This window comes from Lepidochelys kempii, chromosome 1 (genome assembly GCF_965140265.1).
Source record: "Lepidochelys kempii isolate rLepKem1 chromosome 1, rLepKem1.hap2, whole genome shotgun sequence".
Classification (NCBI taxonomy): Eukaryota; Metazoa; Chordata; order Testudines; family Cheloniidae; genus Lepidochelys; species Lepidochelys kempii.
In genome coordinates this window covers 95,033,359-95,105,447 of record NC_133256.1, presented here as the reverse complement: position 1 = coordinate 95,105,447, position 72,089 = coordinate 95,033,359, and the positions used below count along the sequence as shown (strand labels likewise).

The 72,089-nt window shown below is 44.0% G+C and overlaps 1 protein-coding gene across 1 annotated transcript; it reads left to right on the top strand.

Moving 5' to 3' along the window:
- Positions 1 to 13,082: 13,082 nt before the first annotated feature.
- Positions 13,083 to 39,734, top strand: DCT (dopachrome tautomerase). Its single transcript, XM_073327230.1, has 8 exons — positions 13,083 to 13,395; positions 22,010 to 22,309; positions 23,559 to 23,659; positions 24,377 to 24,543; positions 30,318 to 30,497; positions 30,614 to 30,749; positions 38,139 to 38,340; positions 39,553 to 39,734. Exons 1-8 carry the CDS (start codon positions 13,083 to 13,085, stop codon positions 39,732 to 39,734), a joined length of 1,581 nt encoding a protein of 526 aa, XP_073183331.1.
- Positions 39,735 to 72,089: the final 32,355 nt, after the last annotated feature.

Sequence of the window (72,089 nt, the reverse complement as noted above, 5' to 3'; positions counted from 1 at the left end):
ATTTAATAACTGAAAGCTGAAAAATTCAAACTGGAAAAAATACACATTTTTTAAACAATTAAAGTAATTTAACAGTCTACCAAGCAATTTGAGATATTCCTCATCACTTGGAATATTTTAATGAAGATTGGATGTCTTGCTGAAAGATGTTCTAGTTCAGCCACAAGTTATTAAACTCATTGCAGGATGAAAGTAGGAACATAGGAATAGCCATACTGGGTCAGAGCTGTGGTCCATCTAGTCCCGTTTTCTGTCTCCAACAATGACCCACACCAGCTGCATAAGAGGAAGGTGCACGTAGGCAGATATGAAGTAATCTGAGCCCCATAAAAGTCTTATTTGAATCCCTAATAATTAACTATGAAACAAAGTTCTCTTCCAATCCCCCTCCCTTTTTTTTTTGGTTAGCATTAACTATTATAACTATGTAATCTTGTTTTCCATGCAAATGCTCAATCTCTGAATCTTGCTAAACTCTTGGCCTCAGTTTCCTGGCCTGTGTTGTGCAGTTAGTCAGACAAGATGATCGTAATAGATTTTAAACCCCAGAAAGATCCATGAATATGATATGCCATAGGAGTTTGTTCCCCACCAGCTTTACAGTGATCTTTCCCAGGGGACAAAAGCTGGCATCCAGATATTATGATGATGGGCACATTAGAAGGGAATAGATAAATGCCATTGAGAGAGACAGGCCAATAGCTGATGGTTTCTTAAGAAAGTGTGGGGATACTGCCCTAATGCTAGGCAGGGCTGGCTCTAGGCACCAGCAAAAGAAGCAGGTGCTTGGGACAGCACATTTCTAGGGGCAGCATTCTGGCGCCAGCCATGCCGCCCCTAGAAATGTTCCCCTGCCGCCCCAGCTCGCCTCCGCCTGCTCCCCTGAATGCGCTGCCTCTCCCCTTACCTGAGAGGGAGGGGGAAGAAGCAGAGCGGCGGTGTGTTCAGGGAGCAGGCAGAGCGGAGGGGAGCTAGGGCAGGGGATTGAGGAGGGGGAGCCTCAGGAAGCAATGGGGGGAGGAGGCGGGGCTGTGGATTTGGGGAAGAGGTTGGGAAGGGGTGGAGTTGGGGTGGATGAAGGGGGGCACAAAAAAAAAAAACCGGGGCAGCCAAAAATTTTTTTGCTTGGGGTGGCAAGAATCCTGGAGCCGGCCCTGACGCTAGGACCACTCATCAAGCCCAAACTTTGGCCCCATTCTCACAGTCCCAAGCAATGTTCCCTCTAATTTTTGCCAGGCCGTGTGCGCAAAAAATTTCCTCTGTGCAAATTTTTGTGCGCGCGGTGTTTTGCCATGTGCGCGGGGTTTAGGATGTGTGCGTGCGCACACATGCACAGCTTAGAGGGAACAGTAGTCCCAAGCCAGAGAGAGAGAGAATGGGTTTACACTGAGGGGAGGGAAATGATTAACATTGGTACAAAGCAAGGAAGGGGAGATTGAGTGAGAATCTGAGTGTGGGTGTGACAGAGCAGGGATAGCAAGAATGAGGTGACATACGAAGGTTGAAAGCGAGGGAAGAAAGAAGGTATATAAGTTGAAGGAAGGTAAAGAGAGACCAGATATGGGGAGATAATAAAGGAAGGAGAAAAAACAGACGAGTGAGGAGAAAAGCAGGAGGTCAGAGTTCAGACACAAAAAAGGGATTAAGGCCATGTCTACATGTACAGTGCTGCAGTGGCAAAGCTGCTCCGTGCTGATGGGAGAGACCTCTACCGTCAGCATAAAAAACCCCACCTCCATGAATGGCAGAAGCTCTGTGTGTAGGAGAATCTCTCCCACCGACATAGTACTGTGCACACAAGTGCTAATGTCAGCGTAACATGTTGCTTACTGGGATGGTTTGTTCACAACCCTGACTGATCTAAATTATGCCAACATAGGCTGTAGTGTAGACATAGCTTAGAAATGAAATAGGACCCAGAATAAATGTGAGAACATTTGAAAAAAATAAAGGAACCCACCCTGCAGCAGGGGATATAAAATTCAGGAAAGAGATGGGGTTAGGAGAACACAGTAGGCACAGAGGCCACAGAGTGGAAATTATTGTTCCTGTCAACCAACACACCCTTTATTGTAAACTATTCTGATTTTTCATTTTGAAGTTTAGGAGAGAAGAAGAGAGAGCATTGCTAGTTGTGTTGAGGGAGGGAGGAGGGTTTTTCCCCCCCATGCCCCACTGATAAAGACATTCCAAACACACTCACTCTTCTCCATGCAATAATTTTTCCTTTTAAAATGTGATCACAATAAGTATCTAAACTTTGAGGGGGAAGGAGAGAAGAGCCGGTGGCTGATCCTAATTGGAACTTGTAAGGGTTGCTTATAACTCTGATTTATATTGCACAATTATAAGTTGTCTCATTAAATTAAAATATAATCTATTTACTGCCAAAACCAGAGAAATAAAACTTGATCTTATCTTCAAGCCACGTTTAGGGCATGATACTGTGAATACAGCATAAACAAACCACTCTGCTCTTATGTACTATTGTATTACAATAATGCATGATGGGAGGAAAGCAGGCTGATTGCCCTAGTAAGTATTTGACATTTAACCAAATAATAAGGCTTAATTTATTGTTATGACATAGCCTGTCGTGAAAACAAAAAACCTATACAAAACAAATCCTTGCTTTCATGAAACTCATAGGACTGCTCTCCTCCTGAGCCTCATGTATAGTTTCCCAACTTCATTGTAGTCATTGCTATGGGAATGGATTAATTTTGTCATTACCCTCTTTCACTTTCCTTCCTTGATCAGAAAAAGAGAGTAAATTATGTGCCAGTTCTCAAGACAGCCAGGCATCAGCATTTTAATTCTTGATATATTGTGAATGGGAAGTAGTTAATTAAGACCTACAGATTAGAGAAGGGCTTGGGGTTTTTTGGTCAAGAGGTTGTTCTGGGATGTTAAATTGTGAGGGAAAAAATGGTCTTTTCCTTTTTTTAACTGCTTAAAGAAAAACAATTTACTGAATTAAAGTCTTTATACATTTCTAGAATGTGATCCATATGGTATATTTGAAATGTTGCTGTATGCATCCTGACAGCATCACAAACTCAAGGACAATGTAAGTTGCTGTCATAGATGGGTGTTAATAAATAAACTCAGGACGTGAAGGCTTAGACTTCCTACTGCTATAAAATGTTTTATTATTTATTTTGCAGGAGTGCCTAACACACCTTAGTCATAGACCAAGGCCCCATTGTGCTAGGTACTGTACAAAACATAAAGATGGTCCCTGCCCCAGGAGCTTACAATCCACTACAAGACAAGCAACAAGAAGTGGATGCAGACAGGCGGAAAGGGGGAGCCTCAGGAAACACTGAGAAAATGTACTTTTGAAAGTCATTCAGGAGCTATTTTCATGCATTGTGTGGGTGTTCATACTACCTTTCTCTAAATGTACTGAGTCTAAATCTGCCTTTCAACCCCAGTGACTACACTTTCATGGGTGTAGCTGAAAGGAGAATTTGCTCTTCAAAATTCAAGTAACCTAAAGCATGCTAATTACAGTAGAATCGGGCCACCTCACAGACAAAAACACCATATAAACCCCAAAATGATCTAAGTGCTGAAATGTCCTGAGGTGCAGGCAGCTTGCATATCAGTTCGACCCTGATGGCATAAGATCGATGTCCATGGATGCCGAGCTCCATCCCTAAGTATGTCTTTTTTTGGAGCATCTGAGCCTTGGTAGGGCTAATGATGAATCCAGTCTCCTGCACCTTCTTTAATACATCATTCAGGATTTTCAGGTTTTTTCTGGTTACTGTGTCTATTCAAATATCATCCACGTAACTTATGATCTTTTCTCTGTTGTTGTAGCGCTCCCACATGCTAGACACATACTTGTGGCACAGCGATGGCACGTTGCGATACCCCTGGGGTACCCAACTGAACATGAGCTGACGGTGGTCATAGCTGAATTTGTACCAGGCACTAGAGTGCAGAGGAATTGAAAAGGCGGCGTTCGGCAGATCAAGAATGGTAAAGCATTGTGCACCTGCAGCAATGGCCACCATGATCTCCTGGAACTTTGCCCCTACTAGAGTTAACCTTGGTGTAACATGGCTCAGTTCTTGGTAGTCAACTGTGAGTTTCCAGGTGGTCTTACCTGCCTTCAATAAAGGTCAGATAGGAGAGTTACAAGTGCTTGTTGTTTCAACCAGCACTTCTTGTTCCAGGAGGGAGTTGATGGTATCCCAGATCCCCTCCTTGGCTTTTGAGAGGATCGATTCTGTTTCTGTGGTTTGGGGTCGAGACCCCCAATTATCCCTCCACTTTAATTTTCCCACATTGGAGCTTATTGTTGGCGAAAGTTCCTGGGTACTGGCTGGTTATCTGTACAACTGCTTCCTCCCTTCTAGGTGTTTCCATTCTCCCCAGGGTCTTCAGGGCTGCAACTCTGTGCGATGCAGGTACAACAAAGCCACCTTCTTTACGTTCAGATTTGTTCAGCATTCGGTTAGGTAAGTTGACCACTAAGTCCCATTTCTTTAATATGTCCATTCTGATGATGCCATATCTGTTTAATGCTTGCATCCCAAATGTGGCTTCTGTAATCAGTGTGCCTATTATGCATGAGAGAGACTTCAGAAAGGGGACTGTACTCTTTCCAGTCTTCCCCTCCAGTATCCTAACCTCTTGCACTGGAAGTCTTTTAATCTCTGGAGCTGCTTTAGTACATATTAATAACATAGTGGCACCTGTGTCCAGTATCATTACTTATTTAATTTCTCCAATGGTTTCAGTTACTGGCCTCCCCCATATATCATTCTCAATGGGTGCCACAAAGGAGGGAGGTGGGAGAGCTTGATGTCCTTAGAGCAGGCGCTCTCATTGTTCTTGCAGCTCTGGCTGTCTTGATGCAGCTTCTGCTGAAGAACTGCCAGGCCCACCTTAGTACCTAGCCAGCCTTCTAAACAGTTCCTCTGTAGGAAGATGATCAATTGGATCCCTTTTCTTGTATTTGAACAGTTTTTTCCATAATACTGATTGAAATCCCTTCATTTCAGCTGCAGTATTCTGTACTCCCGATTCCTTGCTGACTCTCACTGATGGGGAAGGCTCCTTTCAGATGCTGCTGCTTGATTTTTGCTTTCAAAGTGACTTCCTTTTCTCTTCAGCTCACTGGCTTTACACTGTTTGCCTACTTCACAGTAGCAATTTTCTTCTTGTTCCAATGGCTTGGGAAAGCCTCATGCTGCAGCTCGAATGCATCTCGGATCCTGTCCTCCAGCACTTGAAGGGTGATGGTTTTAGGTTTGACTGGCCCCAAGGTGATTTTCAAAGTGGATGATAGTCCTTGCACAAAAGCTTCTGTAAATTCCTGTGTGTCACAAGTTGCCATCCCATTGATGGTCAGGGCCTTGGGGACATACCAGACAGTTAGTATAATAGACTTTTTCTAGCTAAGAACCTCTCACGCCTTTCTCCTGACCTCTGTCTTTTGGAATAAATTTTTCCAAAAATATTTTCATGTGGGAAGTAAATCTTAAATACTGCACCATATATCTCTGCCATCTCTTCCACATTGGCTACTTGTACTTCACCCAACAGAGCCCCAAAGTCTTTCCCATTCATGCATTCTCTTAGGAAAGCCAGTGTCTTCCTTACTAATCGCAGCCATGCTGCTGATCTTGGCTAGCCAATCCAAGGCAGTGTCTTTATTGACAGGTGCCAGATTTTTCCCCCATTGCCCTGGTCTGGTCAGGCACATATGGCCTGGTCTTGTACCGGGTCTCTGTCGGCCTATTAGGGCCGTAGTTCACCGCAGTTGTGGTGATTGGTGCCATTGGGATGTGTTGCTGTATCCCCTCCTCCCTTACGTCAGGCCCCACTAACTCCTGAGGAACAGAAGGTTGAGTCTGTACCATTGTTTCTTCCATGGATTCAAACCATCATCTAATTCTTCTCCTTCAGAATCAGAACCTTTAGATTCTTACATCCTTAAGGGGTCCATGTTCAGGGCACTAACCATCCCTTGGACTTTTCTTAGCTTCTCTTTTAAAACACTGGTTTTATAATTAATAGAAGAGTGATTCCCAGAATCGTCCTTTGTATTTTTAACCTCTTTGACCAGTTCTCTAACAGCAGTCTGGGAATCTTCCATTTTCTTTATCTCTCTTTGTTAAATCTATATTGAATTCTTTAATTTGCTGCTCTGATTGATTTATCTGTAGAGAGTGGTTTAATATCTGGGCTGATAGTTTCTCTGTTTCAGCCTCTCTGCTAACCACCCACTCTTACTTGGAAAATGGTTTTCTGTTTTGATTTTACATGTTCACGGAGTTCCCTAGAAACCATCACTAGGCCATAGAGGAGAGCTTGCTTTCTCATCTTTTTATTTGGGGTACGCTTAGCTGTCACAGTTTTCCCAACTACTGCACAGTTTTTCCAACACATTTTCTCCCTAAAACAAATCATCAGCCCTGTAACAGGGTGCACTCACCTCTCGTAAGCGCCCCCTTGGCCAAATGCATGTGCCTGCAGTCTCTTTCTCAGTTTATTCCTGCTCCAGGATAGAGCAGTGCCCCAGGGCTCCTTCCCTGGAGACAATGTCTTCCCCCTCTTGGGCTTTCTGGCTTCAGCTCTTCAGCCGGGCCACTATACTTCAGTTCCCCTTCTGGGGTGCCTCAATGTCCAAGCCACTTCCCCCCAGTGGCTAATGGGGGGCTGGGAGTGACCCAGACCCACCCACTATTCTGGGTCCCAGCCCACAGACCCTGTAGATTGCAGCTATCTGCTGTGTCCCTTTAACTATGTCACATGGCTTCTCTAATTCCCTGGGCCACTTCCCCAAGTCAACTTCACCCTTACCTGAGGGCCTTATACTAATGGAGTCCCAGAAACCAGCTCAGGGCTCCTTCTTGCTCTCCTTGGCTTCTGGCAGCGCAGCCCAGCCCAGCCCAGGGTTCTGCAGCTCCATCAGTCAGTCAGCCATACACCCTGCAGCTCTTCTTATACTAGGCTGCTGGGCCCTGATTGGCTGTGTCCCACACAGCCACTCTAGGTAGCTTGGAGGACCCTCTCCACTGTCCGTTTTGGGGGTGGGGTGTGGCAGGGCCATGAGGCCTCCAGCAGGGCCTCAGAGGGCCTGGTATACTCCATCACAGGCCCATGGATTTTTGCCTTTACGAAATAAATTCATACTGTGTTTCAGTGAATTTTTATTGATCTGCTTGTCCCATCCATTGATTCCAAATGTCCTAACAGCCATCTTTTCCTTAAGTGGTAGGTACCTGGCCCACAAAGATACACAAGTGCTTTGCAGTGCCTGCCGCAGTGCCCACGAGACCTTTGAAAAGTAGGGGCTGACAGTACTAGACAAGTTGTACCAGCCTGCCACAGAGATACTTAAAGCTCCCTTAATCTCAAGCAGCACCCCCATACCTTTAAAGCCGGAGCCGACTCACATTCACCAGACAGTCACAGCTGGAGTGCTAATACAGTTGTGCTCACTATTAGTACTGGCCTGCTGCGCCCACCAGGCTTTCCTTGAGACCAGAGTTGACAACACTCACCAGGCCTGCAGGCCCAGAGCCTGCCGATGCTTACTGGGTCCACTAAGCCAGTGCTTTCTGTGCCCACTGGGCCTTTTGGCTGGAGCGATAACCAAACTCATCATGCCTTTCGGCTGGAGCCGGAACATAGAGCCACTTCTCCACAGCTCAGGTAGAATACCTCTTTGGTGTCTGCCACCGATCTAACTTGGGTCCCAGTAGAGAAAGCAACTGCACACTATCGGTGCTTCCCACCCACAAGGTCAGTGGACCTTTCAACAAACCTTAGATCGAGCAGATAATAATAAAATCAAAGCAAGAGAGAATACTGCAACCATCTGGGGTCCTGCTGCAGTCGCCACAACTGGTTCCAGAAGAAACTAAAGGGAGATGTTTAAGGACCCCCTGTTTCCAAATCAAGCTAGATTTCCCTGAATTGGGGTCTATCACCTATTAGTCGCAGTAAAGGAAAACTTAAGCACCTTTAAAGGATAAACCAAGAAAGGGTATATTAACAGGGAAGGCAAACAGATATAAAACAACTTGGTAGTTTTACCAAACACAATGAGCGTGAAGCCCAGACCCAACTAGAATAAATGGGATAACAAACAAAATAGTCTTAATATTACAGTTAGGTATGGATGGACTCAGCTCACTTCTGCATCTCTCGCAGGCAAAGGGAACCAGGACCAGGGAACTCCGAGGACCATGACACCAGGGATCAGGAACTGCAGATGTCTGGAGCAGGTAACCATCACCAGATGGATTGCAGGTAGGGTGACCAGATAGCAAATGTGAAAAACTGGGACAGGAGTCGGGGGGTAATAGGTGCCTATATAAGACAAAACCCCAAATATCAGGACTGTCCCTATAAAATCGGGACATCTGGTCACCCTAATTGCAGGTAGGTGGCATAGGCACTGACTCCATGGGTGCTCTGGGGCTGGAGCACCCACGGGGAAAAATTGGTGGGTGCTCTGCACCCACTGGCAGCTCCCTGCCCTGCCTCCCCACCCCAGCTCATCTCCGCCTCCACCTCCTCCCCTGAGCGCGCTGTCCCCGCTTCTCCTGCCAGTGCTTGCTGCTGCAAAACAGCTGTTTCATGGCATAACAAGCTGTGGGAGGGAGGGGGGAGGAGCGGGAATCCAGAGCACTCAGGGGAGGAAGCGGGGAAGAGGCAGGGCTGGGGCAGGGATTTGGGGAAGGAGTCCAATAGGGGCAGGGAGGGGGCGGAGTTAGGGTGGGGATTTTGGGGAAGGGGTTAGAATTGTGGCGGGGCTGTGGGCGGGGCCAGGGGTATGAGCACCCACCAGCGCCAGGAGAAGTTTTATCCAAGTTCAGTCCGCTTCCTTCTGCAGTTTGTTGTTCAGATTCTCACACAATTTGTTGTTACCGTAACCCTAAAGAGATGCAGAAAGAAAAAGCAGGGCAAGGGTGGGAGAAAATGTGTGCAAGCTGGAAAGAGAAATGCAGAGATAGAGAAGGGAGGACACTGAAACAATGAAATAGAATTCACTTCCAGAATCGTTTGCGGTGGCTGCTCTGGTAGCTCTTCTGAAGAATGGCTAAAGCCAGTGCAAAGGCTGCTGGGAACAGCCAAAGGAGTGGTGGGGTGGGACAAATTAGAGAACTGAGCCAAAAGAAATCTGATGAGGTTCAACAAGGACAAGTTCAGAGTCCTGCGGACGGAAGAATCCCATGCACTCCTACAGAGAGAGACCGAGTGGCTAGGCAGCAGTTTTGCAGAAAAGGACCTAGGGTTACAGTGGATGAGAAGCTGGTATGAGTCAGCAGTGTGCCCTTGTTGCCAAGAAGACTAATGGCATTTTGGGCTGTATAAGTAGGAGCATTGCCAGCAGATCGAGGGACATGGTCATTCCCCTCTATTCGACACTGGTGAGGCCTCATCTGGAGTACTGTGTCCAGTTTTGAGCCCCACACTACAAGAAGGATGTGGAAAAATTGGAAAGAGTCCAGCGGAGGGCAACAAAAATGATTAGGGGTCTGGAGCACATGACTTATGAGGAGAAGCTGGGGGAACTGGGATTGTTTAGTCTGCAGAAGAGAAGAATAAGGGGGGATTTGATAGCTGCTTTCAACTACCTGAAAGGGGGTTCCAAAGAGGATGGATCTAGACTATTCTCAGTGGTAGCAGATGACAGAACAAGGAGTAATGGTCTCAAGTTGCAGTGGGGGAGGTTTAGGTTGATATTAGGAATAACTTTTTCACTAGGAGGGTGGTGAAGCACTGAAATGGGTTACCTAGGGAGGTAGTGGAATCTCCTTCCTTAGATGTTTTTAAGGTCAGGCCTGACAAAGCCCTGGCTGGGATGATGTAGTTGAGGATTGGTCCTGCTTTGAGCAGGGAGTTGGACTAGATGGCCTCCTGAGGTCCCTTCCAACCCTGATATTCTATGATTCTATTCTATGAGGCATTACATTTCTTCATTAGTTAATGGGGCAATGCATTTTGGGTCAGCCCTGGTTGGGCAGAGTGGTGTCTAAGGAATGATGGAGTAAAACAAAGGTTGGAGCAGCAAGCAGGGATTAAGGTCCTGATTTAACCAGGAACATAAGTACTGCCTAACTTCAAGGATTTTCAGTAGGGCTACTTTTGTTCCTAAAGCTCAGTACATACTTAACCCAAGTGGGGAAGAAGAGTGGAAAGCAAGGAATGAAGCTGAGGAAAAGACAGAAAAAGGCTGGGAAACTAAAAAGAGAGGGAAACAGATTAAGGGGGGAAAGAGAGGAAAATGTAGGTGCCCGTTGTGCAGTGCATGAGGATGGAGGAATGGGTAGTGTTCATGGAAGCAAGGTCAGAGAGTGGAGTGAGGGGAGAAAGGGTAGTAGATGAGTGAATTAGTTGTGGGGAAGGTGGAGAAGGGAAACTGCAAAGAGAAGGGCAGTGGGGCACAGATAAGTCTTTTTAATTTAAACTTTTAACACTGCACATTTAAAACTACCCTAACATTAGAGAGAAGAAATACCTACCGAATTAATCTCTAACAAATAGAAATGACATTTAATACATTCCACATAACAAAAGATCACTGTTTAGTGTTATATATATATTAAACATTCACTGCTAAATGCTATCCAAGTATTACTAAAGCTTGTTAATGTAATATTTGTGGAGGAGCATTTCATACAAGTTTCAGACCCTATCTAATCAACATAAGTGAACCTGTATTGGTAGATGCAGGTAGTGGGGATGGGGAATAGAGAGCCAGCCCTTTCTCCTCACACTTCAACTCCTGGTACAAAAATTGCTTCAAATCCTTTCACAACTGCTTTCAAGATAATTTGTTCCAATATTCCAAATGCAACAGCTGGTTTTCATGAAAGAACCAGGGAGAGGCTTTCACATAAATATCTTGGTACTAGATAATGAAGAGAAATGAACTACAGAAAGTATGTAACAATTGAATGACTATTTAATTATGTATATGTAACATCAGGCAGTGTGGGACAATCCTTGACTTTTGGGAGCCTGGGTAGTTTCAGGAGGACGTCACTAATAACTACCCTTTGCTCGTCTCCGTACTGTGTATTCCTCTGATGTCAGCGGAGATAAAAAACAAGGTAGTAAAGTTGGATTGTGATGAGCATTGGGTGGCTAACCTACTGATTTGTTCATTTCTATAGGCAAAGGCTAGAGAGAGAAAAGAGAAAAGGTGAACTTTTACTCAACTATACTTACACTGTGCATAATACATCTTGAGGGATGTATTTTTCCCATTTCTGTGTGGATAGAGAGAACATGCCCTCAGTGTATTATGAAAAGTATGCTGTGGAGCTCTTTTAAAAGCACCTTATATTTAACAGATACCTAAATATCTCAAGTTGTTGTTGATGTACATGTAACTTTGCTAAGTTATACAAGATGTGTAAATATAATATGCAGATAGCTAGGTATGTACTCCATATATGCTCAACAGAGGAAAAATTGGGCATAGATCAAGGGCTTGTATAATCATCTTAAAAGAGATGGCATTTCAGGACACATTGTTCTAAAAATGGGCAAAATTGTATAGAGAAAATTAGAGCTGGCAGAAAGGTAGGTTTTGATCCTTCAAAGTCTTACTCATCTGGAAGTACTCTGGTGAGTTCGAATTTGCATGAAGATAAGATGCATCTGTGTTCAGAATGTCTCCTCCCATCTGGGTAACAAATGTTCAGGTGTGATTCTTTCATCTTGATTCCTCCTGAGATTTTAGCAATCAGCTCACCCAATAACAGTTTATAGCGTAAGAGCAAATCCTGGGGTGGAAAGGAGTTGGTAGGAGACAATACTGTGTCCCTTCTTAAAATTGAAAAGTAGTTCAATATTTCTGTGAAGAGGATAGAGGAAACAGGGAGGCCTTCTCCATTCCCCAATTAAATACAGTAGAACCTCAGAGTTACGAACACCAGAGATACAAACTGACCAGTCAACCACACACGTCATTTGGAACTGGGAGTATGCAATCAGGCAGCAGAGACAGAAAAAAAAAAAAGCAAAAAAAGCAAATAATGTTCAGCACAGTACTGCGTTAAATGAAAACTACAAAAAAAAAGTAAAAAAAAAAAGATTTGACAAGGCAAGGAAACTGTTTCTGTGCTTGTATCATTTAAATTAAGAAGTTAAAAGCAGCATTTTATTTCTGCAGAGTAAAGTTTCAAAGCTGTATTAAGTCAATGTTCGGTTGTAAACTTTTGAAAGAACAACCACAACGTTTTGTTCAAAGTTACGATCATTTCAGAGTTACGAATAACCTCCTTTCCCGAGGTGTTCATAATTCTGATGTTCTACTGTATTTATAATTCAAGCCCTGGATACTTTAGTCATTATCAACAGGATACAGTCCTTTGCTCAAGCTGTTAGGAGTGGTTTTGTTATTTTTTGTTAATTTTGCAACTGTATGGTAAGTGTCTGTATCTGCTTCATTTTTCTTTGCCTCCAAGTATCCAAACTGATGCTTCATTGAAGATGCCACCACCTGCCAGTGAATACGTTTAAAAATCCAGAAGGTTGTTTCACTTCTAATATGTTTAAAGGGTTTTGATTTAAAAAACAATGGACAAACAAAAAAGTCCTGTTTTCCCAACCATCCCAGGCACAATCTGAGGTCAGCAGTTTGGCAAAGCAGGCAAGACAGACAAGACACAGAGAAGTAAATCTAAGAATGTGCCTCCTTCACAGACATCCAAAGCCCCTCAGGACTTCCCCCCCCCCCCATCAGCCTCTTTTCACCCTTGAAGTCATGTGCTAAACACGAGGATTTAGGCAGTGCTAATCCTCCTAATGAGGGCTTCTCCCACCCTCTATATAAATCCTCCAAATCTTGGCACGCACCGCAGAGCAAAGGCCTTTTGAACCATATTCAAGGCAGTTCGAGTCAAGGATTAAACAAACACCCCAAATGCCAACATCATAAGCAGTGAGGGAAATTATCTCAGTCAGTCAGAGCCCAGTCTGCTGAGAATCTGAGAAAAAGTGCGGTCCTCCTCTTGTCCAGAGGCTGTTCATGAAACACCTTTGCTCCTGTCCTTGATTGCTAGAAGCCAAACCTGGCACAGCGCGTGGTCCCTGCAGCAATGACCTCCCAGCTCCAGTGGGTGACATGGCTCTCGTCTGCTCTCCTGGGCTACCTGAGCTGCTGCTGCGCTCCGCAGGCTGAGGCGCAGTTCCCCCGCGTCTGCATGACGGTAGAGGCGCTGCTGGCCAAGCGCTGCTGCCCAACCTTGGGGCAAGAGCCAAGCAATGCTTGTGGCTCCCAGCAGGGCAGGGGATCGTGCAGGGAGGTGCAGGTGGACACCAGGCCATGGCGCGGCCCGTACACCCTCCGCAACGTGGATGACCGGGAACAATGGCCCCTGAAGTTCTTCAATCAGAGCTGCCAGTGCACAGGTGAGAGGAGGACTAACTCTGCTCCAGAGAAGAGCAAATCCCTGATTGTGGAAAAGGGATCAGGAAGGGTGATCCCTCCCAGTTGCACTACAAATATGGCCAAGCCATACTCTACCAGTGAAAGAGGAACATGAGCTGGCCTAGACACCAAACGGGGTTAGAGCATGGTTCTCTCTCATGCTTAAATTTTGTTTTTTCCCCCTGTATTCACAGGTCAGGAATCCCCTCCCCCATTATTGTTACATGGTTCGGCCATAAGGCTGTTCCATTCCCCCTCTCCCCATATTTAAATCTGGTTTGTTAGGTAGGATAGACAGGGTTTGTGACTGTAGAAATGTGTATGGATGAAGCTGTACACCTGTGTCAGCACATGTTGAGTTGGGATTAATTACTGCCAGGGTAATATTTTGCAGTGTGTGTCCTGAAAATTTTATGGATGTCAGGGATCCCAACTGGTAAACTTAGTCCTGCTTTGCAGTGCTGACAGGACCTAATGTTAAGAATTGTGTTAAAGCCAACAGGACTTAGTCATGCTTTAATAATAGTGGTAAAAATTTGGAAACATTCAGGGGTTTAATACAATGCTTACAAGATAACCAAGTCCCATCAATGCTGAAAAATGGAACAGTGGTTTAACTTTGCAGAAAGAAAACTGAATTGGAGCAGCCTCCAATGCAGTTGAATTTGCAGTGCGGACAGAACCTTAGATAAGCCGTCCCATTGACTTCAAGTCCTGGGTACGCTATATGAACATCAAGTCCTCAATATCCTATAGCACGCTGACTTCACAGGATGAGTCGCCTAAGGACTGCAGAATTAAGCCTTAATCCTGCAAACACATATGCATGTGCATAACTAACTGTATGTGCATGCATAAGCTTTTAGAAGACTGGAGCATTTGGTCGTGAACTCTTGTCTTTTTTCTATGCTATTATATAGAACTATGTATAAAAGATAATGTTAACAGAACACTATTAAGGTTGAAAAGTCAGACACTCAGAAGTTAGGAAAGTGCCAGAATTAAGTTTGCCTGTGCAAGCTTAATTTGGCCCACCACCCCACCCAACCTTATCTTGTGAGTATGCATTATGTTTCAGTCTTTAATTACGTGATCACATACTAATCTTTCCACAGGACCCCTGCGTCATTCAGTGCACAGGATAGACAGTGCTCACTGAATGAGAAGCTGGCAATATGTTGGTTTATCCTTGTTGTTCAATGTATGGTCCTCGGCCTTATTTACTATACATTATTCAAAGCCTGCACTGAAGACAGAATTACTACTTTCTTCATGGGCCTGTCTGTGGCACTCATCACTGGAGTACCTGAGTGCTTCATAAACATTAATTAAGGTTTCTTCCTAGCACCCCTGTGAGGTGTGGGGGTGGTATCATCCCTATTTTACAGATGGGGAACTGAAGCCCAGATCCACAAAGGTACTTAGGCACCTATGCCTTTGTGGCTTTGCTGTGATCCACAAAACCCCTGCTCAGTTGCTGCGTCACCTCACTTGTCCACTAAATTTCTACTGTTGAAGTTCCTTGGGAGCACGTGCACTGCTGCCTCACTTGCATGTGGATGCCTGTTTCCCACCTGAGTCCCAGTGAAGTCCATAAACAGTGGGGAGTGCGCTGTAGCTCACGAAAGCTTATGCTCAAATAAATGGGTTAGTCTCTAAGGTGCCACAAGTCCTCCTTTTCTTTTTGCGGATACAGACTAACACGGCTGCTACTCTGAAACCTATCTTACCTATGGGGCTCAATGTGGTAGGTATGCTCAGAGGCTGCCTACTGGACCAGGTTCCATTCAAAATCCAGCCCGTGGTGGGGGTGTTCCTTCCCCCCCATAACTTTTAGCTCAGTGGTTAGACTCCTTGCCCAGGATGTGGGAGACCAAGGTTCAATTCCCCCTGTGGCTAATGAGGAGAAAAGCTTTGAAGAGGGGTAACCCACCTCCCAGGAGAGTTCTTTAATCACTGAACTATGGGAGCTTCTGATGTTTGGGTCTCTCATTATCTCCTGGTGAAGTTGTTCCACTGTAGAAAAATGATTAACAAGTTATTGGAGCAGGGAGATTGGCCCCAGGTCTCCCTCTTAAGCGAGTACCCTAACCACCAGGCTACAGAGTCATTCTTTCTCTGGCTCCTTGGCGGAGCCAGGCCAAAGAGATTAAGGTTAAAAGTATCTACTAAGTTTGGGTGCCCAGTCTGAGATAATTGGGTCCTGATTATTCAGAGTATTTGCATTATGTAGCACTTTATATTTTCAAAGCATAGCTCCCACTGACTTCAGTTGGAGCCGTCAGTGCTCCTGCAAATCACACCCTAGAGTCTCATCTCAGGCATTCAGAAAATGGAATACACAGTTAGTGACCATCTGTGAACTGTTTGGTTTCAGACTTGCCCAGCATTACCCAGAAACTCTGTGACAGAGACAGGGATAGATCCAGTTCTCCAGTACAGCGTTCAACTGCCTTAACCATGAGCTTGTTCTTTCTCTCTCTCTCTTTTTTTTTTTTTTTGGTTCCCTGCCTCATTCACTGCACACCTTCCACCTTCTGCAACAAATGAGACAGAGGTCCTACAAATGACACAACCCTGCTCCTTCCCCAGAGCCGGTCCATCCTGCACACTGAACCAAGCAGGGGTACTATGGAAAAAATAGTGTGTCATCATGTTTATAAAGTCTGTATCATAATTCATATGCACAGGCCACCTTAACTCTGGCATTTCCTAACTTTGGAGTGTTTGACTTTGCAACCTTAATAATGTTCTTTTAATGTAGATATGTGTGTGTAATTTTCTATGTATTAAAACAAAAAACTGGAAAAAAAAAAAGGAATTCTATCATATGAAAACCCCACATGGGTCACCAGCAGGAGGAGAACCTGTAGAGCCACTGCTCAACCTCTGCCACTTGAGCTAACAGAGTAATTTATAGCAGTTGTAGCTTGTCATCCTCTATGAGGACAGCACTAGACGGTGATGAGAAACTCACTATGCCAGTGGGTTTCACAGATATTTGCTGACAGCTGAGGAACGGTGAGATTCTGGAATCTTGGGATCCACTTTAGGCTATATAGGAGAGTGTTCTTTCGTGAGCACAGACACTTCCACCTTTTCCCCCGAAGCTTGACTCCTGCTGCCCAATCTCCTTACCCAGCCAGTCCCAGTTCTTCTCTCATAGCTCCTCATCCAACCTGTCTCTCCCCGCTCCAAACTGGCTCCCAGTCTCAGTCAGACTCTCTAGACTCCTCATCCATTCTCACTGTTCATTCCCCTTCCTAGCTCCTTGTTTCAGTCTCTTTGTTCAAGTTCTCCCATTGTACCATAACTCTCACAAATCTGTCTTGTTCCCCCTCTATGCACCCCCATGCAAAGTGGAGAATCGGTCTGAAATCTGGTTTGTTAGGTAGGATATTATGCACTGGTTCCCAATCTCCTTGTCCAACCACTCCCAGTCTTTCCCTTCCATCCAGCTCCTATCCATTCTCAGTATTCTCCCTCCAAACCATTTGGCTCCCAGTTTCCCACTGTTTTCCTCACTGGCCCTGTCTCTCTCCCAGTTTCCTTGCCCAACCAGTCTAAGTTTCCACTCCCCACCCCGAGACCCAGTCTCCTTGTCCAAATAGTTCCAGTCTCACCAGACTCCTTGTACCAATCTACTGCTTTCCTTCTCACCCAGTCCAGCTTTTGTCCCCTCTGCATTTGAATCAGACAGCTTTCTTCTCTACACTGCCTTCGCACTGGCGGGGGAGGACACTGAGAGCACAAGAGAGACAGGCCCCATGATTTCAGTTTTGGTCCACAGCCACTCTCTGGTCTGCAATAGTTTGGAGCAGCCATTACAAGGAAAGTCCAGCTTCGCCCCTGTAACTCTAGACTGGAGCTCAGTCACTATGTGGGGATGGCACATGCAGTCTGGTTGGCACTAGGAGCTCTGAGCACATGCTCAGCAATGATGGAATCTTTGGCGATTTAACTGCCAAAAATCAAAGAGCATGTGCCAACTGCCATTTTTCAAAGGCTTATAACTTGACCAAATTTGGGCAGTTTTTCACAGGGAAGCCAAAAGGCACATCCATGACATAAAGGCCATTCCCCTGCCAAATTTCAGGTCCCTGCTCCAAAGCATGAGGGTGCTAGAGCTGTCCAAAAAAAAAAGGGTGGCAGAATTTTTTAACATGAGCAATACATTTCCCCTAGCCTACCCTCATTCTCATTCAAGACTGAAGCATTTTGTTTGAATATTTTTCAAAAAATAAAAATAAAATTCAGCCTGAGGCAAACATCTGGCATGGAAAATTTCAGTCCAAACAGTTGAAGTTTCACAAAGTTATAAGCAACTGAAAACAGGGTCTGGTAATGGGAAGTGTTGAGCAAACTTAATAATAGGTAGTGCTACCAGCCCTGTCTAAAATAATAGAAGGCTTACCGGTATCAATTAGGGTGACCAGACATCCTGATAAAATCAGGACTGTCCTGATATTTAGTTGTTTGTCCCGCGTCCCAACCAATGCACGATTGGGACACCATTTGTCCCGATATTTTGCTTTGGCGGCACTCCGGCTTTTTTTTTTTTTTTTTTCGCTTGGGGCAGCAAAAAACCTAGAGCCGGCCTTGGTGGGGTGTTAGCCTGTGGCTGCCGCCCCCATGTGTCCCGATATTTTGTTCTTGTCATCTGGTCACCCTAGTATAAATCAGTTTTTGTCTCTCGGTCTTTGGCTAGACTGATAATATCAATCCAGCATTTCATATTTTCAAAACACTTTACAAATAATAACATAAAATAATAATAATAAATTGCATTACTATCTCTCTTTTTATTTTGAAAGATCCCCAAATGCTTAGCAAACTAAATGCAGGTGTCACAGGTAGCCATCTGGATCCTGATTCAGGAAAGTACCTGGGCATGTGTTTGAGTTTAAGCAAGTGCTTAAATACTTTTCTGTACAGTCAGGCTTTCCTGGATCAGGGCCCTGGTGCACAGCATGCTTAATTATATTCAATGTGGGGGATGCACATGGGCAAATGTGAGAGACTGTGTGTGTTTGTCTGTGTGTGTGTGTGTGTGAGAGAGAGAGAATTCTGGCCAAGAATTGCTTTACCAATCTGTACTCTTATTGCAAGTACCATGGGATTTTAAGTGTGCTTGCAGAACAGAGAGGCTCTTGTTTTCTAAGCTCTCATGCAAAAGTCCTCTATATAATGATTTATCTGCTCTGGTTAGGGTGATCTGACATCCCGATATTACAGGCTTTGTCTTATATAAGCAATTATACCTCCCTGAAAAAAAAGTCCCGATTGTTCACACTTGCTGTCTGGTCATGCTAGCTGTGGTAGAATATCTAAGTTGATTGAAACCTTTAATTCTAAAGAATTTAAATATTCAAAACCTGATGCTTTAAAGTTTAAGTTTAAGTTTAAGTTTAAGTTTCAAGTCCCCAATCCTACTCATATGCTTAACATTACTCATATGAGAAGCCCCATTGAAGTCAAATCTAGTTGATATTGGACTACTTATGGAAGTAAAGTTAAGCATATGAGTAAGTGTTTGCAGGTTTGGGTCCTAAGATAGCTGACTTGAACTTGACATTGTTTAATCCTTTGTTCTTTCTTTGGAGCAGTCATTTTCCTCACATCTTTTCCATCCAGCTTTTCTTTGCCTTCATTACCACACTATTTTTCCTCTCTTTTATCTTGGGTTCCTTTATATTCCTCCTCTTTACAGTTTCCATTCTGTAAATAAAGGAGCAACATTTGCTACTCAAGAGATGACTTTGAGAGAAATCATTTGGACTCTGTTGATTCAACCAGATTGATACTGAATGCAGGGGCACTTCCAGGGGAATGTTAAAAGGTCTGCGCTGAATCAGGAGTCGGATTGGTTTTAATAGTTTCCACACAGTGATTGTTGGTTGTTGTGTACCTGCTTTTCTTTCATTCTGCAAATTGGTCCAGTTGCTGAGTGTCCAAGTTTGAACATTACTGGTGGGCAACCATTTTGTGTTGTCTTCATCAAGTCTCCTAGATAGCTAGGGTGTAACTCCACTTGCTGTGTAGATGGGGTAGAATGTGCCTGTTAGGCACAGCACATCATTAGTGGCAATTTGTAAGCAACACTGGAGAAGGATTCTCTAAGAGGCAGTGGCCAAGATTTTCAATATCCATAGAAAGGTCTTGTCTGCAACCCATGCTAGCGTGGTGTACATTGTAGAGCTCTCTAAAGTGTTGTGCCCTGACTGCTCTGTGTAGACCCTGCTGCTGACACAGTAAAAGAATCCTAGTGTGCATTAATGTAGCACTGTCTCAAACGGAACTACAGCAACATGTACTCGATACTTTTACAGTGCATCTGCAAGACCTACGCGGGGCAATTAGAGTGCAGCCCTTTAGACCACTATACAGTGCACACCCTTCTGGTGTGCTTTGCTCCACAGTGTAGACAAGCCCTTAAGTATCCAGATAAATTGCTTGATTTTACTAATTGCTGAGTACCCAATGGCTCCCACTTTTGGAAATTTGGCCACATCTTTTAGTTGCCTATTGGGGAGTTGAACTCTTTTGAAAGTATAACAGTTTTGGGCGCTGAGCACTTCTGAGAAACACTAGTCATTGGTTTTAAGGGGCCCAGGCTAAGTAATCTAATAGTTTTCTGAAGTTTGACTTAGTTTTTTTTGTTGAATCATGCACTTTACTTACTCATATTTTTCTTTCCTCTTTTTAGTCCTAAGCAGATATAATGCTTTAGTTCTTCTTTGTTTAATGTGATACTAAACTGTGATCAGTGAAACCCGATTCCTTTCCCCCTTCTTTCCAAAGAGAATTGTGGTCAAAGAACCCATTGTAAAGCTGCTTTCACAACCTTGCTTTCCGTAAAGGATTGACTTAATATGCTGGTAGATGCAAAAATATCAACTCTTTAAAATGGATGTCAAGTACATTTTGGCATAAGTCAAACTGAAAGATAACATACAAACATAAGTTCTTTTCAGATGTAAACTTTGAATCTGTTGCATGCTTTTTCCAATTCATTTAAGTGCACTACTGTACCTAATGTTCAACTCAGCTTTTGCAAATTCTTAAAATGAAAAGGAGTGAATGCAATTCTTGAGACAGTTCCTCCATACCAGAGGGGGGAAAGAAGCTCATTCTTATTTGAATAAGCTGTGTGTTTTGAATTAGACAAAGCACTTTGCACGCATGATTTATGAATGGATGCATTAGTATGTGGCCCCTGTAAATTGGCAATTGACACTAATTACACTTACACTTCAATTCAAATTACAAGGGTTTTGTATTTGGGCTAGATTCTGATCTCAGCTACAGAAGCATAAAGCTGAAGTAATTGACAGCAGAATTTGGTATATGATTGTTTACCCGCTACAAGGGATTATTGTTAAGCGATCACAGCAATTTCTGGCATGGATCGTGACAGTGGTTGGGTAAGGAAGTACTTAAATTCACTGAAAAGCTATAAGGAGTCATCAGCATTCATTACTCTTGCCTCTTTTTCAATTTTCTAAGTTAAATTTCTGTATTTTGAATGTGTGCTGAACCCCTGAGTACAACACGGTAAAATTCAATCCAGGTCTGAAATTAATCACATTATTTTACCATTACAGTTTTCAAAGAAAAGCAGATGGGCTAGTTCATTTGGTGGAAAGAATAATTTTGACATTAACCTGTGGAAGTACAATTGATATTTAGGCTGGGAAAACAGAAGAAGATTTAAATCCCATTTAAGTAATTCTAAAAGTATTTAATAAAGCTTAGTAACTGACAGGATTGCCCAGTGGCGATCCTAAAAGCTCTTACGAAGTAGTTGTAGAATAAATTTGCACTTTGTTGTTATAAGGTTATTTGGCTCTATACTATGTGACAGTGCTAAAACTGAGCCAATGGGATTCCTGTGCTTCCGGAGACCATGTATTCCAGAGCTCTTCATAATACTGTAAAAACCTGAGCAGACAGCACAGAAAGTACTTGTCAACAGAGGGATGCCTGCCTGTGTTAGACATAAGGCAATGGGGTGAGAAAAGACCTGCACACATAGTACAATACAATTTTTCATACTTTTACATAGTATCACTGCACCATTTAATGATACCTCAGTGGGCCACCAGCAGCAGCCCTGCAGTTTGTTATTTTTAAAATATGCTTAAAGAGCAGGAGTCTTTGTCAGACATCATGTTTTTGTGCTTGGTCCTGTATAATGCTGAGTACTCTGGGCCCAGTCTAGCAAAGCACTTTATTATCTGCTTAACCTAGGCAGGTGAGTAGTCCTATTAAGTTCAATGAGACTATGGGCATATTTAAATGCTTTGCTGGATCAGGGCCAGAGTTCTTAGTTTGCAGGATCCAGCCCTTTATCTGGCTCTTTATCTTGATAACCAGCCTTCTACGAATCTTGGCCCTGCCGTGTTACTGGGAAATAAGCCATCATTTTAGTTAAGCAATTGACAAAGCTGCCAATATTCTCAGCTGCTGAACCTTGCCAGAATAGAAATCGCTAGGGAAAAGACAGACTAACAAACTCAATTTCTTTGCATTTCAGTCTCAGTTTCTTTTGTGCACTGAGTAATATACCTAAACCCACACTCTCTCTTAACACAGGAAACTTTGCTGGCTATAACTGTGGTGAGTGCAAGTTTGGCTGGACTGGCCCCAACTGCGATGAAAGGAAGCCACTTCTTGTCCGGAAAAATGTCCATGCCTTGACTGCGGCAGAGAGAGAGCAGTTCTTAGATGCTTTAGACCGTGCAAAGAATACCACTCACCCAGACTATGTAATTGCTACACAGCACTGGCTGAGTCTCCTTGGGCCCAATGGAACTGAACCGCAAGTTACAAACTGTAGCATTTACAACTACTTTGTGTGGCTTCATTACTACTCAGTCAGGGACACCCTATTAGGTTGGTACTTTTCTTTACTAAGGCATCTAGAATGTAAAGAATGTGGTAAAAATGTAATAATTGAACAAAGGTAAGTAAGTTGAAAAGTGATCAAGTCATGGTGAAAGGAAGGATTGTCCAGCGGTTAGGGTGCTAGTCTGAAATCTGGATTCAAGTCCTTCTCTGGCATAGATTTCCTCTGTGATTTTGTGTAAGTCACTTAGTTCCCAATCCTCATAGGTATTTAGGCATCTAACTCCCATTGGCTTAATTAATTTCAGTTGGAGTTAGGCGCCTAAACATTTTGGAGGCTCTAGACCAGTGGTGGGCAACCTGCGGACCGCGGGCCCATAGTCGCCGACTCTGTGGGTGCTCCAGGGCTGGAGTACCCATGGGGAAAAATTAGTGCGTCCTTTCCACCCACCGGCAGCCAAGATCCCTGCCCCACCTCACCTCACCTCCTCCTCCGCTTCCTCCCCTGAGTGCACTGTGTTTCCACTCCTCCACCTACCTCCCAGCGCTTGCCACCGCCAAACAGGCTTCGGGAGGGACAGGGGAGAAGCGGGAACGTGGCGCGCTCAGGGGAGGAGGCGGGGAAGAGGAAGGGCCATGACGGAGATTTGGGGAAGGAGTTGGAATGGGGGCAGGAGGAGGCAGAGTTGGGATGGGGACTTTGGGGAAGGGGTTGGAATGGGGGTTGGAGGGGGCGGGGCAGGGAGCAGAGGGGGTTCGAGCACTAACTGGCACCAGTAGAAGTTGGCGCCTGTGCGCGGGCCACACGTGGCCCGTCAGGGTAATCTGCTGGTGGGCTGCCAGACAGTTTGTTTACATTTGCACGGCCACCCGCAGCTCCCAGTGGCTGCGGTTCGCCGTTCCTGGCCAATGGGTGCTGCGCGAAGCTGCACTATGTTACCATTGAATAACATAGTGATACCATGTTGTACATACAAGACAATAACTATGATTTACAACACAATGAAGATTAATGAAGGGCTTCCTTTCAAATTCTAGCTGGTCAAACATCGGAAAAATGTGCAAAATGTTGTCTAAATGCCCCCCTTTTTTGGAATGTGAACATTTTAATCATTTTCAAAATTAAAAAAAATTCTCACCAACTCTTTTAAAATGTTTATATTTCTGATGGATACCATTCTAGCATGAACTCCATTTCATGAAGCTTTAAACTCATAAAGGAAGTTATGTAAAGTACTCTTTGTCTATTTAACTTTAATTGGATGCTCTAGTTCTTACTGTGCCTTCCTGTTTGTAGGACCTGGCCGCCCATTCACCACTATAGATTTCTCCCACCAAGGACCTGCCTTTGTTACTTGGCATAGGTACCATTTGCTGCTGCTGGAAAGAGATCTCCAGGTTAGCAACGCGTCCTATTCAAGGATGCTTGCATGGCTCTTACTATTGTGATTTTCCCATATTACTTTGAATCTCTATTACACTAACACAGAGTTCCCTGGCATAACTGCATGTTGGGGCTACAGTCCCTAGACAATGAAATTAACCCTGTTTTAAAAGTGAATTTAGCACTCAGGAGGTGGTGATTGGTTTGAAGACTCCGGTCTTCTATCCCCTGCCCCCCGCCCTCCTTTAAAAAAAAAGAAAAGAACAATTATTACAAAAGCAGGTGCAATATACTTTTTTTTACATAGCCAGCATGCCTCAGACTTCATCGGAAGTGTCCAACTCTAGGGGAGAGAAGGTGGTTCAGCCTCTGTATTTATTCCGGTTATTTCTGTCATCATGCTGGGCCACTCTGTGCCCTTGGTCTCTTTGCTGACTCCCAAGAATGTCAGAATCACCACTTTTTGGGCCATCAGCACTTTCAGTAGAAATCAGAACTAGGAACCACTTAACATACGAGGCCATCAGATGGTACAGTGTTTAGTTAAGGTAACTGCTGGCCTTCCTTAGATTTGAATCAGTGACCTAATAGCCTGAAGGAAGTTGAAACGGTATTCTGAGAAAACTGCAGCGTGGTTTCAAATATCAAAATATAGACGAGCCAGGTATTAGTAATGTCTCTTTCTGTTTTTAAAGAATTATTTCTTGCTAATAAGTTTCTTTTTATTATAGCGACTGATTGGCAATGAATCCTTTGCATTGCCCTATTGGAATTTTGCCACAGGTAGAAATGAGTGCGATGTGTGTACAGATCAGCTTTTTGGAGCATCAAGACCAGAAGATCCAAGCCTAATAAGTCAGAATTCAAGGTTCTCACACTGGGCAATAGTGTGCAATAGGTAATAGAATGTGTGGGGAAACCAGCATTCTAACTAACACTTGTTTTCATTAGCCACTAACAGCATGAACTTCTCTTTCAACTTGCCCAAACTGCAAGAAAAAGAACCTAGATTTCCTTGTAAAAATTGTGAAACTTAGTGGATGGGCTCTAGGTGGATGTCATTCAAGATTTCCTCAGATATATTCTGCTTTTTTATACTGTTTTTTTTTTAATTTGATTCAGGACTTTACTTAAAGACAGTAATTGCCAACCAAGAGCCCTTGAAAATTTTGTCAATAGGAATTTTTCTGTGTTTTTAATAGTGAGCTCATATTAGACTGAAAAATCTATGCCTCTTCTGTTGGACTGGAAAATACCAGAAGTGAGATTCTAGCCCTATTGCAATCAGGGGGAATTTTTGCATTGACGTCAATGATGCCAGGATGTCACCTCAGATTTAGAAATAGTTTTTTAAAATGAGATTGAACTGGTTTCTTGCAAAATAAGGCCCTGATCCTGCAACTGACTATAGTTAGGCATTTCCCAATTGGAGTCAGTGGGGCTTTGTGTGAGTGCAGGGATTCGACTGTGGATTCAAATGCAGGATTGGGACCTTAAGATGTACAAGTGGACATTCAGTAACACAGCAAAATATAATACTCCTGTAGCACTTTTCATCCAAGCTTGGAGTGGCATGAAGGCCTTGGGAGCTGCTCAGCACAGGGTTGACAGATTCTTTCTAAAAGTGGGATTGCCATGAGGCCCCCCCACTGTGGCCCTGCCCCCAGCCCCTTCTCTGCCCCCTGCAGCCTCCCCTCATGGCTGAGTTGGAAGCAGGAGCTGGGTTGGGGAGCCTGGGCCCCTCCACCTGCCCAACGCTGCCCATTCGGCTCTTACCTGACTCCGGCTTCTGGCCTGGCCAGGAGGCAGGGCCTTGGAGGTTGAAGAGTCACCTGGATAGCTGTGGGGAGCTGCATACCCTCCATCTGCCCTGGGCAGGGGACCTGGGGGGCAGGGACATAGGCCAGGGATTGATCTCAGACTCCCCATTCCAAGCAGGTGGAAGATCCACAGTTCCCCAGAGCTGCCTGGGCTCCCTGGACCACACTTAGCCAGGCCGGGCTCCAGCTTCTGGCCAGGCCAGGGAGCGGGGCTTTGGGGGGGAAGACGAGGGGCAGAGGGACAGGCCCGTGGCAAAAAGTGGAAGGGCTATGGTCCCTTGGCCCCCTCGTTCCGGCGTACCTGGGTCAGCACTTTTAGAAATCAGGCCACGTATATGAGTATCTAAATATCTACTCCAAAGCCTAACTTTAGGCACTGATTTTTTGAAAATCTTGGCCTTTTCATATAGCTGCTACCCTCTTCTTGTCAGTAACATGAAGAATAATATGGGTTTTTGACTTGAACCCTGAAATTTGTAAATGCTTCCTTCACCAATGTTACAGGAGAGGGATTTTTACTGTTTCATTTCAGTAGTCTGTGAATATGCATTTTAATTTAAAATTAAACTGAAGCTTCTGGAGTCTTTGCAACTGTCATATGATTCTTGTGCTTCGCTTCACATCTCCCATGGGGCATGGGTCACTTGCAGGTTTAAGCTAGTGTAAATTGTGAATTCTCTATAACTTGAAGTCTTTAAACCATGATTTGAGGACTTCAGTAACTCAACCAGAGGTTAAGGGTCTATTGCAGGTTCTGTGGCCTTCAATGTGCAGGAGGTCAGACTAGATGATCACGATGGTCCCTTCTGGCCCTAAAGTCTATGAGTCTGTTTACCACTTCTATCCCGGGCGTTACAGGACTCCTCACACTAATTGATATACAAACAACACATGATGCTAGTGAATACCTTTCGGATCTTAAACATAAAAAAGAAGCTTACAAGAAGTGGAAGATTGGACAAATGACCAGGGAAGAGTATAAAAATGCTGCTTGGGCATGTAGGAATGAGATCAGGAGGGCCAAATCGCACCTGGAGCTGCAGCTAGCAAGAGATGTTAAGAGTAACAAGAAGGGTTTCTTCAGGTATGTTAACAACAAGAAGAAAGCCAAGGAAAGTGTGGGCCCCTTACTGAATGAGGGAGGCAACCTAGTGACAGAGAATGTGAAAAAAGCTAATGTACTCAATGCTTTTTTTGCCTCTGTCTTCACGAACAAGGTCAGTTCCCAGGCTGCTGCGCTGGGCAACACAACATGGGGAGTAGGTGGCCAGCTCTCTGTGGAGAAAGAAGTGGTTAGGGACTATTTAGAAAAGCTGGACGTGCACAAGTCCATGGGGCCGGAGTGCTAAAGGAGTTGGCGGCTGTGATTGCAGAGCCATTGGCCATTATCTTTGAAAACTCATGGCGATCAGGGGAAGTCCCGGACAACTGGAAAAAGGCTAATGTAGTGCCCATCTTTAAAAAAGGGAAGAAGGAGGATCCTGGGAACTACAGGCCAGTCAGCCTCACCTCAGTCCCCAGAAAAATCGTGGAGCAGGTCCTCAAGGAATCAATCCTGAAGCACTTACAGGAGAGGAAAGTGATCAGGAACAGTCAGCATGGATTCACCAAGGGAAGGTCATGCCTGACTAATCTAATCGCCTTCTATGATGAGATTACTGGTTCTGTGGATGAAGGGAAAGCAGTGGATGTATTGTTTCTTGACTTTAGCAAAGCTTTTGACATGGTCTCCCACAGTATTCTTGTCAGCAAGTTAAAGAAGCATGGGCTGGATGAATGCACTATAAGGTGGGTAGAAAGTTGGCTAGATTGTCGGGCTCAACGGGTAGTGATCAATGGCTCCATGTCTAGATGGCAGCCGGTATCAAGTGGAGTGCCCCAAGGGTCGGTCCTGGGGCCGGTTTTGTTCAATATCTTCATAAATGATCTGGAGGATGGTGTGGATTGCACTCTCAGCAAATTTGCGGATGATACTAAACTAGGAGGAGTGGTAGATATGGTGCAGGTAGGGATAGGTTACAGAGGGACCTAGTCAAATTGGAGGATTGGGCCAAAAGAAATCTGATGAGGTTCAACAAGGATAAGTGCAGGGTCCTGCACTTAGGACGGAAGAATCCAATGCACCGCGACAGACTAGGGACCGAATGGCTAGGCAGCAGTTCTGTGGAAAAGGACCTAGGGGTGACAGTGGACGAGAAACTGGATATGAGTCAACAGTGTGCCCTTGTTGCCAAGAAGGCCAATGGCATTTTGGGATGTATAAGTAGGGGCATAGCCAGCAGATCGAGGGACCTGATCATTTCCCCTATTTGACATTGGTGAGGCCTCATCTGGAGTACTGTGTCCAGTTTTGGGTCCCACACTACAAGAAGGATGTGGAAAAATTGGAGAGAGTCCAACGAAGGGCAGCAAAAATGATTAGGGGTCTGGAACACATGCCTTATGAGGAGAGGCTGAGGGAACTGGGATTGTTTAGTCTGCAGAAGAGAAGAATGAGGGGGGATTTGATAGCTGCTTTCAACTACCTGAGAGGTGGTTCCAAAGTGGATGGTTCTAGACTATTCTCAGTGGTAGAAGATGACAGGACAAGGAGTAATGGTCTCAAGTTGCAGTGGGGGAGGTTTAGGTTGGATATTAGGAAAAACTTTTTCATTGGAGGGTGGTGAAACACTGGAATGCGTTACCTAGGGAGGTGGTAGAATCTCCTTCCTTAGAAGTTTTTAAGGTCAGGCTTGACAAAGCCCTGGCTGGGACGATTTAATTGGGGATTGGTCCTGCTTTGAGCAGGGGGTTGGACTAGATGACCTCCTGAGGTCCCTTCCAACCCTGATATTCTATGATTCTATGATAAAAGCATGCCTGACAAAATAGGATGCAATGCTGTTCATATTCCATCTCTCTCTCTCCCCCTAAAAAGGGTAAGGTCTGGAACACTGAATAACTGCTTAGCCATCAGCCAGTCCCTGCATTGCCACAGCCCACCACCATCCTTACTGCATTGCTCTGGGCCAAGGGTTCCAAGTGAGACCGTGTCTACTTTAAGGAAATTTGTGCCAGTGTAAACATGTAGTTACACTGGTGGAAACCCCTGATGTTTACATGCTGCACCAGTGCAAAGCAGGGCTTATATCAGTGCAGTTGACTTTGGTACATTACCAGCATCAGCATAAGCCTTGCTTTGCACAGTCCAATGCTTCTGCATTGGGGGTTTGCACTAGTGTAACTACGATCTATATAGTCAAGCTGCTGTGAATTTCTTTAATAGAGATAGGGCCTTCTTTATTTTAAATTCTTTGCAAAGACTCAGCGAGGCCTGGCCAGCCTGAAAGTTTCAGCTGTTTTTGAATTGTGCAAGAAAAAATAAATGCAAAGTACAAAGAATGGGGAAATTCTTTCTTGTTTTTTTCCACAACTCAAATGGCTGGATGGACATGTGCTCAGATTTCCAAAAATGCACCTCTGTCCTGAGGCAAAACATGGTATATTTCAGCCCAAATGATGAAATATGCAGATGTATCTAAGCAACTGAAAATCAAGCCATAATGAAAGTCCTGCTGTAACTTCAACCGCTATATAGCAGGTGGAAGACAGAGCCTCCTCAGGGCAAATCTGTGAACTCTGCAAGAGGGGAGAGCCTTGTAAGCTCACCTACTGGGACTTAAAAACTCTGGATTTTCCTTTTAACTTCTTGGGAAGAAAACAAGGAAATCAAAATACAAAAAACTTATGTACACTTAATGGTAAAGCTATACATTAAAACCTCAAATGACAGGAAATGAGACAGATAAGGTTGAACATGTGACCATAACACTGCTATGTGTATAATATGGTCTTTAATTACATGATCACAGATGCATCAAACAAAACAATATCAGAGACCGTCCTCTAAATCTTATCCACATCCTTGTGGCAGCTTGTAATATCGTTCTCATTTCTGATGTACATAGAGAATTCTTTGTCATATATTAGCGAAAGACCCAATCCTGCATCTGACTTCATGTGGACGGACACCTGCCCCTGCCTAGAGTCCACTGCAGTTTTAGATTAAGTATTTGGTGCTTTGTGAAGGTGCAGGTATCCACACACGTGGAATTCCGTTGCCTTTGAAAGGAATGGGAGTTTTGCCAGTGACTTAAATGGGAGCAGAATATTCTCATATCCATTGATGGGGCCAGCAGGTGGGGTACAGTGTGGGAGAAACAAGCACACAGACTGTCCCAAGCTTGGGCTGAACAGTGAACAAAGAAAAAAGTGGTGAATAATTTCCTTCCCAACTCAAAGTGCTGGGTGGCAGCAGTAAAGACTCTCGCTTATGCTACAATAACTCTCTCCATCCCTGCCAAATAGCAGATGGGGAAGTGTAGGAGGAGCTGCTATGACATGGGTCAGCAGTAATTGTTTTTGGTTGGGCAGCTACGCTACATGTCAGCTAAGGAAGCATAACTGACAGTAAATTAGTGGACCCACTGACATTTATCTAGCCACATTATCCTGTTGACAGATGTGGCACCCACTTGCTAACATCCATATCAGTCTCCTTCATGAGATTCTTAAAGGCAGAAATGTGAAAGTTGGAGCCAGTTCAAAGATGATTAATTTACAAGCAGCCTTATGATTCCAGCTCAGGTTAGCAGTATGACCATTTGCTTTTCTGGTACAAAACTTCTGAAGCCATCTGAGGCTCTGATCCTGCAAACACTTGCAAGTGTGTTTAACATCTGGGATGTGAGCCGTCCCAGTGGTTTTGGTGGGGGACTGAGTGTACAGCGTCTATTGACTCTGTCAGAGTGAACCCTCTCACCCTCCAACATCCTATTCTAATTGTTCCATGCAATTTTGATTTTAATCTAAGCTTGGATGACTACAACCATCTGGTTACACTGTGTAATGGGACTAATGAAGGGATTCTACGGAGGAACCCACAAGGGAAGTCTAGCGAGCAGTTGCCAACCATGGAAGATATCCAGAACTGCCTTTCACTTCAAGAGTTTGATAGTCCTCCTTTTTTCTGGAATTCTAATTTCAGCTTCAGGTTTGTGCCCCAACTCCTATAACATGTTCAGCCCAAAGATAGCCTTTTATACATACATTTGGAGGTAGTGCTGGTCAATAGGTGGTTACTTAACTCTTGTCTTATCTCACGCACAGGAATGCCCTGGAAGGGTTTGGTAAACCAGATGGATCTTCTGTCTCCCCAGTGGTGAGCCTGCATAACTTGGTTCACTCTTTCCTGAATGGAACCAGCGCTTCCCCTCATGCTGCAGCCAACGATCCAATCTTTGTGGTATGTCATTTTCCTAATGTGATTGCAACTGAATATGCCTCTGTTGTATTAATTTAGGTGGAATATGTGGGCCAATGGTGTTCACATGATCCAGTCATGGTCTAACATTAAACAGTCTTAAACAAGGCCTGGGGTTTGGCATACAGAGACTCCAACCTACTTTGTCCCATGGCAAATAAACCATTAAAAAATCCTTCTAACCTTTTATTAAAGATACAGAAAAGAAGGAAAACATTGATAGCCTTTGAAATGTTAAGTATTAAGTAAACCTCTAATTTTAACAATATCCCTTGTTCCTTTGCACTGTTAGCTTGAGAGAGTTTTCAGAAGGAAACCCCCCCATGTGCGAGTGCCTGTTAGATGGTATCAAAGATGGTAATAATGGTCCTTTTGGGGAAAAGAGAAGAAGTTAGGTGAGATGGGCTGGAGATGTTGTGTTGCTGTTGTTGTTAAAGTCTGATCCAGTTTCATCCCAGATGGTGTTTAGGATTCAGCTGGAGCCAGTAGAGGTGACAGTGTCATCTGGATCCCCCTCTCTGGCCCGGACATCTCTGAGGATCAGGAGGACAAAGGCTAAGTGCCCCAAAGCACCCCAAAGATGATGGGGGGGCAGCCAGGATGGTGAAGCTTTGCTCCAAAAGCCAATTTTTCTCCCTTTAAAGTCTATTTCTTTAAGGACCTACAAAGAGAATGGTGGTACTATGTCCACCAATTAGGCCTAGTTTATGACACACCAATGTTGGTTCATTGATTTTTGGTCCCACACTTTACTTGTTTACCAAGCAGGAGTTTAACACAGCCCTTGAATTACATCAGTAGGTCATTTTATTTTGATTAATCCAGTGTTTCTGTCACACTTTTGCATCTTGTCCCATCAACATTTATTTTACAGGTTATGGTGACATCTTATGAACTTATACTCACTTTTTACAGCCGAACTCACAATTAGGGTCAATGTGAAGGCCCAATTGTCACAACACCTCTAAGGCAGTTTTCTCACCAAGAATTTGGAGGATAGAAGTAGTGAAGTGTCTAGACTAAAAATGAATACTTCAAATACAAAATAAAAGTTTCTCCTCTTGTATTTTATATTGCCATATCTACTAGTAGTTAAATAAAGTGGGAAGAATTGTCAAGACAGTTAGTGCAATCCAAAGTCAGCTTTTAGGGAAGAACAGCAGCCATTCAAAGCGGAAGAGCTGCTGGTCTGACACAGCTTGAATTTTAATTTTACATTTAGCTCATCTTATTCCTGTCAATGTCTCAGCAGAAGAGATTTTGAGAGTAGGACTATATATTTTAGGATATCAAGCCCAGATGCTCAGAGGTAGTTACACACCTAATTTTCGCTGAAATCAGGTTTAGCTTGGCTTTGTGTCAGTATTTATTTGTTTATTTAAAACACAGCTCACTGGGATAGGCTGAGGAGCTACATCTCCTTTTTGGTGTGTTCTGGGGGATAAAATCATGTAATTGTATTGGTACTTCGGTATAACACAGAACTCTAAAAATAAAGCAGACAGCAGTGAGCAAATGTATTCTCGGTAGCTGAGCCTGTTACATACTTTATTCTCCACACAGGTACTTGCCAAATTTACTGAAAAGCTTTTTAATATTACGCGTTCCTAGAGCTGGCTGCCTTTGGTAGATGAAGCCATAATTATTGTGGGTAGGTATTAGCCCAAATGACCATGCAGTAGCTCCCCAATTTATTTCCTTCTGAGTTTTTATATCCCTCCGTGACGTTCACTTCTTACTCCTTAGCCTCTTTTTGAAAACACATTTAGATTTTTAATGAACGAGGGTCAGCAGTGAGCTGGGACTGCGAGTTCAGATACTGGCTGAAATGAGATGCCTGCTGGGTAGCTGTGTTTTAAAATAAAAGAAACACAATTTAAAAAAACTGAAACAGGGAAAATCTTTAGTTCATGATAGCATTATTTTATACAGTGGATTACTTTTCATCTGGTGGTTTGCAGATCAAAGTTTTCTCATGTGGATATTGAAGACAATAGTTACAACAGTAATGAATTTGGCCCCCTGTCTTGGTACTGGATAGTTGTCTGAAACGGACAACTTTTTCTAGCAGGTGCTTTGTAGTACCGTGGTGTTTAGATGTTGCTTGTAGTTATTAGAATTGGGAGCCCTGGCTGTTGGGATTCTGAAAGGATAGGAAACAGGAAGGATGGGGGAAAGCTACAGAGGGTGCAGCAGCAGCTCGGTAAAGAGGTTTCCATTTTGAAAATAAAGTCCTTTGAAGCTTATTAATACCTTGCCTGGTTGATACAACAGTCTGTTAGTACCTTGCTACTACAACAAGTACGAACAGCACAATTCTGGAAAACTCTGGACCAAATTCAGGGGTGATGTGGCATGGTGTAAATCGTCTGTTATCAGGTGGATGGAAAGGAGTTTAGTTTGGTGTTGTATGCTGTACACAGTGAGAGGGGTGGAAGAGAATGGTGTATATACAAGAGTTAGAGCCTGATCCTGCAATCTCAGGGTGACCTCAGAAGAGCTTCATGTGGGCAAAAGGACCTGCCCTCTCCAATCCAATTGCTAGATCAGAATCTTAGATGCATGAGGAGAGGCAAAATGGTGTGTGTGTGTGGGGGGGAGAGGTGGGGGACTCCATCCTATTTTATATGGTATATGACTTAAATAGTGATGAGGGATATTTGCACAAAAATGGTTGAACCTTATTACGCCATCTGCTATCTGCACCCTTACATTGCTTGTAACATTGTAAAGAATGAAGAGCAGCAAAGATATTCTCTTCAGTGGGGATTGTGGTCCTCTCTGGGAAGCACCTTTTGGGCCCTATCACAGTCCAAATAATATTTTTCTTCAATTTTGTTTTAAAAAGACTCCCTGCACCATCCCAATCCTCTGGGCTCTTTTTTCAGATATTTAAAATATATGGGTACCGACTCTGTGGATGCTCTGGGGCTGGAGCAGTGACTGCTCAGCACTCACTGTTAGCCCTTGGGTCAGAGCCTGCCCCTCCCACCCAACCCTCCTGCTCACCGTGAATCAGCTGTTCCGCAGCATGGAGGAGGCGCTGGGGGGGGAGGGGGAAGAGTGGGGGCAGGAAGAGGCCGGGGAGGGAACAGAAAGAGGTGGGGCAGGGGAAAGGGCAGGAGCGGGGGGCGGGAAGTGGTGGGGCAGGGATGGGGGCTTGGAGGAAGGAGTGGAGCGGGGGCCAAGCCTGGGCAAAGTGGGAGTTAAGCTCCCCCCGGCAACTCGGTAAGTTGGCGCCTATGACAAAATCAGTGCACTCCTTCCCACCCCATGTTACTTAACCCAACCCACCACAGAAGCCTAAGATAATAGATGATGCTTGCAGGTTCTTTTGGACCAACCAGAGGAGTGGGTTCCAGAGTCAAAGAGCTTATTGGAAAATGTGCTGCCATTCCCTGTCCTAACCCTGTGAGCTGACTGGAACTGTGGCAGAGGGGATAGAGACTGCATCTCAGCTATTTAGGTCCTAAACCACTTAGCCCTTTATAAACCACACCCAACATCTTACACATCACTGGACAATGGCACTGACGCACTAGTGCAACATTCTCTCAGCTTGAAGCGCTGCTCAACAAGTGGGGAGTTGCATTCTGAACTAATTTAAGGTTTTGAATGATAAAGGGTAGCCCCATGTAGACCACAGTACAATGGTCTAACCTTGCGAAGACACAAGCATGGATAACTGTAGCAAGGTCTGCATCTGTAAGAGCAGGTTACACTCTTCTCACCAGAAGTGCGATTTGCACAGAAACTTAGGAGTGGTGACACTTTTAGGTGCCTAGAAAATCACTGGGATTCACAAAGCCGGAGTTTGGCATTGAGGCTCCCTATACAATGAATGGGGTTCACAACAGCCAGCATGCTAGGTGGCTCCTCATGTAAGCTAGCCACTGGGCGATGCTAAGCCAAGAGGTGTGTGCTAAGTCCTGCCCTCTCTCAGAGACAGGTGCCCAAGTCTGGGGTGCAGGAAGGCACCTCCCTCTGCTTAGCATTCTCAGCTGCACACCCTCTCTTGGCATTAAGCGACTACACCATTTTAACAAGAAGCAGGGGTGGGAGGAAGAGCAGGAGCTCCCTCATAACTTTCAGCCCAGTGGTTAGGGTACTCACTGGGATGTGGGACACCTGCCCCCCCAGTTAAAGTCCTCTCTCCATGTGAAGGGAGAAGTCATTTCAACAAGGAACTGATACGTCACAGGTGAGTGCACTAGCCACTGGGCAATGGGATATTCTGACATGAGGTTCCCCCAGGCTCTCCTGTTGACACTTTGGATAACTAATTAAAAAAAGTCATTGCAGCAGGGGGCTGGAACCTGGGCCTCCCAGGTGAGTGCGCTAATCACTGGACTATAGACTCATTCTCCCACTTGCTCGTTCTGTCCCGATGTTGAAGCTGTTCCACTGTGGATAGATAATGGAAGAATCACGGGGCCAGCAAGCGAGAGAGAGAGAGAGAGCGAGCAAGTGTGAGAAGGACTCTGTAGCTGACTGGCTATAAGACTCACCTGGGACACCCAGGGTCCAGGCCCCCTGTTCCAATTGCTCTTTCATGATTTAGCCAAAGTAGAACAGCTTCAAGAGGAAAGGCTGAGGGAGATTCCCATCAGAATATCCCATAGCTCAGTGGTTACAGCACCTCCTGAGAGGAGGCAAAGGCTAGGTCAAATCCCCGTTCCCCTCAGGTGAAGTGGGGAACCACTGGGCTAAAAGTTAAGAGGGAGGGTGTCCTCCTCCACAGGGCCCTGATCTGGTAGGTGAGCTCTGAGCATGCTTACTTGATTGGGCAGTGTAGGCAAGATAGGTGGATGAGCTGATCTGCCCCTGGTTACTGCACCATCTGGGGCTTAGGCATGCAGATGCCTGGTGTGGGCTTCAGTGTGTGTGCTCAGAGCCAGAACCATGGTGTTTAAGGAACTTTAGTTACAAAAATATGGGTGCTTGCAGACTTTGGGGGCAGCTGAGTCAGGCCTTTGTGAATTCCAGGGAGGCCTAATTCTGGGACACCTAAATCCTAAATGCATCCGATGAAGTGAGCTGTACGAAACTTTATGCTCAAATAAATTTGTTAGTCTCTAAGGTGCCACAAGTACTCCTGTTCTTTTTTCTAAATCCTTTTGTGAATCTAGCCCAAAGAGTCTTGCTTCTGTTGCTATCTGAGCATGCCGGAACAGCCAAGGATGAAGTACTTCTCTACTAGCTCAGCTTATGGAAACGGAGAATTGTCATTATGTTGAAAAGGATTGGATGTTGTAAACATTTCTGTAAACTTTGTTCTAAACCCCTCTTCTTTGCTGCTGTATGTCCATTTTGAGAGTCTCTCTTTCTCTGGAGTTTCAGAGTAGCGGCCGTGTTAGTCTGTATTTGCAAAAAGAAAAGGAGCATAAACATGCATTCTGATGCATCCGATGAAGTGAGCTGTAGCTCACGAAAGCTTATGCTCAAATAAATTGGTTAGTCGCTAAGGTGCCACAAGTACTCCTTTTCTTTCTCTGGAGTGTATTGGCTCCCTCTGGTGGCTAATGAAAAACTTACTCTCTGAAGAAATACTTGCATTTGAAAGGCTGTGCTCACCCAAAGTCCTGTAACTAAACTTGTAGGCCAAGCTCTGCCAAAGTGAGTACCTAGAGTTAAGGTTTTTAGGCACCTAAATATGTGGCCTGATTTTCAAATGTGCTGAGCACCCAGAGAGAAAATTTGTGAGGAGGGAAAACAGTAAAAGGGAATGGAAAACTATGCATTTCAAAAATTGCAATGTGGAGAAAATAGCTCACATTAAACAACACTGGACAACACTTTTCTTCTCTGGCAGCTCTGAAATCTTTTGTACCATAGCTGAAGTGTTTTCAACTTGGCATTATCGATTTGACAGACCACTTTCCAGATCTTCTTTTTTGCCCATTACAGAGATTACCATAGCTCTTTTCCAGTTCATCAGGACCTTCTGTTTCCAGAGAATTTTTTAAAAAATGCAAAATAATTTGGTTTTGTGTCTTTGCTGCGTCAGAGTTCTGGGAGGGTTACTAATGCTAATTGGAAGACTGTTTCCTGAAGACTAAAGCCAAAGGAGTGAGGACTCCTATGGCCAAATTCAGAAGCGAGTTTAAGTTGAGAAAGAGAATAAGTTGATGTATCTTACACCTTCATTGGCCCCTAAAACATGTATGTTACACCCACGTAGGCTTCATATAGACTCCCCTAGACTTGGTTTTTAGACTCAGATCCACTTACCAAGGTGTAACTGACACCCTCCACCCTTTACACATTGCCTCGGAATTCGGTCTACTTAGTGTGAGTCTCAGAAAGCTTGGGCGCATGTCTGCATTTGAGCTGAAAGGTGTGACTCCCAGCTCGTGTAGACGTACCCACACTCGCGCTACTTGAGCTAGTGCCTAAAAGTAGCAGCGTGGCAGGTCTCTGCCTGAATATGTTTGCAGGGGGCCGGGTGAGATTATACTCGGAGTGGCCAGGCTGAGCAGCCACCTGTGCCATTGCGGATACATTTGTAAGCGCAGAGCTAGCTCGGCTGTGTCAGCGTGAGCTGGGAGTCACAACTTCCAGCTCAATTGTAGACACACCCTAAGAATGTCCAGTTTGGTGTAACTCTGACTTCAAGGGGCAGAGGGAGCCGTGTAGCAAGAAACACACTTGTGTATAATAAAACAGCCCCCATTCTACTTCAATTGACATCTTGTAATACCTTTTACTGGCTCCGTGGCATGTAAACTAGACCAACTTAGCTTCCCTGCCCTTACCAGTGAAAGGCTGAGCCAATGGACTGGAAAGTCTGGCCCGCATTTCTCTTTAGTCTTTGTCTTAGATTAGAGCTCAATTTTAAACTGTTTTATGAGCCCATGTAGAGGACTATACACCCCCAACTCTTTTGCATGGGCTACTTGCATTGCAGGTTACATTTTATGGAGCTAACCGTCGCCACTCTAAAGCCAGCACAGGTGGGCTGGCAGGGTGAGGGAGCCAGCAGAACCAAGGCTCTGCTCTCTCAGTATACTGGTCGATACGGCTGACCCGCCCCCTTGGGGAAAGCAGGTGCTTGAGGAGAAGGAGCGGCCAAGCTTCCTTCCCCGGTGGGACTGAATTGTGACACTCGGTGGGTCATAGCTTGGGCCTTGCTGGGCTCCTGAGGCAGCGCAGCTAAGTGAGGGGCAGATTACAAGGGACCAATCCAGCTGCTAGGGAGTTCAGCACTCTTCAGTGCGACAGCGTCCACATGCATAAGTTGTGATATTTACAGATATTTCCTACTTCCAAACCAATCCTGTCCTGGGGATTTTTTTAAAAGCGAAAAATGTTGGAAGCTGTTGGAACCAGAAAGGTGTTTATACGTGTGTGTATGTGTACTTGAATTGACAGGTCCTTCATTCCTTTACTGATGCCATCTTTGATGAGTGGATGAAACAATTTAACCCCTCTGACAATGCTTGGCCTCTGGAGCTGGCCCCTATTGGGCACAACAGGATGTTCAACATGGTCCCTTTCTTCCCTCCTGTGACCAACGGGCAGCTCTTTCTAGCTGCAGAACAACTTGGCTACAGCTATGCCATTGACCTGCCAGGTGATTAACAGACGTGCTAAAGGGATTGCAGAGTAAGAGACCGGGCTGCTCAAGTTTTCACATAAAGGTCTTCAGATAACTGAGCATTAAGAGCAACATTTTCATATGCACCTAAGTCACATTTTTCAAAAAGGGCCTAGGGATCCAAGCTGCCCAAGTCTCACGGAAAGTCAGCGTAGGGTGAAGATGGTAGTACTGTCACGGACACCAGGAATACAGCGGGTAAAATTGTCAGAAATGTGTAAGTGACTTAGAAGCCTAAGTGCCCATTTTCAAGAGACTTAAGGAGCCTTACTTTTGAAAATGAGACTTTAGAAAATGAGACTAAACTTCAAAAAAAACCCAAAAACAAAAACAAAAAAACAACCCAACCAAAAAACAGGAGCAGTGAGTCTCAGAGCATGGGGCAGCTCACATTGCAGGGGATAAAACTAGCAGTGTAGCTATTCGGGCTTCGGCTGGAGCCCAGATTCTGAAACCTAGGGAGTTGGGAGGGTCTTAGAGGCTGGACTTCAGCCTGAGCCCAAATGTCTATGCTGCTATTTTTAGCCCCGCAGCAGAACCCCGCAAGGCCAAGTCAGTTGACCCGGGTTCTGCGACTTGCTGCTGCAGGTCTTTTTCTGCTGTGTAGACGTACTCTCCAGCTTCTAAATCACTGAGACACTTCTGAATATTTTACCCAAAATAAGCTTCTGAGAGGGACAGTGAAAAGACCAAGTAAAGATGTTCTGCCATGTGGGGTTGGGATGGACAGACTGATAAGAACATACTGTGTTCTAGCACTTCACAATAGTGAGTATAGCTGAGACAGTTCATTTTTCCTTATTTTTCTCAAAGCTACCTAAATAAATAAAACCCTGACCCAAAACTTGCAAATTGTGCATAGCTAGGCTTTTTAACTCTGTGCTCCTGTCCCTCTTTCCATTGTCCCTCCTTTCTCATTCTCTCCATTTTTTACACTCGCTTCTTGTATCTAGTCTTAAATTAGTTTATAAACGTTTGCAGCAAGGATTGTGTTTTATTGTATATTTGCACATTGCCTACACAATGGAGCCCTGACCCGGACTGCAGCCTTTGAGTGCTACGGCAATACAAGTTATAATAGTCCTACTGTTGTTAAAGCAGAGTCTAATATTTGCTCCTCCTCCTTTGTGATTTTAGAAGCAAAATTATTTCCATTCTATAACTCAGACGTTCTTTTTGTATTTACAGGTTCACCTGAAGAAACACATGCTTGGGCTATTATGGCTGGATCCACTATCGGAGGAGCACTGATAGCTTCAGTTATACTAATTATGCTGCTTGCACTCTTTCAGCACAGAAGATACAGAAAAGGTTTTGAACCACTGATAAATGCAAGATTCAGCAAAAAAAATTATACAGAAGAGGCCTAGTGCTGTAGCATTGTGTCATCAGATTTACCTGTAGGAAACTAACCTGATGAGCGGCAAAGAGTCCTGTGGGCACCTTATAAACTAACAGACGTATTGGAGCATAAGCGTTCGTGGGTGAATACCCACTTCGTCAGATGCATTTATAAAGTGCCAGTGACATGTGCCAATATTACACAGGTAGGGAAGAGCAGAGGCTGGAGTAAGAGGTAACTAGAGCAAAAGACTGAAATTTTTTTTTGCTCTCTAGTACTGCCTTTAGAGAGGACCTATTTCGTCTGTTAGTCTATAAGGTGCCACAGGACTCTTTGCCACTTTTACAGATCCAGACTAACACGGCTACCCCTCTGATAGTTAACCTGATTAGCTGTTCAACTCTTAGCCAAGTGCTGAACTAACAACTTGACACACATTCCTTTGCTAGACATCTAGCGACATTGTTCTCATCTCAGAGGCCCTGTTCTTTTCCAGTCATTTGGGGTCATCAGTCTCATATCTTCAAACATTTTGAAACAACACACAAGGTACTTTCCTTTACATGTGTTTGCTTTCACACACACATGTGCAGCCTAAGCCAGGATAGAGTTTTCCTGTTGCCAAAGGTTGTTTGTAGTTTGTGATGCCTAGGTTTGGATCACATCATCTGAGAATCCCGAAGACAGAAAAAAAGAAAAACAAAGACAAATGCAAATCTTTTTCCTAAATGTGTTTCTAAACTAACAATACTGTGACAAGCAGAATTTCATGGACTATATATCTTTGGATAGTAGAGTATATACAGGCATAAAACAATATTGCAAATAAGTGATGTTTCTTTAAAAAAAGGACTCAAATATTCCATGTACGATTCTGCAAATGCTCTTCTGGGGCTAGATGGAATACTGTAAGGAATATGTGGGGACAGTTTAAGCCACAGAATCAGCCCTTAATTTAATTAACTTAAATTGCATAAGAACTAAAATAAACACCAGGAAACTCCCTAATTCAAATTTCCCATGTTCAAGTAAGTAATGAGCAGGAATTCATTTCTAACTAAACAGACACTCCTGTGCGATTTCAGTACCAGGGGCCTGTGGCAGAGACTGAATCCTATACCTGCCCTTCTGCACATGGAAACTTCTCAGATTATGCTGAGAGGAAAGAGGTGAGTGGAGGGTCAGACACAGCTGAAGTGGTGGGGGATTGCAGGAAATTGTCAGGAGATGGCAGTGTTATGAGTACCAGAGAAGCGGGGGTGAATGTGTGTTTGTGTATGAAGGGCAGAAATTAGAGCATAGATATGTAAGGACCCCACCTGGTCCTTCCCAAATGGCCTCACCAAACCTTTAAGGCCAATCCCAGCAGACAGAGGCGACACATGGGGGGTGGGGGGAGCGCTGTGCCTCTGCCTAGGAACCGAGGGACATGACATCGCTTCTGAGGAGCTGAGTGGAGCCAGGTAGGGAGCCTGCCTTAGCCCTGCTGCACCGTCAACTGGACTTTTAACGGCCTGGTCAGCAGTGCTGACTGGAGCCACCAGGGTCCCTTTTTGACCGGGTGTTCCAGTCAAAAACCAGACACCTGGCAACCCTAATGCTTACATGGACTGAACATGCTCAGTTACACTGCTGAAGCTGGCTGCCCTCACTCTGCTCCCCTGCCCCACCCCCAACCCCCACTGGCAGGCATAGGTCCTCTCTACAGGCATCACTAGAGAGCAAAAAAAAATTTCAGTCTTTTGCTCTAGCTACCTCTTACTCCAGCTGCTGCTCTTCCCTACCTGTGTAATATTGGCACATGTCACTGGCACTTTATAAATTCATTCACATTATGGAATAGCACATTATTTTACAGCCTCAACAGCTAAATTCTCAGACCAGAAAGAATTTAGCTCTAGTAAGTTCTCTGATAGGCTTCCTCTATTGGACAATGTCAGCTAGAGAAGGAGTCGGGTATTTCAAATTTCCCTCTAAACTTTGTAGGCTCTTTTCATTTCAACCTATACAGATTCTCCTACATTAATGACTTGAAAAAATGTTACTCTGAGTGTTGAAAAAACTATTTGCTGTAAACAAATCTAGTCCTAAAACATTTTTCAAAGCATGGGATATAGAAATTAAGCATCTCACCTGGAAAGATTGAAATGCTCTTTAGTTTTCCAAGCCTCTGGGTATGGGAGGAGGATTAAAACAGGATTTGATATTCCCATACTTCCCTCTTGCTTTCCTCAATAGTACATAAATAACTTGGCTTAGTATTGCATTTGTATCAGGGTTTTGCCATATGTTCTTGAGATCGCCTGTGTTCCCATCATTTATTAAGTCCTGGATGGATCTTGTAGGCTTCAGTGGATAGTATGTTATATTGTTGGAACTACTCACTGCTATGCTTTACCAATGGTATCTTTTATGGTACAATTTACTGTGTTGATTTCTAGAAAAATTAAGCCCTGTTTTAACTATCTGAATAAACATATAGCATATTAAAGGACTTAGCATTTTGAAAGTGGTAGTATAAATCTAACTGTAAAGCACACTGATCATGGAAGATATGTGCAAATCTTGTTATATACTTAGCGTTCTTTGCATACACATGGCCCTATTGTAATTTCTGCTAAATGCAAAACTTGTTTCTAAAATACTGACTTTGAGGATGCAGGAGTGTTGTATATGATACATTAAATATATGTTGTTACATGCAATGAGTCATATTTTAAAGTATGTCATCTTTGATTACATAAGTAAAATATCCTAACTCAACATACATCATTCAGTCACACGACGCATTGTAAATGTGGGGTTTTTTGGCTCTCCAATAGCTCTTTGTGCTCTGACTTACTATTAAATTTTCCTTAATCAATATCTATAGCATTCCAACTTTCACTGAAAGTTCTAATGTGCTGGAGAGTCTGTAGTAAAAAACACAAAGTTGCTGGTAGATTGTTTATTACCTATCTCGTCATCATTTAACATGACGTACAACTGTCCTCACAAACAGAGCAAAGAGAAACCAATGTTGGAATGAGAGTTGAGCCAAACTAAATTTGTGAACCATTCAGTTGTACTTTCATAGGTTAGATTTAGATTCCATTGCTCTGTAAGGACCTCTTGCTGATTTGTTTTAAATTCCTGGTGTGCTGAATGAGGTTTAAGTGTTGATGCTACAGCGTACACAATCATCAGCACCAGCACCGGTCGGTGAGTAACATATTCTAGCTGCTGTGGACTCAAAAAAAGTACTGAACATAAAACTCCAGCAACCAATTGACCTACCTTAGTGGAAACAAAATACCCAGGAGTGGAGAACATTAAGGGCAACATTTCTTCCACTCCTGTGAAAGGATTTCTTTGGATGGAGCACTTTCTTCTCTTTCTTCCTTGCTGTCCAACCACTGGGGCTGAATTCTGGCTGGTGCTGTGCATAAAACTTACCATCAGGAATTAAGGTTGGAATCTGGCTACTCCTAGTCTGGCGCCTCTGAAACATGGTGAAGAGACTATCTGCCCTATGACAGGAACTGTGGATGGTCATTCTGAGGCATGGCCTAAGTGCCGATGGGATGGTCAATGTGCTTTATGTACATATATGCCCCGATCTGGCAGTGATCGATATACCCAGCCTCTCAGCCAAATTATTCCTATTCTTAGTGTGAGTTAAGCCCAAATTGGGGAGGTTGATACCATCACCCATTTTGGGGGTTTTCTACTTTATGGGGAGCGACTTTAATTGCTGCTGAGTATTTCACAGAAGCCCTGACTTCATAGGAGACTGCTAGAGGGAAAGCACTGAATCAGGGTGCTCCCTGGCCACTTTCAATTCTCAGCTAAGGCCACCCAGTTCTTGAGCTGTGAACTTGCTCCCCACAGGCTCTTCGGCCATGGGAGGTGGCAGTCGCTTTATAGCACCACCCTTGTTTCCCACCAGCAGCCTTTTTACTCCCACAGGCCCCTGTGAGTTGTCAACTGGCAGAATGCTGAGAATGCTGTCCCATGATGGAATGTGCTACCTCCTGCCACCTGTGCGAGATGGAGTCCAAGGTGTGTGAGCCGCAATCTCACGGTGGTGGTGAGACGGGGAGCTACTTTCAAATTAAAATGCCATTTTCCCTCCTGGACGCAGGCCATTCAGCTTACAAGATAGTGCCTTTCCACTGTGCTAGCCTGGTGTACTTTCTAATGGCACAAGCTGAAAAAAATTCCACAAGCATTCATTCCCATTCTGCTTTTCTTCCTAGCAGCCTGCGGCTGGACTGAAGGGCAGTGATAGGAATGGGCTAGATGCAGTCAGGAAAAGGGCTAAAAATGTGCCACACTCGAGAAATTTTTTTAGACGAGACCTTCACTAAGGGCGAGGGAGTAAATCCAGCAAATGTCTGTGCTCATTCAGTCCTTGTCTGTCTGCTGAGAGAACCCACTGTGATGGTGTTTTTTGTGATCTGGCCTCTAGTCTCTCAGGAGTGCAATTAATGCATAAGACTTAAGTTCTGCCCATTATGTAATAAAAAAAAACCCTTATGCCAAGCAATCTAATTTCAGTCCCTCTTTGCCTATGTCCTTGGCATCATAGCTACAGCTTTAAAGCTGTCCTTATTGTCGCAGTTACTCATACTAATAGTGAAAGCGTGGCATAATCTGTTGTACATAAAAGCACTACATGCCCTCTTGTGGCTTACTTGAAAACCACCTGGAGACATTAAGTTCTCTGCCTCATTTTTCTTTAAAGTAATTTTCCAGTATAGCAGCTGAGGAAGGATTGTAAGGCAGTAGCTCTCAACCTTTTCAGACTACCGTAGCCCTTTCAGGCATTTGATTTGTTTTGTGTATCCCCAAATTACACCTCACTTAAAATCAGACATAAAAATACAAAAGCAGACACAAAAATACAAGCGTCATAGCACACTATTACTGAAAAATTGCTTACTTCCTCATTTTTACCATATAATTATCAAATAAATCAATCGGAATATAAATATTGTATTTACATTTCAGTGTATAGAGCTGTATAAACAAGTCATTGCCTGTATGAATTTTTAGTTTGTACTGATCTCAGGCTACATCAAAAGCATGAGTGTTGTAAAAGTAGGCAGCTATTTAGATGAGTTGATGTACCACCTGGAAGACCTTGGCGTACCCCCCAGTTGAGAACGACTGTTGTAAGGAATAACATTGCATTTGGCTCAGGAACAGGGCTGTATTGGATTCAAAAATTTGAACAGACAAAATTTACAAGAAGCTCTTTCAGGAACAAAGCATTATTCATATGCAAATAAGAAAGTGATGCAGTGAGTCTGTAACTATTTTGATTTTCATGCATGGTTGAGAGGGGTTAGCTTGATGGCCAGATCAACCTGTAAAAAGAGAGAAGAACATTTTATGCCACAAGCTGCAAATATTGGCAAATAGCTATAAGCTTTTTTAGTTAATGATGGCATAATTATCTTGCAGCTCCAAGTGGCTAAATCCTTCTGTAGGAAAGTTGATAATGAAAATGGAAGCTCTTGAAAAAATTTGTGAGAACCTGCCTGGTAAATTAAACCCCGCCCCACTAGTTGGGTAGGAATGGTCAGGGTTCTGTTGGGACCTCCTGGGAAAGCAGCAGCAGCCATGGAGCAGCTCCACTTCAGAACTTTCATTATGACACTGACTGGAGAAGTTGCAAAACAATTCTCAACCACCTGCTTTTGTTAACTTCTGCTGAATTTTCTTTGGGGCAGAGGTTTTCCAGCCACTACAGTGATGGAACCAAATGAGGAAGGGGAGAGAGAGACACACAAACACTGGGCATTCTTCTCAGTTGACAGGCGATTGTTTAAATGGAAAAATGTGATTAAAATCCATGTAACTATTTTTGAGTTATGCCAGGCTGAAAAATATCCTTCCTTACTGTGAAAAAAGAGGGGCCATGCTCTTATTATCCATTTATTTTACTGAGTGACAACAGCACGCTGGCACTTTTCAGAAAGACAGAAAGGCAACAGCCCTGCCCTGAAGAGCTAAGGCCTTGCAATGAGCTTCACACAGGTAGGCTGCTGGGCCTACATGGAACTCATTGCAGAATCAGGGCGACAGAGCTCAATCTTGCAAACAGTTCCTCCTGTGAATACTATTACTAACATGCAGCCGTGCCAACGGGAATTCCCAGGGAACCAGCAAACCTTTACTGGACAGCACACAATCAGAGAAGGAGAATGGTGAAAACAATGGGCTTGAGTGGCGGTATTAATCTGATGAAGTGAGCTGTAGCTCACGAAAGCTTATGCTCAAATAAATTGGTTAGTCTCTAAGGTGCCACAAGTACTCCTTTTCTTTTTGCGAATACAGACTAACACGGCTGCTACTCTGAAACCTGTCGATATTTTTGTTAGTTTCATGACTGTATGTTGTGTGCACATACATCTAATTCAATAGGCTGTGCAAAGACTTCTTGTTTGTCCAATGCTCTCAACAGCGGTAATGCACAAGTAGAATAAATAAAAACCAAGGAAACAAACAATTAACTTATCCTTTCCTTTGAGTTTCCCAGAGCATCCTTCTTTTCCCTGCCAATGTCTTTTAGAACTGGGATTTGCAAACTTGTCATCTGGGGGCCCACAGCTTACAGAGACTGCCCCTGCAATTCTCAAGCACACAGACTAGGTCCCTCTCGCACAGGCCTGTGTCATATTGCTGTGGGAGGTACAGCAACTATTCACATGGAAAAGTCAGACGGGGAAAAGATTAAGGCCTTTTTAGCTGCCTTTAATGCAGTACTCAGGCAGCTACTGAAACAACTGGGAACTAGGCGAGCTGGAACCATCTGATCTGCAAGACCTCTGCACACCACCAGCAAGTATGCCCTGGATAAGGGAGAACAATATAGCTACTGCTGCTGCTCACCACTGCACCTCCAGTCCTCCAGCTGGAGCTGGGTGGGCCAGGCAAGTTCCCACAGAAAAACCATCCTGTGTTCGGAAATGCATTTGTTTGGTCTGACCGCAGCTCCCATCAGATCTGTAGAAAACCAGGGAAAGATAAGGCGTGAAGGCCATTTTTGAAGCCAGATGGCCAAGGGAGGAGGAGTGAAGAAACTGAAGAGACTTAAAGATACCAGAGAACCATCAAGGCACATCCACAGTTGAGGAGTGGCAGACTGACGACCCTGTGGTGAAGGCTGGCATCCTTAAAACACAAGATAATTGATTAAATCAAAACCAGACAGGATGACCCTCTAGGAGGCATTTTGGGCCATCAAAAGATAATACCAATTAAGGAGTAACCAGTCACAGACTGACACAGAAAAATCCATAAACTTCAATGGCAAAAAAGACTATAAGAACAGGGTGCTTTGCCATGGGATTTTGGGTTCATCTTGCCACTACTCCAGGAGCATCGGATCACGACCGACAGAGCCCGGCTCCCCTGTGTGACTAATCTGGGTGGCCACCAGATTGATCCAGACTCTGGACTGGTAACTATAAACATCGACTGGTGGGACTGTGTGCATGGTGTGCATGGTGTGTGTGTGTGTGTGTGACTGAAAAGCATCTGCTAATTGCTATATTCTCAATAAATGCGGCATGTTGCCTTTTCCCCTATAAAAAGATCTCATGTGCACTGTTTAAGCATAACACTAGAGTTCATTGCACTCCTGGGATTCCCATTGGCATAACAGCTTATTGGGTCCATTAGCAAATGGCTTAAGTTAGAGCAGCTCTAATTTGTGCTGGGGACTGAAACGACTGCCAGAATTGGAGGTGGGAGCACAGAAAGGTTGCAGAAAACCTACTTTTCAGATGTACATGCACACCAGGTGTGCCAGCCCCTGTGGATTTAGGATTCAGCTCAGAGCTTTAAAAACCACACCATATTTGAAGGTAAAACACCAGTGTGACATTCTGTACCTTGGGGGACCACCCTGTGGTATCCAATGCAAAGTTTGTCATGTCGGGTGTCTTCGGAAGGCTCATGATGCACTGAGCATAGTTGTTATAATAATGTTATAGGTTGTAATTTCATGTATATAGTTATGAGGCTGAAAATGTGTCCTCATGGCTTAAAGCAAGCCCAGGCAAAACTCTCCAGCAGCAGAGGGGCTGTTCACACCTAATCAGGAAATGTATGGGACAAACCCAGCCCAGCCTCAGGAACAAAGAACACTGGCCTAGGCAGCAACAAAGGATTTGTTGGACTCTCGAGCGAATCACTCCCCTTCCCCGGTCTGTTTGGGACTATGATGAGGTAATGCTCACCTGTCTCTGAAGTGGGGCCGGGAAAGCCAAGAGGGAAGAAAGAACATGATAAAAGGGAGAGACATTTGTCATGTTCGCTCTCTTCCACCTCCATCTACAAATACCACCACCAAGTGACTAAAGAGCTGATCAAAGGGGAGAGCCTGGCTGAAGGGCAACCAGCCAGCCTGTGGTGAGAAGCATCTAAGTTTGTAAGGGCACTGAAAGTGGTAAGATCAGCTTAGAATATATTTTGCTTTTATTTCATTTGACCAAATCTGACTTATTGTGCTTTGATTTATAATCACTGAAAATGTATCTTTGTAGTTAATAAATTTGTTTGTTTATTCTACCTAAAGCAGTGTGTTTGGGTTGAAGTGTGTCAGAGACTCCCCTTGGGATAACAAGCCTGGTACATACCAATTTCTTTGTTAAATTGATGAACTCATATAATCTTGCAGCAGCCAATGGGCATAACTGGACACTGCAAGACAGAGGTTCCTAGGGTTGTGTCTGGGACCAGAGATATTGACTAGTGTCATTCGGTTGCACAATTCAAGCAGTAGCTGGCCAAAAGTGCTCACTCACATAGCTGGCAGCAGCTTACATTCTAGAGGCTGTGCGTGAACAGCCCGGGAGTGGGGGTTCTCACAGCAAAGCAAGGTAAGGCTGGCTCCCAGAGTTGAGGATTGGAGTGACCTAGCAGATCAGGGGTCCAGATAACATCAGGGGAATGTCACAACCAGCTTTTCTGGAAACAAGAAAATGTGGGATTTTTTACAGAATGACAACTTAGCCTTTCATTAAGACCAAATACATCTTCTCTGCCCTACGCTGAAATGCAATCTCAGGAAGACAAACCTCACGATTCTGCAAATAAATATTCCATTTTATGGATTTTCCATTTTTAGAACTCATCATTTTTCAAATGCCACATTCCAATTAAAACGATCTGAGCTGGGGCCTATGCAGAGAGATACCATAACTCAAATGTTCAGTTGCACTGTCTCTTATCTGCTGGCAGGGAGGAACTGTCCCCGGGGGGGCTGGACTGTAATAAAAGAGTAGAGAAAGAGAAGTACATTTCTATTAAAACTTGAAAGAAACTTCCTGGAAGAAAAAAAGATGCTTTTTTCCACCCTTGCCCCCTTCCTGCCCTATTATAACAGGTCTGCGGATTGACTACATCCTGTTTAGATGTATGCCTCATACTGTTATCCTGGCAGGTGAAACTGACTAGTTTTCAGTCAACACCTTTCTACTGTCTGTCTAGTACTTCACCCGTTGGTGTTTCTCCCTCACCGGCCATCAATCATTTGACAGCAGCCAACTCCTATTGATATAATCCATTTCAGTGTAGCAGCATACAAAAATGTTCTCTCTGTTCCTCTTTAATATTACACATTCATTTTACACAAAAGCAAAGTACGGTCAGGTTGTACTGAGCATTGTGAATGGGCATGTTAGGACATAAACAAAATAACTACTCAAAATCCTGACTGACAAATTGCTGTAAACTCACCTGGCAGTCAGGAAACAGCAAGCTGCTTTCCCCCTCCACCCCAGTCAATTCTGCAGAACAGAAATCTGTTCGTTTTTGTTGTGGCTGTCACCCAGATAAGGACACTTTAAATCATTGGGTTCTTCTGGAACAGTTCAGTGCACTGTAACTGTACATCAACCAATTATTATTGTGTGAGGAAACAAATACTTCACAGAAGTCAGAGAAGGAAAAGGCCCATTAGAACTTTGAGTACTTCGCCCTCTCAATGCAGAACTGTTTCAACAATACATTTTCTAGTGCTTCCCCAGACTAGTTTGAAAAGTACCCCATGATTATGATTCTACAACTTCCTATGTAGACTACGCTACAGCTTTGTGAGTTTCACTGGCAGAAAATGTTTACTACATGTCAGCCCAAATTTCACCTTTTTCTTTCAAAATGCTCTTAGGCCTAATTAGACCCTACCTTCTCCAGCCCAGCACAACATGAAATAATTCCCCTCTATACTATTTACGAGTATCAAATATTTGTAGATTTTCTCCCTCTCAGTGAGTCCTTCACCAAGCTATTCAGAATGTACTCTTTATTTTTTCCTCATAAATCAGTCACTGCAGCCCACAGGTCATTTTTGTTGCACTTGCCTGAACTCTCTCCAATTTGTCAATATCATTGTGGTAACATCTTGCCCAGAATTGAAAAGCGATATGCCCGGTGCAGCCCACCGCCCTGCTTTCCATATGCAACTCCAAATCCCAACGCACCCTTTTCTGCAGTCACATCATATTGCAAACTCATGATACGTGAATATTTTTCATTTGCCTATGCCATCCTTACTCCATGGCCTTCCAGTTCTTCTGATCCCTAGCAATGGCCCAGGAAAACAGCTAGTTAATGTCCCAATTTCTCCAGAACCAATTAAAAATTCATTTAATTTAGTAGCCTCTATGAGTTCACAAATTCATCTGTACTCATGCTATCCATTCTAGTGAAAGGAGCTGTATAACTGGAATATAACCATGATTTTACAGTCATTAAAACCATGTTATATCAAGCTATATAGCAGATTTCCTTTTTCACATTTTAAGACACCAGTACCATTTTCAGAGATAAAGGATGGCTCTCTACAGCAGCTCTTGTACTGCTACAGACTAAGGACCGAATGGCTCGGCAGCAGTTCTGCAGAAAAGGACCTAGGGGTGACAGTGGACGAGAAGCTGGATATGAGTCAACAGTGTGCCCTTGTTGCCAAGAAGGCTAACAATATTTTGGGCAGTATAAGTAGGGGCATTGCCAGCAGATCGAGGGACGTGATCGTTCCCCTCTATTTGACATTGGTGAGGCCTCATCTGGAGTACTGTGTCCAGTTTGAGCCCCACACTACAAGAAGGATGTGGAAAAATTGGAAAGAGTCCAGCAGAGGGCAACAAAAATGATTAGGGGTCTGGAGCACATGACTTATGAGGAGATGCTGAGGGCACTGGGATTGATTAGTCTTCAGAAGAGAAGAATGAGGGGCGATTTGATAGCTGCTTTAAACAACCTGAAAGGGGGTTCCAAAGAGGATGGATCTAGACTGTTCTCAGTAGTAGCAGATGACAGAACAAGGAGTAATGGTCTCAAGTTGCAGTGGGGGAGGTTTAGGTTGGATGTTAGGAAAAACTTGTTCACTAGGAGGGTGGTGAAGAACTGGAATGGGTTACCTAGGGAGGTGGTGGAATCTCCTTCCATAGAGGTTTCCAAGGTGAGGCTTGACAAAGCCCTGGCTGGGATGATTTAGTTGGGGATCGGTCCTGCTTTGAGCAGGGGGTTGGACTAGATGACCTCCTGAGGTCCCTTCTAACCCTGATATTCTATGATTCTCTCAAATGTTCTCTCTGATAGTGTTCAGGTACAAGAAGAACTGATCAGCACCTTCACTCATGAGTCATCTGAAAGCATTTCTGTGCTTTGAAAAATGTGTTACCTATTCTAGTGCTCTTTTTCACCGTCTCCCATTTCAGTGTATCTTCGTTTTGTTTGCAAGCAGATATGTCAGTATATCACAATGGGATATCCTTGTGGTAGTTCAGACATGTCTGTAACCAACAAGTACCAGAAATCTGGCAAGGGAGATGGTTTCCCTCATATTTCTAGACTGAGGAAACTCAAAACTTTGAATAGGCACTACCTGAACCATATCTCAGGTGATTCACACACATTTTGTTCCAAGAGGGTTTAAAGCAGGCCACTATTAATCAGTAGCACCTAGATTTTATGGTGGTAGGTGCCTGAAACAGGCATAATAAAATAATAATAATAATAATTAGTTTTATATAAGAACTTCAATTTTGCAGAATGTCTCCTCAGGCAAGCAGTAAAATTTTACACAAACACTGGCCAGTGAGCTGCTCTTCAGAAAGCAGTTGTTTTGTTTTTGTCTTCCTTTGTGACGCATGCAGAGCAAAGGTTGGTTTACTTTAGGGAAGAAAAAAGAATTCTGCAAAATTGCGTATACATGCTAATCTATATCATAAGGTTCTGTTGGATCACATTAAAGAAGTTCTGTATTAAAATCACAAATGAGTTTGATTCCCCAGAGTTTAAATTCCAGGGTATTACTAATTAAGAGGTCTCTTGGTTTTTGGTACTTTCTCTCCCTCTATGTGTGAAACTTGCAAGCTGCTAATTGTGTTAGTACATTCTAAGACAGAGTCTGTTCTCAAAGCAATTCACAGAGAGAGAGAGACTGAAAGCAATACTCTAACAACAGAAACAGCACCCAGAGACTCCCCGCCCTTTTGTTGTATTAACCATTGTGATTAAAATAGAGATAGAGGATGTATGTGGATGGATGCTTGGTGTGGATAATAACTGAATGATCAGGGAGGTGCCAGCCTAAGAATCCAGTGTCCATTGGCTGAAGAAGGCGTCAAGTGGAAATAACCAGAGGACCCCACCCGGAGGGCAGACTGGAATCCACCCAACAGCCTCAAGAATGGGAGAACCAAAGAACAAGATAACATCTTGGAGCCGTCAGGAATGTGCTATCTGCTGATTGATTCAGCAACAGCATGATGAAGCAATTCCCATAGACTGGCATAGGAAGAAATTCCTATAAAAATAGACTCTAAAAAGTGAGAACTTTGGGGTCTGATTCTGCAAACCAACTTCCAGGAGCATCAGATGAGCATCTGACAAGGCCCTGCTCCCTCCTCATGTCCAGGCCACCTGGCCAGTGGCTTGGCATGAGCAACTCTAAGGCTGGTAACTATGATAACAACCTTGCAGAACCTGTGTGTGTGTGTGTGTGTGTATGTTTGTATGAATGAATGTGAGAATAAATTTGAGACTGAATGGAATGTTATAACTATAACTAACTGCTTACTATGATTCTTTCTGTATTCACAATAAATGTGGTATTTTGCCTTTTTCCCTTTAATAAGATCCTGCTGGTTTTTATTTTATTGGTACAACATTTTGGTGGAGAATTGCGAAAGGGGGAATATTGGTAAAAAACCTCAGTTATTGTAAATATTGGTGTGCACACCGCCAGCTCTAGTGAGCTAGGCATTTCTATTAGGTTAACCAGACCTGCTGGCCTCCGAGAAGGTAGCAGGGGACCTGCTGGCCTCCGAGAAGGTAGCAGGAAAAACAGATTAAACCAGACCTGCTGGCCTCCGAGAAGGTAGCAGGGGACCTGCTGGCCTCCGAGAAGGTAGCAGGAAAAACAGATTAAACCAGACCTGCTGGCCTCCGAGAAGGTAGCAGGGGACCTGCTGGCCTCCGAGAAGGTAGTAGGGAAAACAGATTAAACCAGACCTGCTGGCCTCCGAGAAGGTAGCAGGGGACCTGCTGGCCTCCGAGAAGGTAGCAGGAAAAACAGATTAAACCAGACCTGCTGGCCTCCGAGAAGGTAGCAGGGGACCTGCTGGCCTCCGAGAAGGTAGTAGGGAAAACAGATTAAACCAGACCTGCTGGCCTCCGAGAAGGTAGCAGGGAGAAACAGGTTAACCAGACCTGCTGGCCTCCGAGAAGGTAGCAGGGAGAAATAGGTTAACTGGACCTGCTGGCCTCTGGGAAGGTAGCAGGGGACCTGCTGGCCTCCGGGAAGGTAGCAGGGGAAAAACGCATAGATTAAGCTATGATTTCAGAATCTAGGCTGTGTCACTTGCTAAGTAATACCAGCAGTGACAAAGAGATTGAAATATCCATGTTAAGATGTTTAAAAGAAAACAGGGTAAACCAGTACTAGAGGGAGGAATGGAGTCAGAAGGAACTCCAACCTCACCTTTTGTTAAAGAAATTACACCTTTTAAACAAATCCTTCAAAAATTTGGGCACAGTCCTTGGACTAAACAAGCCCTAGCTGATGTCTGCACTATTTCGGACCTAGAGGATAGATTGGCTCAGTATATCCTCATATACAAACCTTCTAGTGCTGCCAAAAGAGATGCAGCAGCAATTTGGTTGTTGTGGGAGGCATGTAAGGATTCTTCCCTCCGCTTGTCTTCATGTAAAGAGGAAAAGGCACAAATGGAAAAGGGAGCAGACAATTGGAAGGTGCTGCCTACAAATATCCAAAGCCAGCTGAAAATAGTGAAAGAGGCACTCCAGGAATACAAAAAGAGTGAAAAAGTTAACTCTGCAGAGGCTGGAGGGAATTAAGCAGTTAAACTTTGTATTTCACCCAAACAACTTTTAACCGAAAATGTTAAAAAGGAAAAGTGTTAGAGCATTCTTGGTTTCTTTGCAGCCATTCTGAAAGAAAAATGGGCCCTTTTCCAAAGGAATGTCTGTAAATTAGCCAGGCAAAAATAAACTATCTGATTAAAATCATTTGACTGGACAATTTAGTCAAATTTGCTAAAAGAACATAAGAGGGTTCTATTGGAACTTAACTGCGTCAAATGTATAAAGGGAATGTAAGATGTAAAAAACAGAGCAGTGTGGAAGGGATGTTGAAGGAAAAGAAAATGTGTATGTATCTGTGTGTGTGTAAATATGTAAAGTTCTAAGGACCAGTTAGTTTTGTTTTTGTTTTAAATAATGCCACTAAAAATCCATTTGACTCTTTAATTCAAAGTTGCAAAACTGACAGACCTTTTTGCTAGACACAGGTAATTAGTGTTGTTTGGCTTTGGGATTTGGCATTTAACCCTTAAAAGGTAACTCAATGCTTTACAAAATTTAAAATGTTTTTAAGTTGTGGCTGCAGCAGGGCAGTCAAAATCAGGAGAATATAAAAAAAAAAAATTTGGGATTCTTTTTGTTTGTTTGTTTTTTGTTTGTTTGTTTTTGTAACAAAACAGCAGATGAGAGTTGTAGTAAAAAAAAAAAATTAAAAAAAGACAGTGCCTCTCTGAAGCAACAGCAGGGGTGAGGTGCACAAAACAAAAAGAAGCAATGTTAGAAACACTGAGTCTTAAAATGGCTCTGAGTAATCAGACTGTCACTTTGATAAAGGTACATGAAAACTCTGTAAGCAAAAAAAGAAATAGTGACACCTTATGTAAAAATGGATCTGGATAATGTTATAGAAGTTAAACTATGGAAGGAATGTGCATTTGCCCCAGAACATGTGCAGGGTATATTGTAGAAGGGGCAAAAGAAATGCAAACATACCATGCTACTTAATTAAAATGCTATTAGGGCTCCAAAGGGAGCCACAATAGGTTGGGTTTTCTTTTTCAGATTGCTGTGTGTTTTGGAAGCAGAAGTTAAAAGTAATCAAAACTCTGGTGAAAGTTGATTGTGTCCCTTTTAAGATAGAGTCTCTGAGCTGCTGATGGCTTTAAATCCAAAAGCAGGAAGTTTCTGTGAAAATGCAAATTACCTAAATGATAAAGGAAGGAAAGAACTAGCAGCACAAAGGAGCTGCAGATAAAGGACATACCTAGTCAGCAAACAAATTGTCTAAATAAAAGGCATGGGATAACAAGATAATTTTAATAAATTTAATGATAATAAGTATCCCTGTAACAACATATAGTGTGTATGATTTTTGGAAAAATCCTTTAAGGTCGTATGGTAATGATGCTTCTCAGTTATTACCTGTAAATAAAACTTAAAGCTTAACACAGCAGGAAAAACATTATAAACTTGGTCTGCTGTATAAGAAGGAAAACTCAGGGATTTAATGACTAAACAGTGGGAGAATTTCCCCATAACCCTTAAAAGATAAAAGCCTTTGAAACCTGGCCTGCCTATAGAACAAAAACAGGAAAATATGGGGGCAATTTCTCTGTTTTGCCTGCAATCAGCAAGGGTATTTGTAAAAGAAATATTTTAAGCAATAATCTGCCACCCCAAAAGGGGTAGAAACATGTTTTTTTGTCTTTCAGAAAATCAGGAAAAGCTGCCAGCTGAAAAGCAACCCAATACCATGAATCTACTGTCACAATAGAAATTGTGTTCTGTGTTCTATGTTTTGTCTTGTGTTTTGTGTTGTTGCTAGCACTGTTGTGTGTTTAAAAAAAAAAAAATACTGAAGACCTGCAGGAACTTAAAAATAAATTAAGCTTTCTGTCCCAGCTACAGGACAGCCTGATACAAAAACAAGTACATGCCAATGTAGACTTGGTCCAAATTGGTCTGGGTAACCTAAAAGGCCAATGGAATCTTTAGTAATGGCTTAATACTACCACATGGCTTATCCATAAGAAAAAAAAAATATTAGAAATAGGAAACTACACAGCCATAACTATGGGATGCACTGAAATGCAGATACTTGCACTAGCTACTTTGGAACACAAAATGTTCTGGGTCATATTGGGAAATATTAAGGGTTTGATGCATTTGTTAAAAAAGAAAGAGATCATTGGTTGACACTTATCAATATGAATGGATGCAATATGTTTCCAGCATTGTAAACCAGACTTGTTAATGGGAGAAATTGTTGTCAAAATTGCACACCAACAGTCCCTGGAGGCAAAGGTATTGAAGGTTAACCCACTCCCCATATTACACATGGGATCCTTTTGGCTACCCTGGACCTTGAGCCAGTGGGCTGGGGAGGGAGGGAAGCTATTGGACACTAGAGGTTGTACCGAATGGACTCCTCAAAAGTGGGTGTGCCTCACCTTGCCTGTTGCCCCAGAACCTTGTAGTAAAGATGCATCACTAGGATCGTGTATGTGGCATGAATTGGAATCACAAACTCAAATTGCCTCACAGTACTTTCTCTTGAATAGGCTACATAGAAAGTGACACTGACGATTATAAATCTTAGTGTCAAAAGGGGGATTATGTTGGATCACATTAAAGAAGTTCTGTATTAAAATCACAAATGAGTTTGATTCCCCAGAGTTTAAATTCCAGGGTATTACTAATTAAGAGGTCTCTTGGTTTTTGGTACTTTCTCTCCCTCTATGTGTGAAACTTGCAAGCTGCTAATTGTGTTAGTACATTCTAAGACAGAGTCTGTTCTCAAAGCAATTCACAGAGAGAGAGAGACTGAAAGCAATACTCTAACAACAGAAACAGCACCCAGAGACTCCCCGCCCTTTTGTTGTATTAACCATTGTGATTAAAATAGAGATAGAGGATGTATGTGGATGGATGCTTGGTGTGGATAATAACTGAATGATCAGGGAGGTGCCAGCCTAAGAATCCAGTGTCCATTGGCTGAAGAAGGCGTCAAGTGGAAATAACCAGAGGACCCCACCCGGAGGGCAGACTGGAATCCACCCAACAGCCTCAAGAATGGGAGAACCAAAGAACAAGATAACATCTTGGAGCCGTCAGGAATGTGCTATCTGCTGATTGATTCAGCAACAGCATGATGAAGCAATTCCCATAGACTGGCATAGGAAGAAATTCCTATAAAAATAGACTCTAAAAAGTGAGAACTTTGGGGTCTGATTCTGCAAACCAACTTCCAGGAGCATCAGATGAGCATCTGACAAGGCCCTGCTCCCTCCTCATGTCCAGGCCACCTGGCCAGTGGCTTGGCATGAGCAACTCTAAGGCTGGTAACTATGATAACAACCTTGCAGAACCTGTGTGTGTGTGTGTGTGTATGTTTGTATGAATGAATGTGAGAATAAATTTGAGACTGAATGGAATGTTATAACTATAACTAACTGCTTACTATGATTCTTTCTGTATTCACAATAAATGTGGTATTTTGCCTTTTTCCCTTTAATAAGATCCTGCTGGTTTTTATTTTATTGGTACAACAGTTCCAGCATTGTCCCCATGTGTATCACTCTGAAGCCTAAAAAATCGGTTGAGTCAGAATGAAGTGATGGAACCAGTTACAACCATTTCTGAGAGCTCTTTTTGTCCAGCATGTCTCCATGTTCAATCATCACTGCATTCACAATCTGTTACTGTCCAGGTTTTAAATTCTCAGCCATTTTTTGCTTTTTTTACACACATGACTTTACAAATTACAACTGTGTGACAGCACGGGCTCTCAGCTACCAGTTCCTGAACACTTCAAGAAATGGTTAGTTTGGGTTTTAATGGAAAGCTGATATTCTCTTTTACCTTTCTGGGTCTCCCAGACTAGTGGGGGCATATGGTGGTGGGCTTCATGGGACCAGAGAGGTAGTTGCATTCCAGTGGTGGGAGAATTGATTCCTCCTTCTGTAGTGTTATCAAAATGACCTGGGATCTTTCTGGATACAAGAGACAACAGGTGACATTTTCAAAAGTTCTCAAAAGTGTAAATTCCATTTTCAAGTGTGATTTAGGGCTTTAGCAGCCCAAGTCACACTGACTTTCAGTAAAATTTAGGTTCCTAAGGGCTCGATTCACAAAGAGACCTAGGCATGTAGAAAATCATTGGGATTCACAAAGCCTGAGTTAGGTACCTAGGCCCCCATAAAATGTATGGGGAGAGATAGGAGCAGCAGAATGGGATCCACAAAAGGCAGCACACCAGGTTCCTTGCCTTATCTAGATGGTGGGAGATGCCAAGATGAGGGGTGTGTGTTAAGCTGCCCCTTTCTCACATATAGGTGCCCCCCTCAGTTTGGGATTCTCAGCTGCAAAGCCACTCTTGGTGTTAGGCACCAATGCTACTTGTCTGAGGAGGAGAAGCTCACTTTTACCCCAGTAGTTAGGGCGATCACCTGGGATGCCAGAGACCCACAGTTCAAGTCACCCCCTCCACCTGAGAGAAAGAAGGAATTTGAACTGGGATCTGCCATCTCTCAGGTGTGTGCCCTATCCATTGGGCTTGTTTGATAAGGAGGGGAGGTCGTCTGCCATCTCTCCTGCTGAAGTTGTTCCACTGTGGCTATATTATTTTAAAAATTCAATGGCACAAGGCAACTGGATCCGGTGTTTCCCACATGAGTGCTCTAATCACCAGACTAGAGAGTCAGGCTCATGCTCACTCTGTCTCTCGCCTGATGACTCTCTCGTTATTTATCCACAGTAGAACAGTGGGATCCTCTCTTCAACAGGAGAGATCAGGGCATACCCATAGCGGCACCAGTCCCACAGATGCAAAACCTGCAGCCAGATCTCCACTGCTACCTCCCTGCTCCCCCACAACACACCTTTCAAGATCCATTGATGCTACACATGCCTATCACAACATGTGGTGTACCCCATCCAGTGGGCTAACTGCCCCAATAACAACGATGTGCGTGAAACTAGACAATCACTGCGCTCTTGAATGAACTCACACAGGAAAATGATAAAAGACAAAAACACACAATCACCTGCGGGTGAACACTTTTCACAACATGATCACTCTCGGTCTGAGCTATCAGTCCTCATCCTCAAAGGAAACCTGCAAAACACTTTCAAAAGATGAGCCTGGGTGATTAAATTCATTACTCCGCTAGACGCTAAAAATCACGGACTGACCAGCGTCACTGGCTTTATGGCTTATTACAACAATCTCTAAACCCCCTTTTTGTCCTATGGCTGCAGAGCTGTTATTGTAAGGACCATTCAAGATAGAGTGGCTCATTATGTGCTAACTACTTATGCTGACCATAGGCACTGACTCCGTGGGTGCTCTGGGGCTGACACAAGCCCAGAAAAAATAATTGGGGGTGCTCAGCACCCGCAATTCAAAGCTGTTTGGTGGCTGATGGGAGGTGCTTGGGGCATGATGGAGAGCAGCAAGTGGGTGGAGGAGGAGGAGGGACGGGGCAGGCAGAGGCGGAGCGCAGGCAGGGTCTCAGGGGGACGGAGCCTTGGGGCAGAGCGGACATGGAGCACCCACCAGGAAAAATAAAAGTTAGCACCTGTGTGCTGAACAATCTGTTCCACCTTGCATTTTGCAGTGACGCTCGGAGTACCTTTTCCAGACCCGTGGAAGATCTCGGTGTGGCTAGAAAGCTTGTCTCTCTCACCAATGGAAGTTGGTCCCATAACAGATATTACCTCACCCACCTTGTCTCTCTAATATGCCATAGCATAGTGAATAGAGCACTCAACGGAGAGGTGGCAGAGCCCTTTTTAACTCCCTTCTCCTCATCAGGTAGAGGAGGGGACTTGAACACGGATCCCCCACATTTCAGGCAATTATCCTAACCACTGTGGTAAAAGTTACAAGGAAGGTTCCCCTCTACCTGGCTGTTTCTTTGCGAACTCGCACACAGGGGCCAATCAGGTAGGCAGGCTCAGGCCCTGCAGGTGGGGAGGTGCAGGAATGCCTATTCTCCTGGGTTTGTGCATCTCTGAGACTGAGTCATCTGAACACCTGACGTGTGGCTGCGGTGCACATGAGGCAGAAACATATGTGCCTAGGAAATGTTAACTGCAAAAAGGTAAGTGCCGAACAAGTTTAGGTGCCTACAGAGTTTAATGGCAGCAGAGCAGGGCCTTTTTGACTCCCAGTGGGACCTGATTCTGGGATTTAGGCACCTAAAGTGGCAGTTAGATGTCTAAATCCTTTTGTGAATCTAGCCCTAAGTGTCTCAATCTCTTTTGAAAACAGGATTGGCTTCTAAATCACTTGAACCCTTTGAAGGGGTTTTCCCTATATAAGAGTAGTAGAATGTGTCAGCACTTTTTGTATATTTCATTAGTTTTGTTCTAATGCACTCTTTTCAATGTATTGTAAGATTTGGCTTAATCTCCTGCCCCTCAACCGGGATTAGCACATTAGACTGGGAGTTCTAAAAGGGTTTGTATTTAACTGAAACCCATGTAGCCCAAGGTCCAGTGTGCTTCAGTAGCAGTGGTAGGAACTGCAAGTTGTGGACCCCAAACTTCTCCATGTTGGGAGTTCTGCTTGGTGTCTGCCAGGAAGTGTCCTCTTCCTGAGGCCCAGCAAGAAGTTTCAGCACTGAAGCTGGGAGCCTGAGGCAGGCAGAGAGGAGGTTGCTGGACTGTACACCTGGTCTATATTTCCTTACAGAATAAAACTTTGTTCCTCGTGGTTTGGCTGAGGGGGTCTGCTCTGAGGTGAATACGCACTGCAGAGCACACTGAGGACCCTCAAGCCCAGTCCCCCAAAGTTGCATGAAAAACCACAAGGCAGCAGGGGCGTCATTTTGGGAGGGTGGGGGGCACCTGCCTCCCCCAGGTTTCCTACGGGAGGGTTGCTCATGCGACACGCACCAGCCCCAGGCGCAGGGCCAGCTCTAGGCACCAGCAAAACAAGCAGGTGCTTGGCGAGGCACATTTCTCGGGGCAACATTCCGGCGCCGGCCATGCCGCCCCTAGAAATGTGCCCCCGCCGCCCCAACTCGCCTCCGCCTGCTCCGCTGAGCGTGCCGCTGCCACTCCACTTCTCCCCCCTCGCTCCCCCCCTCCCAGGCTTGCCGCACGCGAAATAGCTTTTTGGCACATGGCAGGAGAAGCCGCGCGGCGGCGCGGCCGGGAGAGTCGGCGGTGGCGAGCTGGAGTGGGGAGCAGTTCCCCTACCCGCCCCCCCCTCGTTACTTCCTGCCCTGCCCCCCACCCCCGCTCACCTCCGCTCCGCCTGCTCCCCTGAACGCGCTGCCTCTCCCTTGCCTGAGAGGGAGGGGGGAGAAGCGGAGCGGCGGCGTGTTCAGGGGAGCAGGCAGAGCGGCAGTGAGCTAGGGCAGGTGGTTGCGGGGGGAGGGAAGCCGCAGGAAGCAATGCGGGGGGGGGGGAAATGCGGCACGCCGGGGGGAGGAGGCGGGGCCAGGGATTTGGGGAAAGGGCTGGGAAGGGGTGGAGTTGGGGCGGAGCCAGGGGCGGGCATGAAAAAAAAGCGGGGGGAGGGAGGGAGCGGCCAAAAAGTTTTTTGCTTGGGGAGGCAAAAATCCTGGAGCCGGCCCTGCCCAGGCGGAGCTCTTCCCTGCAGTGCCATGCAGGCATGTCCCTTCTCCAGGAGTCGGGGTTCTCTGGCTGTGGCGCCTGTGGTCAGCTAGTCTGCGGCACTAGCTCACCCGCCCCGCCCCCTTGTCTGCCTCCACCAGTCAGCTGCCTCTGGGGGCGGGGCAGGGAAGGAAGGAGTCAGTCAGCGTGGGAGGGGGAGCACAGAGCCCCTGGTGGTGGTGGTGGTGGGAGCATAGGGTCCCCCGTTGGGGGTGTGTGTAAAGGATGGGGGAAGCACAGGGCTGCCACTGGTGGAAGGGTGATGTTGGATTCTGGGGAGGGAGGCTGGGGGGGAAAGAGGAGTTAATCTCCAGGGGAAGGGAGAGGTGAGGGAATAGGGCTGTGCCCTGATGGAGGGGGCAGTGAGTGTGGGAAGAGCAGCTGAGGGGGAACAGTCCCTGGGCAAGGATCCTGAGGGAGGGGGAGCTGAAGAAGGGTGGGGGACTAGGAACAAGTAAGTGGATCTTGGGGATCATTTGCCCTCACAGAAGCAGGGAGCCCCCTCACCTCTGCCTGGAAAGAGACAGGGGACAGATCTTTCTGGTCCAGAGCCATCATGTCCACTAAAGGTTGCAGCTTCAAGGGCAGGTGTGTTTCCATGCTGTGCTGCAAACTCTGCCAGCAGGCCCTGAGCTCACAGGGGATGAGGGCTGTGCTGTTGGCCAACACAGAGGTTCACCTGTACTCCACCGACATCCCACCCACCATGTAAGTCCCCTTCAGCTACCACCAGCAGGCATTTCAACAGCTGATGTTACAGTAGCACCCAAAGACCTTACTCAGTAGGCGTCCCCCTTTGTGCTAGGGCCCACACAAACAATTAAGAAGGTCCCACAGATCTCAATCTAAGCCTTATAATTCTACATGTCAGGCAGGGAAGTATTATTATTCCCATTTTGCAGCAATGGGAACTGAGGCACAAGAGTTTAAACACAGAATGGTACATTATATATATTCTCAATAATAAACAAGACTCATTTCCCCCCCCTCAACTTTAAAATGTGGCATTTTCTTGGTGTTTGTTTTTAAATATTCTCCTGTGAGAACTGGAACTCAATCACTATAGCGTTGTGTTTCAGAGCCTTCTGGAAACTAATTAGCCTTTAAACAGAAGTGCAGGAATGAAACTGAGAATGTCACTTTCACTCCTGTTTAAAGTCAGTTTCCAGTCTCCTATTATTTGTAGTAGGGTAACACCCCTAGAACCCGCAGCAGGTGCAGTATAAACTCACGGGGCCTTGCCCTTGTAGGATGTTTTCAAAAGTTAAAAGATCTATTCCAAGCTTGGTGAACTGCAAAAGGTAAGTAGCCTAAATAATAGAAAGTAATCTAGATTCTTCTACAGTTATTTCAATGATTGTATTCAAGAGTTAGTAACAAAGTAAGAATATACATTAAAATTTTAAACCTAACTAGTGTCACTTAAGTGACTTGCCACAAGATGTCAGAATGTGTTTGTATTAGAGCTGGAAATGTACTGCAACTCTGATCCCCATTCTGCTACTCTACCCTCAAGATGTGCCTAGCCAATGTCTTAGATGAGGGGTAATAAGGTTGCTCAATGGCATGTCTTGTATGTCCAGCCTGAGAAAAATAAATGTTTGTCTTTAAAGTCCAGTTGTGGTCAGAAAAGCAGCTCTGTAAAAATGTCACCACAATCAAATACACTTACTTTCTCTATTTCATGTCAGATCTGTTTATTTTATGTATACAAATATGCTTTTATTCTTAATGGTGCAGGAACCAACATCAGTCAAGGAAAGCAAGCTGTGTTCTGTTTGGCCTCATACATCAACAGAATTGTTGAATGCATTACTGGTGAAGATGAAAGAAGCAGAACGAACCCAATTTGGCTTTCAGGGTTAAGCAAGGGCAGGACTTAAAAAGTCTTTCTTGTACATTGATCAGATTTAATCTAGAGTCAGAGGACAAGTAACATGTTTCTGATATCTGTGTTAAGGCTTCAAAACTGATACCTCAAGGCTTAGGATTCGGAATATTTTGCTGTATTATCTCCTGATTGTTCTAAACTTACATATAAACTTAAAATATGGCTTTAAGTGGTGTTTGTATATTTTTCTTTCTTTATATAGGTATTACATACAGTGCTCCTATCAGCTAATTTCTAAGTTATTATCTGCAAAAATACTAGAGCTTTCAGGGGCCTAAGTAGCTCTTGGAATCATGGTTAAAATGGACTCCCCCCAAAGTCTAAATTGGCACCCTAAGGCAGACTTTTTCTACCTTGAACAACTTCATTCTTAGGATTGCCAATTTTGGTTGGATGTAATCCTGAAGGTTTCATCACATGACATATCTTTAATTAAAGATTCATCTCTTATTCCTGGATACTCCAGGACAATCCTGGAGCGTTGGCAACTACTGGGCTGGTGAACAAGTTGGGGGATAGTTATGCCTCAGAATGATTTTATTGCCTTTTAAGAACCTTTCCTGACAGTTAATATTAGTCATGGTAGCAGAGTCATTAGCAATAGTGCAGGGGCTGCCTGCTGTGTCACAAAGTGTGTGACAGGAACATTTGTGAACAGTCCCTCTGCTCAGTCCTGTAAGGATGTGCTGGACAGCATGCACTTTCAGCATATTCTTTGCACGTGAGGATTCAAAAATCTGGTTTGAAAACAGCTTCTCTAGGCAGTTTATGGCAGCCAAATTCATAGACAGATCGTGCCTAGACTTGTAACTACCTTACACTGGCCATTGGCAGCTGCTGAGAGTGCCTAAATGATGTGTTTGACTTTCTGGGCTGAGAAGCTGGGATTGCTGCTATCGGTAATACCGTCACATCCAGAGCACTTTACAGTATCTGCGAAGAACGTTTTCAAACAGTAATGAATTAATTAATTACTTCTTACAACCCCCCTGCCAGGGAGGGGAGTGTGATTTGATCTTGTGGATGCTATTCTACAGAGCTTTGTTTTGTGTGATCCACATTAAAACAAGAACCCTATAGGCTTCTGTAGTAATAGTGTTTTGGGCATTGGGTGGAGCATTAATGACCTAACAGTCAGAGGGATGCTTGTGAATGCTATGTCAAATAAGGATGGACAAGGAAATGCAGGTCTCTTACTCCCTTGGCCAAAGACTAGATATGATGATTGTGGCTAGTAGCAAAAAGATAGAGTTGTGAAGGCAGAAAAAATAAAAATGAGTCTTTCTTGAAAGTCAATAGCTGTTAGTATGTTAGAGTCAAATGCAGTAACTGAAATGGGGCAAAAAAAATAAAAGACCAGAATTTTGGATTATGATAGACTCTGCTTAATGGGCACATTCCCACATTCCTTAAAGAATCAAGCCCTAACTTGCAATTAAAATACTACTGTTGTTTTACTGTATGTACTCAGATATAAGCTGATGGCCCATGTATAGTAGACTTATGAACAAACTACCTTACACTTGCCAAGACAGATATTTATTAAATGGCACAAAAGACAAAATAAAATATCAACATAAAATGAGTCCTCAAATTCTCTGATTCAGAATGTAACTGAAAATCGTGGTTTTTTATGGTATCATTATCAAATGGTCTTCTTAGTTGTAGTCAAAGGCAGCTGTCTTCATTATTTTCAGTGGCAGCAATCCCTCGTAATAATCCCTTAAATAAGCAGAATCTGCAAATTCTGACTGAAATTTTAGACCTGATATCTTGGTTTATGTCAATATATATTGTATATTTTGAAATGGGGGCATGGGGCATCAGGGCACCTCCATAGTTCTTCATTTCCCTAACATACTTTAGCGTCACATACCTCACTCATGAATATAACTCATCCAACCCAGAGGATACTATAGAAAGAGAGGTTCATAAAAGATTTGGAAGATTCATCTTATCTCATCACTCTTCCAGTGCCTGTGAATCATGGGCTTGATAGACTGTAGAGAACACCTTTCTTATTCAGCTAAGAAGAAACCACAAGACACAAGCCATGTACTTCAGATATTTATTGTAGTCCATCAGAGGGTATTGAAAGCCCTGTTTTCAACCCACCAGAATACATTTCCTTCATGGAATAAAATGAAGGTGATAAGATGAAGAACGGGGAGAGCTGATGAACATGGACAGCTTTGTATTAAATAGAAATGAATAGGACAATTGTAATGTCAGAGCAGTTACAGTTTTATTCTTTTTATGGTAAAGCAATCTAACAAAACAATACCATAAAAATAGCTAGAATGAATAAGGCATGTCAAAGTCTTCACTGAGGTGTCAAGTATATATACATACAGTACTGAATATATTAGCAACAGTGTAAAAGATTGCCCCACACTTTATTACTATTGTTATTAGGAGCTAATAAAATAAGCATCATATATGGAGTTCTGCAAATGGACACTGAGGAAATAAGCACAGAACTTGCAAGCATCAAGCTTACTGGGCCCACTTCTCCTCCCCTTGGAGTCAATCACAAAATTCACATTGGCTTCAAGGGAAGCAGGACTGGAAGCCCATATGGCTTCCCAAACAAAGATATAAAAGGAAAGTGCATATTTCTTTGTGAACCCACCATTTAACTGAAACTTCCACTGAAAGGTGGTTTTCTGATCCTCCACCACTTGGCAACCCCATTTGGCCATGGATTGTAGGATTGTTTTCTAAAATGATCATCAGGGCTGAAGGAACTCTGGGAGGGAGTTGCACAACGGGGTCCCAGTCGGCTGGTGGGGAATGGTTTCCCCTTGGTCTATGCCATCCTCATACCCCAACAACCATCTCTGGTCAGAGACTACTTCAATATGTGCAACTGATGACTATGTTTTCCCAGTAAAGACTTTTCATAATAGCAATAAGGACTTTTCAGCTGAGTTCCTGATACCTCTGGATTTTGAGGTACTTAACCATGGATCCCACCTTTTAATGCTTTAGAGGTCTGATTATCTCAAGATAACAACACCCTCCACTGTATCTTTTTACTTAAGTGAGAAAAGTCCCACCATTTCTCCTAATCAGATTCAGACCAACTGGAAACAAAAATCTTCCTAAACATGTGCTAAAGTGTCTTTGCAGCAATACATTGCTAGAGAGTGTTTAGTATCTACTCCAAAATGTGACCTCTGGGGTCTTATCACCAGAACTAAAATATATTACTTAAGGTCGTCTTCACAAAAAATAGGTCTCTGATAGTGGTCAGGTGATTGTTGACTTGACTCTCCAACAAGTCATTACAAATGCTTATGCTTTAAAATATGCACACGAGTCAGCAGTAGAGTAACACTATGACAGAAATAATTTTCCCTAACACTTTTGTCCATGAAAACACACATTCATGAATATATGTATAGTATGAAGCAGGAAAACGAACAAGGTACGATCTGTCTGACACTGGCAAAGTTTGCAGGCAAAAGGCAGGGCAAATCAAATTATTCTTTGGGAGCATTAGTTATTGTCTCCATCTGTTGTTGAATATTTGAATGGGACCTTAACTCTCAAACTGTGCTTTAAGCACTTCAAGGGGCTTTTCCAAAGACAACAAAATAAAGTATTGATTTTGAAAATAAAATCTGTAGCCTCTTCCAAATGCCTTTGTCTAATAACATGATATTGCACCAGGCTTGGCTGCTTTGCCTGGAAAGCAAGATTTAATAGTACATGCGAATATTTTAGGAAGAAGCCCAGTTACAGACACGAGTTTGTGTTAACAGAATGTTAATGTCAAGGTGGATGAAAAAAGCAGGCTCAGCAAGAAAAATATAATGACTGTAAATAGACCCCCGACCCCCCAAAAAACTCTCCTTACTAATGGACAGGAACACAGCATTTCAGGGTCTAGCTGCTTTGTGGTTCCCAAATATACTGGCTTTAACATATTTGACCTGACAAATCATGAGACAAACAGGCTTGAGAAGCACAACATTAATAATATGCCTTGAGGGAAGAAATGACACTTACATTCCCGAGCACTGCCTTGTGAAACCCTTATAAACTTTCCTGTGCTGGACTTAGTACAAACTCACAGGTCAATGGAAAAATAATGGGCCAAGCAGTGCCTCTCTGAGGACATCTGGAAAATGTCAAGTGCTTCCCTTCCTTGTATTTGCTGAGGATTCTGAATTCATTTTTACTAGTCAAGCCTCCCTGGAGCAGACTGTTAGGAAGGGGAAAAAAGTGTGATTAAGAAAATCTAGTAGCTGCAGAGGTAATTTATTGTGTAGCTTTTCTGTAATGTAGTTCAGGCTCTTGGATAATGGGTAGGGAGAGTATGATTAGAAAGCTGTAATTCAGTTGAGGGGTCAGATGCTATCATAAGCAGTGAGAGCAAACCTCATGTGGCTTAGGCATGCTACCATCAGAATCCCAAAACAGGACGAGAGCTTTGATCATCAATATCTCACCCTATTCACTTTCTGGGAACATATTTTTTAAAAAATAGGTCATCATTTGAACAATTGTTCCAGCATGAAAATTGAGATTTTTTTTTTGAGGCATTAGTGAGCTTTTACATTTTTTGGTTCAAATTGAAAGCAAGAAATGACAAACTTTCTAATGGCAAAGCACAAAGATGCACAAGTCTGGGATGATTGCTAGGTTGTTGTTTCCTTTTTTCTTTTCTTGGTGTGGGTGTGGGTGTGGGCATACTTAACAGCACTGCAGATACTATTAATAGCTGCAGTCTTATTATTTTCCACAATTATTCTACAGTTGCTGTGAGAACTCTGTCAGAGACCCAAGCTCTAAACTGCTATAAAAATCAAATTCCAGCCCAGGCTTCTACTGACCTTTTAGGTCTCTGTCACGAAAGTGGCGGCAAAATAAAATCCTTTCAATGACTCTTTTATAGTGCATACTGGGTTGTGTGTGTGTATGTAAATGGGAATGTGCCCTCTCCGTAGGAATAAGAAATGGAAAACATAACAGGCACAAATAACGCTTACTTGCTGGAAAAGGAGGAGCCACAGCAAGCATCAGTCAGATGCAGAATGGACATATTAAGGCTACAGCTGTTGGTTCTGACTAATTTAAAAGGCCAGCTGCACAAAGGCAGATTGGAAACAGAGGATAACCCCGCTGAGGGGGCTCCATAGGAAGCAATCTGTTACAAAGGAAGCTGCACTTTGTTACTACGAGTCACCTCTACAAAACTAGTGAAAATCAGATATGTTCCATTTTTGTGATTATGTTGCTTTCTTGTGGCTATAAACCCTACTGACTGGCTAGCTAATGGATATTTTCCTGTTGCTGAAGCAGCAGAAACTGGTTTTTGACAAATGAGTAGAATTTACTTGTAACAAACATATTAAAACTTAACGGTATCATTATCTGAGTGCCAGTGTTCTCACTCTCCCTGTGCTATATTAATCCCCTTCTCTAGCATCTCTGCCTCTTATTGATGGGCCCCCTTGTCACATTAAACCTCGTTAAGGCAGCCACCTGTAGGGGCTGTGCTTCAGCCCACTGAAATGCAGCCCTTGACCTACCTCATGGCAGCTGCCATTACAGGACAGCTGGTCTTGAGTGCCGTTCTTCATGCCATGCATGTGCTGTTTGGAGGGCAGCCATGGTGAGTGTTGGTGGCCAGGAATTCATTACATAGTTAGCCACTAAAAAAGAAAAGTTCACAGCTGCATGAGTCTGGATGTACTGATGGGTGAGTGACTAAAGATAGCAGGGACCTGACCCTGCCTTGCCTTGCACCTTGTTTAATCATTTACATCTGTGCAAACCCGGCGTCGATTTGTCAGCACTTTACACTCAAAGGGGCATGGCCCAGATCCACAACGGTACTTAGGCACCCAAACCCGGGTTTAGGTCCCTAAGTCCTAGTTTGGCTCCACTGTGAGCCACAGAACCTTCATTAAATCTTGTAGGCACCTAAACACACTCGGTGTCTATGTTTTCAAGGTAAAAGTTCTCTAAGTGCCTATGTTTCAGCCTCTGGGCATGTGCACTGCTGCATCCCTCTCATTTAAGTCCCAGAGCAATTCACAAACTGGAGGAAGATAGATGCTTGGCCACCTAAGCTGTGTGGAGGCCCCGATCTGGTAGGCAGCCTCTGTGCATATCTATCAACTCAGGCTCTATTTGAAATCTGGTGGTGGTAGTGTCCACCTTATAACTTTTAGCCCAGTGGTCACAGTATTCTCCCAGCACATGGGAGATCCAGACTCAGTTCCCCCCATCTGCCTGATGGGAAGAAAGATTTTGAACAGGGATCTCCCACCTCTCAGAAGTGTACCCTAACCACTGAGCTATGGGATAGCCTGATACGGGATTCCCTCATTCTCTTCTGTTGAAGCTGTTCCATTATGGATAACTAATTACAGAGTGATTGGTGCAGGGAGACTGGGCCCCCCAGCTTCTCCCGCCTGCCAGATGGGTCCGCTGATCACTGCTCTACAGTTCGCTCCCTCTCATGCTCTCTCCCTGGCTCAGTGGCTGTTAAAGTATTTAGCCAGAGTGGAAAAGCTTCAACAGGAGAGACTGAGGGATTCCACTGCACTGGAATATTCCATCACTCAGTGGTTAGTGCACTGTCCTGAGAAGTAGGAGGCCCCTGCTCAAATCCTTTCTTCCCCCTCTCTGTCAAAGAATGCGGACCTGAATCTGGGTTTCCCGTATCCCGGTGGAGTGCTCTAACCACTGGACTAAAAATTATAAGATGGGGCATGGCACCTCCTCCTCCTCCTCCTGTTTTGTGTGGAGATATCTAACTCATTCCAATAAGAAGAGCCTAAGGTGCCAGACTCCAGGTCGGGGGTTACCATTTGTGGAGATAGGCACCTCCCTGAACCTATCTCCATGACAGAGAGGGGCTTAGGGCACATCCCTCTCATCAGCATCTCCCACTGGGTAGCTTAGGTTGCTCCTCACCTGGCATGCTGGTTTTTGTGGATTGCAGTCTAAAGTGCCTATCTCTCTCCCCCGGCATTGTATAGTACAAGTTGCAATGCCTACATCTCTCTGTGGATGTGGGCCTGGGTGCTGAGCACTGTTAAATATTTAGTCCTGCCATGAGTGCTGGGGACTGTATCAGATGACCTCTTGAGGTCTCTTCCAGGCCTATGATTCTATCTGGCTGACTCATTTAAGTGCCTAAATGATCCATAGAGGTATGTATAATGTATCCGTATAACATAACACTCACATATAAACATATATATATATATATATATATATATATATATATATATATATATATATATATATATAAAATGATATAATAATCATGATATAAACATAAACGGACAGACACTCAGGATGAAATTCTAAAAACAACCCCAAAGAGAAAACCAAAACATCTCACACAGTATTGACTGCAAACTTCTACTGTTGTTGTGGCATTTTGAGCTAATTCTGGTTTCAGCAAATTGGCAAATTCTCTGCTGGCTTTGCTGGATGACCAGAACAATAGGACAATCCAGAACACAAGGCAAGAGAAAGAAGCAATATTTTGCCACAATGGAACCACTGATGTAGAGTGTTTTCTAACAGCTACAGTAGTACACCCAGCTGTCTGAGTCTGGAAAATAAGGGGTGAAGTTGGGGGTGGAATAGATCCTGTCAAGAAGAAAAAGATGTGAACAGGATTTTAACTGTTATTATCTCCTCTGGCTGCAGCATGTTGCCAAATTAAACATTGATGCAGAGTTCTCCAGAGGCTATTTAGAAGGAAGATAGAAAGTCACCTCTGTGCTGTTTTGTGAAGTGAATATGACCAGCATATGCACTAGTCTTCATTCTAGATGAGCTGATGGGTTCAGGAAAATTGGCCATTCAAGCCAGACAAGATTAGGTGACACTGAGAAGTGAGTGAAACAAGGTGGAGAGAAATTGATAGCTGCCTTCTCTCTCTCTCCCTCCCTCTAATAGCCTGCAAACCGTGCTAAAGTGGGCGCAAGAAATACAGCATTTGTTGGGCAAAGCTTGTTTGTGTAATTCAGTTTGACCTATACTAAACTACAGAGTGACATGGGCAAATGGTGCTTAGTGCATTTCCTTAACAGACATTCATATAATTAGTCTTTAGTTTCCAAACACATATCTCCAGGGGTTTTCCCCGTAACTCATGTTTCTCTCAGCGATCTGGGGTGAGGTCAGTACTACCTTCAGCTACCAATCTGAGCATCAGCTGGGAAGATGGAACACCGTCTCATCCACTCCATTAGGGTAACAGGGATGTATAAATAAGGTCCGCTGTGGGCTTTAGAAGACAGCTCACTGGACACACTTTGGAAATGAGTCATTCAAATAAACTTGTCAGAAATGATGGGCTTTGGGGCTCACATTATTTGTGCTTCTTAGAATAGGGACTTTGGCATCACTTAGTTCTGTTTCAGAGAGCAGAGCTACAGCCTGGGACAGACAGATACAGGACAAGACCGTGTGCCTGTAAGGCCTAGCATCAGCCTAGCAAACTTCTCTGAGCTAGGAAGCCTTCAACTACCTGCACGTTGGGGAGCTGCCAGGTAGGCTGTAAAAAGT

Excerpts from the sequence above, each read along its gene's own strand:
- DCT (XM_073327230.1), top strand. The coding sequence starts at position 13,083 with ATGACCTCCCAGCTCCAGTGGGTGACATGGCTCTCGTCTGCTCTCCTG. Across the intron at positions 23,660-24,376 it reads TGCTGGAAAGAGATCTCCAG|CGACTGATTGGCAATGAATC; the intron begins GTTAGCAACGCG and ends TTTTTATTATAG. Across the intron at positions 30,498-30,613 it reads AATTCTAATTTCAGCTTCAG|GAATGCCCTGGAAGGGTTTG; the intron begins GTTTGTGCCCCA and ends TCTCACGCACAG.